Here is a 60,310-nt window from a genome sequence, read left to right as displayed (position 1 = left end):
TTACTGGAACATTACTGGAACATTACTAGAACATTAGTGGAACATTACTGGAACATTACTAGAACATTAGTGGAACATTACTAGAACATTACTGGATCATTAGTGGAACATTACTAGAACATTACTGGAACATTACTGGAACATTACTAGAACATTAGTGGAACATTACTGGAACATTACTAGAACATTAGTGGAACATTAGTGGAACATTAGTGGAACATTACTGGATCATTAGTGGAACATTACTGGATCATTAGTGGAAAATTAGTGGAACATTACTGGAACTTTAGTGGAACATTACTGGAACATTACTGGAACATTACTAGAACATTAGTGGAACATTACTGGAACATTACTAGAACATTAGTGGAACATTAGTGGAACATTAGTGGAACATTAGTGGAACATTAGTGGAACTTTAGTGGAACATTAGTGGAACATTACTGGAACATTAGTGGAACAATAGTGGAACATTAGTGGAATATTAGTGGAACATTACTGGAACATTAGTGGAACATTACTGGAACATTACTGGAACATTAGTGGAACTTTAGTGGAACATTAGTGGAACATTACTAGAACATTAGTGGAACATTAGTGGAACATTAGTGGAACTTTAGTGGAACATTACTGGAACATTACTAGAACATTAGTGGAACATTAGTGGAACATTAGTGGAACTTTAGTGGAACATTAGTGGAACATTACTGGAACATTAGTGGAACATTAGTGGAACATTAGTGGATCATTAGTGGAACATTAGTGGAACATTACTAGAACATTACTGGAACATTAGTGGAACATTAGTGGAACTTTAGTGGAACATTACTAGAACATTACTAGAACATTAGTGGAACATTAGTGGATCATTAGTGGAACATTACTGGAACATTACTGGAATATTACTGGAACATTAGTGGAACATTACTGGAACATTAGTGGAACTTTAGTGGAACATTACTAGAACATTACTAGAACATTAGTGGAACATTAGTGGATCATTAGTGGAACATTACTGGAACATTAGTGGAACATTAGTGGAACATTAGTGGATCATTAGTGGAACATTACAGGAACATTACTGGAACATTAGTGGAACATTACTGGAACATTACTGGAACATTAGTGGAACTTTAGTGGAACATTAGTGGAACATTACTAGAACATTAGTGGAACATTAGTGGAACATTAGTGGAACTTTAGTGGAACATTACTAGAACATTACTAGAACATTAGTGGAACATTAGTGGATCATTAGTGGAACATTACTGGAACATTAGTGGAACATTAGTGGAACATTAGTGGAACATTACTGGAACATTACTAGAACATTAGTGGAACATTACTGGAACATTAGTGGAACATTAGTGGAACATTACTGGAACATTAGTGGAACATTAGTGGAACATTAGTGGAACATTACTGGAACATTAGTGGAACATTAGTGGAACATTACTGGAACATTACTGGAACATTACTGGAACATTAGTGGAACATTACTGGAACATTACTGGAACATTACTAGAACATTACTGGATCATTAGTGGAACATTAGTGGAACATTACTGGAACATTACTGGAACATTAGTGGAACATTAGTGGAACATTACTGGAACATTAGTGGAACATTACTGGAACATTAGTGGAAGATCACTGGAACATCAGTGGAACATTAGAGGAACATTAGTGGAACATTAGTGGAACATTAGTGGAACATTAGTGGAACATTAGTGGAACATTACTGGAACATTACTGGAACATTAGTGGAACATTACTGGAACATTACTGGAACATTAGTGGAACATTAGTGGAACATTACTGGAACATTAGTGGAACATTAGGGGAACATTACTGGATCATTAGTGGAACATTAGTGGAACATTACTGGAACATTACTGGAACATTAGTGGAACATTAGCGGAACATTAGTGGAACATTAGTGGAACATTACTGGAACATTACTAGAACATTACTGGAACATTAGTGGAACATTAGTGGAACATTACTGGAACATTACTAGAACATTACTGGAACATTAGTGGAACATTACTGGAACATTACTGGAACATTACTGGAACATTAGTGGAACATTACTGGAACATTAGTGGAACATTAGTGGAACATTAGTGGAACATTACTGGAACATCACTGGAACATTAGTGGAACAATAGTGGAACAGTAGTGGAACATTACTGGAACATTAGTGGAACATTAGTGGAACATTAGTGGAACATTAGTGGAACATCACTGGAACATTACTGGAACATTAGTGGAACATTACTAGAACATTACTGGAACATTACTGGAACATTACTAGAACATTAGTGGAACATTACTGGAACATTACTAGAACATTAGTGGAACATTACTAGAACATTACTGGATCATTAGTGGAACATTACTAGAACATTACTGGAACATTACTGGAACATTACTAGAACATTAGTGGAACATTACTGGAACATTACTAGAACATTAGTGGAACATTAGTGGAACATTAGTGGAACATTACTGGATCATTAGTGGAACATTACTGGATCATTAGTGGAACATTAGTGGAACATTACTGGAACTTTAGTGGAACATTACTGGAACATTACTGGAACATTACTAGAACATTAGTGGAACATTAGTGGAACATTACTGGAACATTAGTGGAACATTAGTGGAACATTACTGGAACATTAGTGGAACATTAGTGGAACATTACTGGAACATTACTGGAACATTACTGGAACATTAGTGGAACATTACTGGAACATTACTGGAACATTACTAGAACATTACTGGATCATTAGTGGAACATTAGTGGAACATTACTGGAACATTACTGGAACATTAGTGGAACATTAGTGGAACATTACTGGAACATTAGTGGAACATTACTGGAACATTAGTGGAACATCACTGGAACATTAGTGGAACATTAGAGGAACATTAGTGGAACATTAGTGGAACATTAGTGGAACATTAGTGGAACATTACTGGAACATTACTGGAACATTAGTGGAACATTACTGGAACATTACTGGAACATTAGTGGAACATTAGTGGAACATTACTGGAACATTAGTGGAACATTAGTGGAACATTACTGGATCATTAGTGGAACATTAGTGGAACATTACTGGAACATTACTGGAACATAACTGGAACATTAGTGGAACATTAGTGGAACATTAGTGGAACATCACTGGAACATTACTGGGACATAACTGGAACATTAGTGGAACATTAGTGGAACATTAGTGGAACATTAGTGGAACATAACTGGAACATTAGTGGAACATCAGTGGAACATTAGTGGAACATAACTGGAACATTAGTGGAACATCAGTGGAACATTAGTGGAACATTAGTGGAACATTTGTGGAACATTAGTGGAACATAACTGGAACATTAGTGGAACATTACTGGAACATTAGTGGAACATTAGTGGAACATTACTGGAACATTAGTGGAACATTAGTGGAACATTAGTGGAACATTTGTGGAACATTAGTGGAACATAACTGGAACATTAGTGGAACATAACTGGAACATTAGTGGAACATAACTGGAACATTACTGGAACATTAGTGGAACATTAGTGGAACATTAGTGTACATTACTGGAACATTAGTGGAACATTAATGGAACATCACTGGAACATTACTGGAACATTAGTGGAACATAACTGGAACATTAGTGGAACATTAGTGGAACATTACTGGAACATTAGTGGAACATTACTGGAACATTAGTGGAACATTAGTGTACATTACTGGAACATTAGTGGAACATTAATGGAACATCACTGGAACATTACTGGAACATTAGTGGAACATAACTGGAACATTAGTGGAACATTAGTGGAACATTACTGGAACATTAGTGGAACATTACTGGAACATTAGTGGAACATTACTGGAACATTAGTGGAACATTAGTGTACATTACTGGAACATTAGTGGAACATTAATGGAACATCACTGGAACATTAGTGGAACATTAGTAGAACATTAGTGGAACATTAGTAGAACATTAGTGGAACATTAGTGGAACATTAGTGGAACATTACTGGAACATTACTGGAACATCACTGGAACATTAGTGGAACATTACTGGAACATTAGTGGAACATTACTGGAACATTAGTGGAACATTAGTAGAACATTAGTGGAACATTAGTGGAACATTAGTGGAACATTACTGGAACATTACTGGAACATAACTGGAACATTAGTGGAACATTAGTGGAACATTACTGGAACATTACTGGAACATTAGTGGAACATAACTGGAACATTACTGGAACATTAGTGGAACATTAGTGGAACATTAGTGTACATTACTGGAACATTAGTGGAACATTAATGGAACATCACTGGAACATTACTGGAACATTAGTGGAACATAACTGGAACATTAGTGGAACATTAGTGGAACATTACTGGAACATTAGTGGAACATTACTGGAACATTAGTGGAACATTAGTGTACATTACTGGAACATTAGTGGAACATTAATGGAACATCACTGGAACATTACTGGAACATTAGTGGAACATAACTGGAACATTAGTGGAACATTAGTGGAACATTACTGGAACATTACTGGAACATTAGTGGAACATTAGTGGAACATTAGTGGAACATTAGTAGAACATTAGTGGAACATTAGTGGAACATTAGTGGAACATTACTGGAACATTAGTGGAACATTAGTGGAACATTAGTGGAACATTACTGGAACATTAGTGGAACATTAGTGGAACATTACTGGAACATTAGTGGAACATCACTGGAACATTAGTGGAACATTACTGGAACATTAGTGGAACATTAATGGAACATCACTGGAACATCACTGGAACATTAGTGGAACATTACTGGAACATTAGTGGAACATTAGTGGAACATTAGTGGAACATTACTGGAACATTAGTGGAACATCACTGGAACATTAGTGGAACATTACTGGAACATTAGTGGAACATTAGTGGAACATTAGTGGAACATTAGTAGAACATTAGTGGAACATTAGTGGGACATTAGTGGAACATTACTGGAACATTAGTGGAACATTACTGGAACATTAGTGGAACATTACTGGAACATTAGTGGAACATCACTGGAACATTAGTGGAACATCTTCCATCATCCATCCATTCTAGAACACTAGCTGGTTCTTTGTTAGCTGTTGCTAGGCAACAACACGGCTCCCCGTCGTCATGACGACCGTCTTCCTCCCTGTTTCTGTGTCTGATAGAAACACCATTACACACACACACACACACACACACACACACACACACACACACACACACACACACACACACACACACACACACACACACACACACACACACACACTTTCATCTTGTGGAAAATCTGACACAAACACCAGAAAACAGATTGTTCTTTCTTCACACACACATAAACACACACAAATATACACACATAAATACACAGAGACACACACATATATATATATATATACACACACACACACACACACACACACACACACACACACACACACACACACACACACACACACACACACACACACACAGGGATCATTATTAGCTTCACACCAATGATGCAACCACTTGACATCTCTCCGGTGTGTGTGTGTGTGTGTGTGTGTGTGTGTGTGTGTGTGTGTGTGTGTGTGTGTGTGTGTGTGTGTGTGTGTGTGTGTGTGTGTATGTGTATGTGTGTGTGTGTGTGTGTGTGTGTGTGTGTGTATCTGAAATGCTGTATTATAATGCAGAACATGACGAGTCGTGCAGACGTTCCTTCCTCCTTCACCGAGGAGGAAACACTAACCCTCAATTCAGAATTAATATTTCCATGTAAACTCCAAGGACGAATAAACTAGTAAATAAAATAAAATATATGTAATAAATAATAAATATAAATAAATAGAAAAAGTATTCGGAATTATTCATAATTCTTTTTGATTTTGTTTAATGACTGTCTGTTTGTATTCTTTTTTGATGTTTTGTGTAATTGTTTTTTGTTTTTACAATTATTTTATGCTCTAAATAAATATTTCAATTCAAATTAAATTCAAATTGAGGGTTAATATTTCCATCCTTTTAAACATTTACTGAGTTTCTATGGAGGATTTTTTGTGCCAAAATTAAATAAATAAATACATAATTAATTAATTAAAATGGGAATGAAATATATAATTAATTAATTAAATGTGTCATTCATTCATTAAAATTAGAATGAAATATGTCATTAATTAATTAAAATACAATTCATTTTAAGTAAAAATATATATTTATTATTTCAGCATTTAATTAATTAATGACACATTTAATTAATGATTTCGTGTTGCGTGTGAATCATGAAATGTAAAACTGCATTTAATTAATTAATTACACATTTAATTAATTAATTATATATTTCATTCCCATTTTAATTAGTTAATGATGTATTTATTTATTTAATTTTGGCACAAAAAAATCCTCCATAAGTTTCAACTGTGTGTCTTTGGAAACATTATTGTAGCATAACAGATTCTGTTTTACCTCACCTTTATAAAGCAGGAAGCAATTATTTAATTTTACAATTTTGTGACTCAGGAATGGTTAAACCATAATTAAGTTGAGACAATAAAAAATAACTGTTCAGCTGATATAATGATCCTCAGCTGATTTACCGTATTGGCCTGAATATAAGACGGTGTTTTTTGCATTGAAATGTCTGAAAAAGTGGGGGTCGTCTTACATTCGGGGTCTAGACGTTATACCCATTCACAACACTAGATGGAGCCAGATATCTTTAAAGCGAATGCTGAATTTAACTCCCCAGGCCAAAGGGAACCCCTGTCACGAAGAAAAAAAATAAAAAATAGTATAAGAAAGAAAAGAGAACAAAATAAGAGAAGAGATAACAGAAAGTGGAGAAATGTAGCGACAATCTGGAGAAAAGAGGGCGGAAGTTCAGCAGGTGAACCGGCAGCTGAGGAGAAGTTATGATGCAAACTTCAAGATAATGATCTGAATGAGGCAAAATAACAGGCTTTTTCTCTCCAATATATTGTTATAATCATTTGTTTTTGATGTACTGTAATTATTTTCTGTATAAAAATTGAATTTGGTGTTCAAAAAGTCTTTTTTCAAACTTGAGTCTTGAAAAAGAGGGGGTCTTATAATCAGGGTCGTCTTATATTCAGGACAATACGGTAATGATCCTCAGCTGTGATTTAATGATCCTCAGCTGTGATATAATGATCCTCAGCTGTGATATAATGATCCTCAGCTGTGATATAATGATCCTCAGCTGATATAATGATCCTCAGCTGTGATATAATGATCCTCAGCTGTGATATAATCATCCTCAATTGTGATTTAATGAGCGTATACCACGGTCTGTCCTGATGACTTGCATTTTCTCCCTGCCATATTGAGGGTGAATTAGTTATTTCCGTCACAAATACGTTTTAAATCAAGACTCGTGACTCTCCTGAAACTGAACTGTCTTTTAATGAAGATCTACAGAAACTTGTGCGTCGTCCAGCAAGAGAAACACGACAGAAATGTTCGTTTTTTCCAGAGACGAAAACGTCTGAACGTCTAGAATCACTGAGCATGCCGACCCACAAACACGGAGGTGGACGGTTCTGGTCTGTCCGGGTCCCTTTGGTCCCAGAGTTCAGTTGGGCGGGGGCCCCCAGGGGTCCTAAAGGTGGTCCCCAGGGCCCCCCCTTGAGCCCCGTTGGTCACCACATGGAACAAGATGGTTTAAGAAACAGAGAAACTGGTCCCAGGTATTTGTATGGGGCAGAATTTCACACTGTTGGTGGGAGGAGGTTAAAAAAAAATTCAATTCAATTCTTTTTTCGGAGTCACGTATCTTTCTCATACTTGCACGTAGAAATGTCATTCAAACTTCAAAACGGAGGAAAACTTCTCTTCTCTCTCCAAACCCCTAACCGTTTTTTCCTAAAATGTACACTTTTCAAGATATGAGCGCTCAAGCGAGGACTGGAGATCACTTTTTTGTCAAATCTAGAGTGAAGTTTTAATTTTTCAGAGTGAGAGAAACATTCAAAAAATGACCATAATTTTTATTTGTAACTCGAGCTCACGGCCAAACCATAAAAGCTGGACAAATAATTTTTGGTCAGAATGTAGACATAGGAGTTGGGATTCATAAAATGTGACTTTGACAGGCGGGGTATGCACAAAATTTAAACGGGGGGGCTAACAGCCACGCAAATTCCTTCCTCTGTCTCCATTGACTGCAATGTAAACAAAAGTTTTCTTCAAAAAAATCTCACTTTGTTTTCGACAAAATACACTTCTGTTAAATAAAAGACAGAAGTTACAAACTTTTAAGAGCCGCCTTTTTTCATGCAGCTGCAAAAAAACACCATGAAGGTTCCGGGTTCCGAGTCCGAGGTTCCCGGTCCGAGTCCGAGTCGTACATAAAACCAACTGGAAGTGCGACGGCGCCCTGAGAACGTACGACTGAAGTCCAGACCAGAAGACCGGGAGGGGGGACCCGGGTCCAGACCGGGTCCACACCGGGTCCAGACCGGGTCCAGACCGGGTCCACAACGGGTCCAGACCGGGTCCAGACCGGGTCCAGACCGGGTCCAGACCTGAAGGTCCGTCGGGTTCTTCAGAGTTCTTGAGGAGGAGGTAGAAACGGAGGAGACGGGTAACAGTGACGTGGTAGTTGTCGTCCTGCAGGACTGAAGGGGGTCTCGGTATTCCTGGTCCAGACCCGGTCCTTGTCCAGGTCCTGGTCCAGTTTTGGTCAAACTGAGATGCGGTTTGGGGTCCTGAAGGTTCCTGGTTTGGCTACAATGGGGGTGGCGGTTGGGAGGGAGGACTGGGAGGAACGGGGGGCGTGTTGAGCCGCATTTTGTAATAAACGTCCAAAATGTAATAACTTTTTCATTTCATTTCGTAATAAAGCCCCATTTTATAATACATTTTGCCAAATGATGTAATAAGTTATTTGCATTTTGAGAAGATCATTATAAAATGCACTTGCAACTTTTTTATTTTCTAGGAAATGTAATAACATGGTGCATTATGTAATAATACCTATTATTGTTGTTTGTTTAACAATGAATTTATACAAGAGTGACTTTTGTTGTTTTTTATGCAATTTCCCTCAGAGCTATGTAGCCAATAAATCTATCTAAAAAACTCCAAATATAACTTTAGTTTCCTATTTTAAGTTTGGAATTAGATCGGCCAATAACAAACAAATAAACTCTGCTTTAGAATTGTTATTACATAATGCACCATGTTATTACATTTTCTAGAGAATAAAAAAGTTGAAAGTGCATTTTTTAATAATCTTCTCAAAATGTAATAACTTATTACATAATGCGGCAAAATGTATTACAAAATGCGTTGGGGTAGTTTATTACAAAATGCGGCTTTATTACAAAATGAAATGACAAATTTATTACATTTTGGACGTTTATTGCAAAATGCGGCTCAACAGGGCGGTTCCATCACAGGGGGGGTCTAGGTTAAGCTATGCTAGGCTATGCTAGGCTATTCTAGGCTAGGCTAGGCTATGCTAGGCTATTCTAGGATAGGCTAGGCTAGGCTATGCTAGGCTATGCTAGGCTAAGCTATGCTAGGCTAGGTTATGCTAGGCTAGGTTAGGCTATGCTAGGCTATGCTAGGCTATTCTAGGCTAGACTATGCTAGGCTATTCTAGGCTAGGCTAGGCTATGCTAGGCTATTCTAGGCTAGGCTAGGCTATGCTAGGCTATGCTAGGCTATTCTAGGCTAGGCTAGGCTATTCTATTCTAGGCTAGGCTAGGCTATTCTAGGCTAGGCTAGGTTAGGCTAGGCTATTCTAGGCTAAGCTATGCTAGGCTAGGCTAGGCTAGGCTAGGCTCCGGTCCTAGACCGGACCAAAGAAACCCTCCCGGGAGGGTCCGGGGTCCAGATCTGGTCACCATCTGAGTCCACATCCCAGCGGTCCAGGACCAGCTACTGGTTTTTGGTCCAGGACCAGCTACTGGTTTTTGGTCCAGGACCAGCTACAGGGGTTTGTGTGAAAACCGGACCGGCAGATCTGGTTCCCTCCTCTTTCCTGTGATGGACCGCCCTTCTTCCTCCTCCTCCGGTTCCTCCAATTCCTCCGGTTCCTCCGGTTCCGGTCCAGCGAGGTCCCTGAATCAGGTTTTTGTGTTCTGATCAAATCCTGCTCCAGAATCTGGTCTTCAGGTCCAGGAGTTCTGGTCCAGGAGTTCTGGTCCAGGAGTTCTGGTCCAGTTCTGGTCCAGGGGGGCTAGAAGAACCACCGGAACGCCTCTCCGGTCGGGACGGAAGGCGGCCGCTGAGGAGACAGAGAAGAAGAACATCTTAGATATCTGGTAGTTCTGCCCCGTAGAAACCACCTGATGGAGCTGCAGAGTACCAGAATTCCAGACACAGACCCAGACCAGGACCCAGACGTCCTCCCCAGGGTTGTGATTTTGGGGGAATATCCCCTTCTCCCTCAGCCCCGTCCACGGTCCCATGCAATTGGATTCAGAATCCAATTAAAAATGTTATTACTTGCATATAAAGCCCAAAACGGCTCAGCTCCGCGTTATTTACAAGGCCTGATAGTGCCTTATGTTCCTGGCAGAGCTCTCCGCTCTCAGGGCCCAATTTACTAAGATCCTAAATAAAGAGTACTAAATTGCGTGTGCACTGAAAAAGTTTGCGCGTGCTGTTGTTGTGTGTTTCGCGGGTGATCAACTAAGATTGCGTGCGCAATTGATAACAGGTGCAAACTGCAGTATTTAAATGAGGTGTTGCGCGTCTTACAGTTTGCGAGCGCAAACTTTGCGCCATGGAGTCTGGATGGAAAGCAGGATATAGTCGCAAGCGCAAAATGAAATTTGACGCGGTGGAGTTACAAATATTAGTGGAAGAGGCAAATAAACACATTCATGAACTACAGCAAAGACATTTAAACATTACCAAAAGAAACGCAATATCAGAGAAAATCTGCGATAGAATAAATGCAGTTATAAGACAAAAAGAACGGCAGATGAGGTTAAAACAGAGTCGGCGGCAAAACAGATCTAATTGGGGGGCACATAATAACCAGCAATGTAAATGCTTAATATGAGTTTGCCATCAACGATCACAGCAAACCAGTTTCAATTACACAACATACTGCAAAATCTCTTTTTAAACACACACACACACACACACACACACACACACAAGTGTATTGTGCACCCAAACTGCAAAAAAACAAAAAACAACGACGTACAGGCCACGTCTCTCCCTCCCTCGCCCTCTCCATCTCTCTCATACAACGCATACACATAAAAATGTGAACGGTGAATCTCCAAATTTAATTTGACGAAATTAGACAGACCCAAACATTCCACATTTGCGTAATAATAAACGCCAAGGCTGGCGCCATGAAGTCAATTAAATGCATGTCTCACCTTTAGAAGAGTTGCACATCTTAATTTTCCTATTTCACCATAGATCACACTTTGGGAAGCCTTCTTTATATTTTAGCGTTATTTCCGCGTAGATAAGAGTGAGTTTGATGCTTAACAAGTTTGGTCCTGGATCAACATCAGCCCAGCTCCCCCAACCCCTTGCTCCCTGATTGGCTGATTTATGGTTCCGTGTCACACCAACGCAGAAACGACGGCGTAGGGTACGCGGCGACGCACACCGTACCGCGACCCTACGCCGTCGGCTACGCCGTCGATTTAACACAGGACCATAATTCAGGCGAAGCTGCAGTCTCTGCGCTGATCACTGACACAGCGGGTCGGAACGGATTTGGTCATGATGTTTAACCTGTGTTTTGTGATTAATAAGCACAGGTTTTAATTAAATGTAATTTACGAAGGATGATTTCACGTTCAATAAGATAAGTAATCAATAAAATACAAAGTTTGGCACAAAGGCTTGGCCTGCTTGTGGGCGAGTGGAGGGGGGCACATTAAAAGAAGGTGGCAAGATATAAGGCGAATAACTAAAGAAAAAGTGGCTTTTAATAAAACTTAATGGTTGCATTAAAACTTTAATGCAACCATTTTTAAAATAGCATGCAGCAGAATAAAGAGTCTCTCTCTGCGTATTCTTTGATTTTGGATGTCGCCTCCTTGCCACAATAACAGCAGCAGCAGATTAGCACCTTCCTTTCGAACGTATTAAATACAGACGCAATCACAATACGCGCAATTACTTTCAGGCTTGGTAAATCTCATTTCGCGTGGTAAATGGACCAATTTGCATCTTCCCCTCCCAGTATTTAGCGATTTCTGCCGGGTACGCCCCATATTGATTATTCATCAGGGCAAAAGTACTAAATGAATTGCGTGTGCTATTTTGCGCATTTGAGAGACGCAGTCCTCTTTGCACGCCGTTGGTAGATCAGCTCGCACATTGGTTTGCGGGTGCTGTCAAGTTTGCACATGTTTTTACACACGCAAACTTTTAGTAAATCAGGCCCTCAGAGTGCAGGTTTACTCGTAGTTCCTAGAGTATCTAAATGTAGATTTGGAGAGCGGGCGTTCTGCTAGTAAGTTATTTACAAGACCTGATGCCTTATGTTCCTGTCAGAGCTCTCCGTTCTCAGAGTGCAGGTTTACTCGTAGTTCCTAGAGTATCCAAATGTAGATTTGGAGGGCGGGCGTTCTGCTATCAGGCACCATTACTATGGAACCAACTTCCAATCTGGGTTAAGGAGGCTGACACCACCTCCACCTTTAAAACTAAACTTAAAACCTTTCTGTTTAGTAAAGCCTATAGTTAGTGTTTAGTAAACCTCTAGCTGGTGTTGGTAAATCTCTAGGTAGTGTAAACTCTAGTGTGTTAGAGTCAGTAGTCATAGTTGCAGCTATAGAACAAGACTATAATAGTTAGTCTCAAATATAGCTTGGTGGTAGATATGCTGCTATAGGCCTATGCTGCAGGGGGGCACCGACATGATCCGCTGGGCGGTGCCTCTCACCCATCTTCTCCTCTCCTTTTCCCTGCCTCTCTTCTCCATTACCATTTTTATTTATTATAAATATCTCATAACTATCATTTTTGTCCATCGTTCCTGTAGTTTCTTGTGCCCTTTTTTCTATTTTGTGCATGTTTGCACAAAGAGCTACAATAGTAGTACTAGTTGTAGTAGTAGTACTAGTAGTAGTACTTATACGGTATATTCCGCACTTTAATCAACAAATCGACAGTGCCCCAATAATCAGGTGCACCTTGCGTATGAATGTTGTGTATACTGACCAGTGTCAGTGTGTTCACCTGCACATCTAAATCAAGCTATCGGCAACAATCCAGCTCAAAATGTAACTGGAGTTTCCAAACATCCAAGTAAACATGCGCAAGAAGAGAATCAAATTATTGAGTGAGGTACGTTCAACACCGTGACGCTATGTGCTACGTGACGCTAAGGGCCACACGCCAGACGCCCTTTCGTGTTGGCGTTCTTCCACTTAAGGCTGGATTATGATTCTGCGTTAAATCGACTCCGAGCGTGCGCTGCAAGTTGCGCCGGAATGAGCTCCCCACGGCGCAGGCCACGCCGTGCCTGACGCGCACCTCCCAAAAATTGCAACTACACATCGAGGCGAGGAAGTGCCAACACATACCGGTTAGCAGCAACGCATTTCCAGTTCGTGAAGCAGTCGTGAACTTTCAGCGCTCTTTTCTTCGTGTGTGTGTGATTTATTTTGTTTTTTGCACAATAGTTTTCTTTATCTCTTTGATTCACTGTAACCGGAAAAGTCGGATAAACCATTCAGGAAAAGATCGCACTCCCCTAGCGCTCCGGGGGGGTTTTGCACCGCGGCAAAATGAAGTGACAGAGAAGTCCGAAGGTTCACGACGGCGTCGCGGCAACGGCGTCGCGGCAACGGCGTCGCGGCAACGGCGTCGCGGCAACGGCGTCGCGGCAACGGCGTCGCGGCAACGGCGTCGCGGCAACGGCGTCGCGGCAACGGCGTCGCGGCAACGGCGTCGCGGCAACAGCGTTGGCTCTGCGTTGGTGTAACGCAGAGCCTTAATCCAGGCTTTATTTAGAACAATTAGTAAACCAACGACAGAGGTGCTGGTTCTCATCCCAGCCGCTTCACATTTGGCTGCAAACCGCTCCAGCGAGAGTTGAAGGCAGTAAGGGCTACTCCGCTGTAGGGCTGGGGATCGATTCAAATGTCAAGAATCGATTCGATTCCGATATTGATTTGGGTTAGTGTTAATAAAACTGTTTTTTCAGCTGTTGCATGAATGATATGACTGTAGTTCTGCAACATATTACTACTAGTATTATATTGAGATTAAACAGCAAGTATTGCAGCTAATGATGCTGTAAGGACCGATCAGCTCCCAGAATGCTGATAGAACTGAAACAGAAACATCGTGGGTCAGAATTACCAAACAGATCCAGGGAGAAAACAGAGGACGAAAGAAAAATCGCTTTTATTTTTTCCCATTTATGAGAATTTGGTTTTTAACATTTTATGCAAATGTAACCCCAAGACAGTATATAAAGCAAAGAAATATAGACAATTTAAGCAATTAAAACTGAAAACTTTAATGTTTTCATACCTTTAAAAATATTTAAAGGCAAAAACATGGCACCAGTTATTCTCCTGTCCAACAAAACATTCCTTTTTTGGGGATAAACAAAAAAATACCAAAAGTGGTAATGATGGGGGAAAATTTGTTTTTTTAAATCGATCTTTAGACATATGAATCGATTTTTAGGAATTAACATGAGAATCGATTTTAAATCGGAGAATCGATCTTTTCAACACAGGCCTACTCCGCTGGTCCTACATGGTGGGTAAATATTTGTGATTGTATTTGTTGTGTATTTTTATTTTTATGTCCTGACGCTCCAGAGACGAGGAAACGTCCTGCCCGGTCCAGAACGACCCGACAGCTTCAACGTTCATCAGAAACATTCAGGTCGACTTCAAAGAGGGAAGGAATGAGGCAAGAGAGTGAAACACCTGCCACACACACACATGTATGTACACACACACACACACACACACACACACACACACACACACACACACACACACACACACACACACACACTCAGCACTGCCACTTAGCCGTTAGCCTCCACAGGTCCAATTAGCAGCTAATTGAGGAAGATTACAGCTGCTAATTCAATGTCTTTCTAACACACACACACACACACACACACACACACACACACACACACACACACACACACACACATAATTAGCGGCGGGCTGGAGATTCCCGCTGGAAGTGTGTGAGAGAGACGTATGGAGTCGTCAGGGAGGTCGAAGACGGTGTCAATGAATTATTGATCGCCATTAATTCTTATGGCCCGACACACACACACACACACACACACACACACACACACACACACACACACACACACACACACACACACACACACACACACACACACACTCGCACACACACATACGCTAACACACACACACACACACACACACACACACACACACACACACACACACACACACACACACACACACACACACACACTCGCACACACACATACGCTAACACACACACACACACACACACACACACACACACACACACACACACACGCTAACACTCACACTGAGCTAGATAAAATAACCATCCTCTTCTCTCCCTCGGCTGACTCTCTTAATCACAGTGAGTCACAGGAGTGTGTGTGTGTGTGTGTGTGTGTGTGTGTGTGTGTGTGTGTGTGTGTGTGTGTGTGTGTGTGTGTGTGTGTGTGTGTGTGTGTGTGTGTGTGTGTGTGTGTCCATGTGTGTGTGTGTGGCTTCCTGCCAGCTCCCAGCAGCTTCACACAGCGATCCGTCACACACTCAGCGGGTTAGTGAAGCTTCCAGAGATCTGGCAGAGAATCTGGGCTGAAGGAGCCAGAACACACACACACACACACACACACACACACACACACACACACACACACACAGACACACCGCCGCTACAGCTGGTTTAAAGTCAGGATCTTTTAACTCTAACTTTAGTGTAAAAGGTCCTGAGCTCTACTGACTCCGGCCAGGTCGTCCCCTAAAGGGGGGGGGGGGGGGGGGGGGGGGGGCACTCTGGAGCTGCTGGGGTTCACGACTTTAACGGGTCTGAACTAGAGGTGGGTGCAATTAATCGATGTGTCGATGCATCGCGATGCGTCACGTGACGATTTGGAATCGATGAATTAAAAAATAAATAAATTAATTAAATTATCCTATCCAGATTCCATTTTTTTTTTTTTTTTTTTTTAAAGATTTTTTTGGGCTCTAGTGGCCCTTTATTGAGATGCAGACTGGAAAGGGGTAGAGAGAGAACGGGGAAGACATGAGCAAAGGTGCGCGGGCTGGATTCGAACCCGCGACCGCTGCAGGAGGAGGACTGTAGCCTCAGTATATGAGCCGCCGCTTAACCCACTGCGCCACCGAGCGGCCCCTATCCAGATTCCAGACTGAATAAGCTGCTGAATCATTTCATTGTCAAGAATGGACATTTCTTATTGTTCACTTGAAATATGGCAGATATGTTTACACTAAGTCAGGGGTCTCAAACTCCCGGCCCGCGGGCCGTTTGCGGCCCGCGCTGCCCCTCCCCCCGGCCCGCACCCAATGTCAAAAATGTAATGTAATCTGGCCCGTAAAACTATTTTTTCCATTTACCTTTTTTTTATAGTTGTTTCATACCAAATTAAATTACCCTCTTCGTATAAAATTGAAATAAAAACACGTTTTTTTTTAAATGTACGCCTACAGAATAAATTATTTAAGGATGCTACTAATGACCTAGAGTCCGACAACTACACTCCCAGTGCATCACTTCCACTGCCGTGGTCCGCGAGACTCGCTGAACACTGCAAAGCAGCATCCCGAGCCCTTGCTCTTTGAAGTCGCCAATGTCTGTGCCTCGTGTTGGGAAGAACTGATGGGCACCTGTGACACATTTGCATTACCCCTCCACACATGATGTACAGATTGCAACACTCCTGACTCCTAAAATGCGACTGCTACGGATGAAGCCCCCAGATGCACGAGACAACGTGTTTAAATGTATGTGTAAACGCAGATTACAAGGTGCTGATTGGCTTCAGTGTGATGGCGAAACCTATTTAGTCCGTGAACCTTTGTTGGCTCACCAGGTGTGTTTGCGACTGGTAGGAGGAAACAGTTTTTGGCCACATGCACGCACGCACGTACGCACGGAATGACATGCCGCACCGGGCTGATGTCTGTAACTGGCAAACTGGACTATGTGAGTGTAAAATAAATGTATATTGTGCATCGCAAAGAAAGTTTAAGTGGACATTCATTCATCATGCACCTGGCATATTAAAAGTAAGCGCGTCAAAAAGGTTCTTCCGTTGAAATACACCTCAGTGGCTTAAAGCGTTGGCTTAGCTACAGTATGTTTTATAAAAACAGAAAATGCATGAGCCATTTTATGAATCCATATTTATTTATATATATATATCAATTATATAATACTAAAAAGCAAAGCACAGACCGATTCGCAGACTGGGAAGACTACGCGTCTTTGCTTCAGCGCAAAAACCGGTTGATGATGAAATGTCTGAATATCTCAGCTCCCGGCTCTCTGATAACCCAGACCCAGACATTGTGTTTTAATGGTGGAAGTTCAACAAAGAGCGCTTCCCTGCGCTCTCAAAGCTGGCGCGTTTCATTTTTAGTGTCCCCGTATCCAGTGCGCCTTCAGAGAGGGCGTTTAGTGTCTGTGGGCGCAACTTGGAGGAGAGACGCACGGGATTGGGACCGCAGTCCGTCAGCAACATTCTCTTCCTCCACAGTAATATGGCCAAGTGATAAATCTGTTAAATTATTCGTTTCATTCGTTAACATTGTTTATTTTATTTTTATTTATTTTATTGTCATTTATTTATTAGTGTTACATTTCGAACCACTCACAGCTGTTGTTGCCATTTGTTAATTAGGTCATAGGTTCTAAAGAGGCGTTGCTGAATATTTTCATTCTTATTTTTAGTTTTTCAAACAGAATACATGCGACATTAATATCAGCAGTTTTTCATGTCGTTTATTTGACATTTGTATGTGCCGTGTGATGGTGCAAAGTTTTGGATAGAACTAAAAAGTCATGTTTAAATTTATTGTGTTGTGTGTTTATCTCACATGTTTCTTATTCAGGTCTCTCTTAGAAAAGAGACCGTACCCAATTGATGCGTGCGCGAAAGGTTATCCATCAAGCTCCACAATGATGATCATGTTAACATTAAATCAGATAGCCTATATTTGTCCGGGACATTTCTCTGTGGGACGGGAGAAGACAAAAAATCCAGGCACCTCTATTATTGTGGGGGCACGAATTCTCCGAGTTTTGCGTGACGGTGTAACACGCACGTTGCAGGTGCAGGCTGTAATGGTCAGATAAGCGCGCCGCGGGATGAAAAAAAAAAGGTCTTGTTTAGCAATATTTCTCTGTCGGCAAACACCGTTGCAGAGCGGATTAGCGAGTTGTCAAGTGAAATTTACGAGCAGTTACGCACAAAAGCTAGCGTTTTCACTGCATACTCCGTGGCGCTTGATGAAAGCACAGATAAAACCGACACTGCTCAACTAGCCATTTTCATCAGGGGGGTTTAATGAACAATTTGAAGTGACAGAAGAGTTACTGAGTGTGTCTCCAATGCATGGACGGACTACAGCCAAAGACATCTTTCAGCATCTGTGTGACGCGATGGAACGCGCTGGGTTGCCATGGAAGCGACTGGTGGGCGGTAACCACTGACGGGGCCCCTTCAATGACAGGTCAAAAAACGGACTGGTAGCGCTGGTGCAGAGAAAGTTAGCGGAGGAAAATGCAGATCCAGCAATTGTTTTGCACTGCATCATTCACCAACAGACGCTGTGCAGCAAATGCCTCAAATATGAACATGTCATGTCCGTTGTCCTGAAATGTATTAATTACATTAGGTCCAGGAGCTTACAGCACCACCAGTTTCAGGCCTTTTTAGAGGAAAGTGAGGCAGCATATGGTGATGTGCTTTATTTTACTGAGGTGTGCTGGCTTAGCAGAGGAAATGTGCTCAAAAGATTTTTTGAGTTAAGATCAGAGGTGAAGAGGTTCCTGGATGATGGCAGAATGGATGTCCCTGAATTAGATGATCCAAAATGGGTCATGGACCTTGCATTCCTAGTGGACATCACACGTGAGCTGAACATCCTTAACCTGAAGCTGCAGGGTCCTGGTCAGCTTGTCACAGCAGCTTATGAAAGTGTAAAAGCCTTCACCACAAAGCTGAAACTATGGAAAACTCAGCTTCCAGCGAAAAACCTCAGTCACTTCAACACATGCATGTCTTGTGGAGGAGGGTGCAGCATTCAGTGGTGATGAATATGCTTCTGCTATTGAAAGCCTACTGCAGGAATTTGACCTGCGCTTTGCCGACTTTAAGGCACATCGTGACACTTTCCAGCTGTTTGCAGACCCCTTCTCAGCTGATGTGGAGAGTGTCCCCAGTGTGTTGCAAATGGAAGTTATTGATTTACAGTGCAACGGTGCACTGAAAAATAAATTCAGAGATGCACAGGGAGAAGCAGACTTTTTGGGAGCACATATGTGTGTGAGAAACTTTTCTCAACTATGAACTTTAATAAGTGCAAGTACAGGTCCAGGCTTAGTAATGCCCATCTTGAAGCTGTACTCAGGGTTTCAACTGCGACCTCCATAAGGGCAAATGTAGCTCATCTGTGTGAGCAGAAATGCTGTGTAGTGCCTGGCAAGAAATAGAAAAGAGGTACAAATGTATTCAAGGACTGCATTTCTTAGTTGATTGTTCGGTTTCAGTAAGGTATGCAAGATAATTCAAAGTAAGGGAAAATTATTTTGTTGTGTTAAAAAACCTGTTAAAAAATTGTTGTATTAAAAAACTTGTTAAAAAATTATATAATTGTATTTTGCTGTTCAGTATGTCATGTAAAAAGTTGTTGAAGTTGTTCATGTCGAAAAAGAAGTACAAATTTCAGACGCATTGCACTTTCTTGTCATCTTGTTTCTTGTGAACGCTGAAGTGGCCCTCTTATGAGATGACAATACTTGCAGTGGCCCCAAGGCAATTTGAGGTTGAGACCCCTGCACTAAGTACATATATCTGGTTTACTTGAATTAATGAACTCATTAAATCCAGGGCTTGACCGTTTTCAGTGTTTTCACCAATAGAGGGCGCTCTCATGCAAGTGCAGCTTTCCCTGGTCAAAGTTAAGGAAGTCAAAGAGCAAATGTTTACATAGTCATAAGATAAAAAATACATGTCAAATGTTCAAAAAACCTCGTTATTTACTTAATGAGTGTTGTTAGAGGAACTGAGTTCATTGATTGGCTATTTATTTACAAATGTAGCCACAGATGAAGACAAAATCAATCTTGTATGGAAAAAAGCATTAAAAATCACAATAATCGAAGAATCGTGGCACCAATAATCGAATCGACAATCGTTATGATCGAAGAATCGAAGAATCAATAATGGAAATCGAATCGAATTGTGAGGTACCCTTGTTTGCACACCCCTAGTCTGAACGGTCCGACCATGGAACCAGCGGAGCAGCTTCGTTGCTAACAAAGTTTGAGTGCAGTGTACCACGTAAAACTGGTTGCAGGTCAGTAAACACAACATTCATACGCAAGGTGCACCTGATTATACGGGCGCTGCCCATTTGTTGATTAAAGTGCGGAATATACCGTAGAAGTGCTACTACTACTACTACTAGTACTAATATTGTCATTTAGCTGATGTTTTTATCCAAAGCAGGGGGGTTGAATTGTTCCCTTCCCGCCCAACAACAACAGTCCCTTTATACAAGGAAGACTGAGGCCCCGTTTACACGGAGCAAAAACTGAGGCGTTTTCATGCGTTTTGGCCATTCGTTTACTCGAAAACGAAGCTCAAAGACTCCAAAAACCATAATTTCTGAAAACTCCGGCCAAAGTGGAGATTTTCAAAAACTCAGTTTTCACGTTTGCATCTAAACAGAGGAAAACGGAGGTTTAGGCTTCAGAACGTCACATTATGAGACAGAAACGTCACCAGCGTCATGAGTGACACCTGTGTTTACAATTAGTTTGTAACCGTCAATATTCTTTTCTATTTTACCTGTTTTATATTCTAACGTCACACTTAAAAGTAACTCCACTTCTCTGTCACTCCAAACGAAAGACTCTCGTTCCGTCTTGGAAGTAAAGCCTGAATTATGGTCCCGCGTTAAATCGACGCAGAGCCTACGGCGTAGGGTACGCGGCGATGCGTGCCGTACGGTGTGCGTCGCCGCGTACCCTACGCCGTAGGCTCTGCGTTGGTGTAACGCGGAACCATAAATCAGCCTTGACTGGAAGTTACACGTGTCATTTGTTAATGTTTTTTCCAGGATTCTGATTGGCTGGCATGACGTTAACAGCGTATTTATGCGGATTCGTGTAAACGAAGAGATTTTGAAAACGATCTCGTGTAAACGAATTTTTCAAAACGTAGAGGGGGAAATATCCGTTTTTGTAAATACCCAGCTATGTGGAAACGGGGCCTGAGTGTCAGAAAGACTGAGTGAATAAAGACTGAGTGGCAGAAAGACTGAGTGGCAGAAAGACTGAGTGTCAGAGTAAACCTTCAGTTTGAGCAACTGGAAAACATCTAAAATGGGAAAGAGCTGTTGTGCGATCGACTCATAGATTTAGCAAGAAATCGGAATTATCGTTTTACAGACTGATGAAAAATAAGCTTAAGAGAGACAAATGGATCACTGCAATTCACAGAAACAACTGGATTCCAGGCACCGAAAAGTGGATTTGTGGTTCCCATTTTGTATCAGGTAATGTTGGATTTTTGGGTAGCTAACGTTAAACGGTCAAATAATAAAGTTCGGTGTCCTCATCACTTTAATTTCTCCAACAAATCCTGCCCTGAAGTCGGACCAAGTGTCAAGACTTTTGTAAGCCTTCAAGCTTTGCTTTGTGTATTTCCCCGGCGTAGAAATTAAATACATATAAATATCAGGAAACTGGATTGGTGTCCAAATATTAATGTCCATGGACCACTGGTTCTTGGTAACTGTACCAAATATTAATGTCCATGGACCACTGGTTCTTGGTAACTGTTCCAAATATTAATGTCCATGGACCACTGGTTCTTGGTAACTGTTCCAAATATTAATGTCCATGGACCACTGGTTCTTGGTAACTGTACCAAATATTAATGTCCATGGACCACTGGTTCTTGGGGTAACTGTACCAAATATTAATGTCCATGGACCACTGGATCTTGGTAACTGTACCAAATATTAATGTCCATGGACCACTGGTTGTTGGTAACTGTACCAAATATTAATGTCCATGGACCACTGGTTCTTGGGGTAACTGTACCAAATATTAATGTCCATGGACCACTGGATCTTGGTAACTGTACCAAATATTAATGTCCATGGACCACTGGTTCTTGGTAACTGTACCAAATATTAATGTCCATGGACCACTGGTTCATGGTAACTGTACCAAATATTAATGTCCATGGACCACTGGTTCTTGGGGTAACTGTACCAAATATTAATGTCCATGGACCACTGGTTCTTGGTAACTGTACCAAATATTAATGTCCATGGACCACTGGTTCTTGGTAACTGTACCAAATATTAATGTCCATGGACCACTGGTTCTTGGTAACTGTACCAAATATTAATGTCCATGGACCACTGGTTCTTGGTAACTGTACCAAATATTAATGTCCATGGACCACTGGTTCTTGGTAACTGTACCAAATATTAATGTCCATGGGCCACTGGTTCTTGGTAACTGTACCAAATATTAATGTCCATGGACCACTGGTTACTAGTTAGAACTGGGGGAAGATTTTTTTTTTCATTATACAAAAAAGTCGAAATGTCGAGATTAAAAAGGAAAGGAAAAAGGAAGAAAGAAAGAGGAAAAAAATAAGGAAGAAAGAAGAAAAAGGAAAAAAAAAAGAAGGAAAAAAAGAGGAAAAAAGGAAAAAGAGGTCAAACATTTTTGAAAAAGCTCCAGGAGCCACTAGGGCAGTGCCAAAAAGCAGCATGCAGCTCTGGAGCCGCGGGTTGCCGACCCCCGATTTAGCCTATCAATTAATTTGGTTCATATTCGTGACAAATGTAGCCCTGACCCCCGTTCACCCAATCTGTTTGGTCTTATTAATGTCCCGTCCCCAGTGAAAATATGCAGGTTATGCCGTTATATCGTCCCTACCAATGTTGAGACCAAACCTACGCCCTTGGTTTAGAGCGCTAACATTCGTGTGTTTTCGGGGTTTAAAGCGCTAACATTCGTGTTTGTTCTCACTCACCTCCAGAACTCCTCCTCCTCCGCCGCCGCCCGGTTTCTTCTTCAGCTCTTCGCACTTCCTGAACTTGCAGATCTGGTGTCCCGTCTTGCGGTTGCGGCAGGACGAGCAGACGCCGCAGTTGATGAGCCGCCGGCACGGCCCGCAGACGCCGCAGCGCTTCCTCTTCCTCTTGGCCGCCGCCGTCCCGGCGGACGACGAGGACGACGAGGACGACAGAGACGACAGGGACGACAGGGACACGCCGCCCACGCCCGCCGTTGCCCCCGACGACGAGGGCGAGGCGGACGAGGGGCAGGGCGAGGAGTTAGCGTGCTGCTGGCAGTCCGTTAGCGCCCGCTGCCCACCGCCGCTGCCGCCGTGCGTCATCTGGAAGGCGCTGCCGGCGGCGGCGGCGTCAGGCGAGCCCATCGCCATGACGATGACCCCGGGCGGTAACCCCAGCCCCCCCAGGAAGCTGCCGCCCATCACCGCTCCGCCGGCGTTAGCTGCGTCCGCTAGCCCCATCATGTCCGCGTGTCCCTGCTTGTTCATGACGCCGCTGCACTCGCCGCCGTAGCCCGCCGGCAGGAAGTTCCCGTTGCTAGGCGCCATGCTAGGGTGGTGGTGCTGCGTCCCCTGTGCGGCGGCGGCGTGTCCGTGTTTCTCGGCTCCGCCCCCTTCGCTGCCCCCGCCGGCGGCCCCGCTCCCGCCGCCGCCGCCCTGGTGCATGCTGGTCCCGTGGGGGTGCGAGGAGGTCATGTGACCCGGCGCGGCGGCGGCGTGGTGGTGGTGCGGGTGCGTGGGCGTGGGCGCCGTCGCCCGCCGGCCCCAGAACATGGCCGCCGCCGGGTGGTGGTTCATGTTCACGTTGTCGTGGCAACCCCAGGGCCCCGCCGTCGCCATGGCGCCCAGCCTGGCGGCGGCCGCGGCGGCACTAGCGGCGGGCGGGAAGATGGCCGCCAGCTTGGCCGACTGGGGGAAGTTCGTCACGTTCATGTTGACGTTGGTTTTGTAGAAGCTGGCGATGGACGAGCGGTAGCGGTCCATCTCCGTGGTGTAGTCCAGCATCGGGGCCAGACCCGAGACCTGCAGGGGGGACCGGGAAAAACCGTTAGTCCTGGGCTAGACCTGCACCGGCGAAAAGTGGAAATGTCGAGAAAAAAGTTGAAATGTCGAGAAAAAAGTCGAAATGTCGAGAAAAAAGTTGAAATGTCGAGAAAAAAGTCGAAATGTCGAGAAAAAAAGTTGAAATGTCGAGAAAAAAGTCGAAATGTCGAGAAAAAAGTTGAAATGTCGAGAAAAAAGTCGAAATATCGAGAAAAAAGAAAAAAGTCGAAATGTCGAGAAAAAAGTCGTAAAGGTCGAGAAAAAAGTCGAGATGTCGAGAAAAGATTCCCACTTCCGGCTGTCGACGAAGGCGGACGCTTTTTCTGCTCCCTCTCCCTTCTCTATCTGCCCTGCTACTGCTTTTGTCCTGTCTCGTCTTCAGAGTCTCTCCTTTTCACTCCTCCGAAACTCTACAATCATGGAATTGATTAACTGGTCTCTCAGCACAATTGACCAAATTTTTGCAACAAGAAGTCAGGGGGTAAGGGAGCCCTCCTGCCCTGATGGGACATTTTTTGCTGGATACACAATGGACTCGTACAAGGCGTGGAAGCCGTTGTGTTTGTCAATTTTGTCAATCGAGGATGCAGAAGATGCCTACATATTTGGATTTATGATCGCAGGATTTCTCCTGATTATCTCCTTGATCGGAGGTGGGGGTTTCCTGATGTATCGACAAATGCGTAAGTCGTCAGCGGCCTCCTTCAGCCACTTTTCCAAGCTGCCGGACGTGGCAGATGGATCAAGCAAAGCGATCAGCGCTCTGACTTTTACGCTAGGGGAGCAGGCCCGTAAACTGGATGCGATTCTCGAGCAGAACCGCTGGCTGGCGGGGGTCTTTGAGCTCATTAACAAGATGGATAACAACATGGAGAAGCTGGGAGCTCAGCTTGGCCGGAACTGATGGATCACTATTTCGTCTGATCGGAGTTTATTGAGGAACCAGAAGACTGAAAAGGCAGACGGAAAATTACTGAGCTGCCTGCAAATTGTTGATTTGATTTGGCCTTGATGGAGCGGCTTGGCAGGCCTCTTCATCACAATCTCCCTGGAGGAATGTAAACATGACGCTCTGCACCCAACTCAACCCTCCCCCTCTCCCACAAACACCTGAGGATCTCCCTCCCAGAACTGTCTGCACTCTGGGCGAAGGTTCTCGGACTTATCGCGTCACAGACTCTCACACACACACTGACACACCCCCCTCTCCCCATATCCAATGCCTTCCTGGCACCCCCCTCTTATCAGCAGCCCCTCCCTCACAGACTCTGGGTTGGAGCACCAGCTGGCAATGGCCGCGGCCCTCACCTGGATGACCTGTGCCGGGTCGTCGTCCCCCCCCCCCCCCGACCTGCCCATATCGTATACCCATAAGCATGATGTTGTTCTGTTGTGTGTATGTTCCTTTTTTTCCCTCCTCCCTCAATCCCAGTCTCATCCTTCCTCTAAAAATGGCGTCCGTATTAATGGAGCCATCGGTGTGAACCAGAGTCAAGTTCTCTCGTCTGATTTATGTCTGACGTGCAATAAAGCTTTTTCTGATTCTGATGACTCACCTGTCCCTGGCCTCCGTAACCATGGTGATTGGGATGGTGGTGTGAGGGGGCGGAGCTTCTCTGCAGCATGGAGGACAGGTCGCTCTCCACACAGACGCCGCTGCTCATCCCCGCCATGACCTCACGGTGACCTCACGGTGACCTCACGATGACCTCACGACGACCTCACGACGACCTCACGACGACCTCACGACGACCTCACGATGACCTCACGACGACCTCACGATGACCTCACGATGACCTCACGATGACCTCACGACGACCTCACGACTACCTCACGATGACCTCACGACGACCTCACGACGACCTCACGACGACCTCACGACGACCTCACAATGACCTCACAGGTCCCTCATGAACTCTGACTCGTCGCCACGCAGGAGTCTGGGGACCAATGGAGACAAGGAGAGGTGAGACACCTGGAATATACCTGGAACACCTGGAACACCTGAAGACCTGGAACACTCGATTGGTTACCCACAAAATTCAGAATCCAATTTTAAATTGTATTACTTGCATATAAAGCCCAAAGCGGCTCAGCTGCGCAGTATTTACAGGACCTGATAGTGCCTTATGTTCCTGGCAGAGCTCTCCGCTCTCAGAATGAGACACCTGGAATACACCTGGAATATACCTGGAACACCTGGAATACACCTGGAACACCTGGAATATACCTGGAATAAGCCTGGAATATACCTGGAACACCTGGAATACACCTGGAAAACCTGGAATACACCTGGAATATACCTGGAAAACCTGGAACACCTGGAATGCACCTGGAACACCTGGAATATACCTGGAATACACCTGGAATATACCTGGAACACCTGGAATACACCTGGAATACACCTGGAATATACCTGGAAAACCTGGAATACACCTGCAATACACCTGGAATATACCTGGAATATACCAAAGGAACACCTGGAACACCTGGCATACACCTGGAACACCTGGAATACACCTGGGACACCTGGAATACACCTGGAATACACCTGGAACACCTGGAATATACCTGGAATACACCTGGAATACCTGGAATATACCTGGAACATCTGGAATATACCTGGAATACACCTGGAATATACCTGGAACACCTGGAATGTACCTGGAATACACCTGGAATACACCTGGAACACATGGAATACACCTGGAATATACTTGAAATACACCTGGAACACCTGGAATACACCTGGAACACCTGGGATATACCTGGAATATACCTAGGGAACACCTGGAACACCTGAACACCTGGAATATACCTGGAATATACCTGGGGAACACCTGGAAAACCTGGAATACACCTGGAATATACCTGGGGAACACCTGGAAAACCTGAAACTGTCAGGGTTTTACATTTCCCCTCATTATCACCTGTGTCTCATTATCACCTGTGTCTCGTTATCACCCGTGTCTCGTTATCCTCTGTGTCTCGTTATCACCTGTGTCTCGTTATCCCCTGTGTCTCGTTATCCCCTGTCTCGTTATCCCCTGTGTCTCGTTATCTCCTGTGTCTTGTTATCCCCGTGTCTCATTATCCCCTGTGTCTCGTTATCCCCTGTGTCTCGTTATCCCCTGTGTCTCGTTATCCTCTGTGTCTCGTTATCCCCTGTGTCTCGTTATTACCTGAGTCTCGTTATCCCCTGTGTCTCGTTATCCCCTGTGTCTCGTTATTACCTGAGTCTCGTTATCCCCTGTGTCTTGTTATCCCCTGTGTCTCGTTATCCCATGTGTCTCGTTGTCCCCTGTGTCTCGTTATCCCCTGTGTCTCGTTATCCCCTGTGTCTCGTTATCCCCTGTGTCTCGTTATCCTCTGTGTCTCATTATCCCCTTTGTCTCGTTATCCCCTGTGTCTCGTTATCTCCTGTGTCTCGTTATCCCATGTGTCTCGTTATCCCCTGTGTCTCGTTATCACCTGTGTCCCATTATCCCCTGTGTCTTGTTATCCCCTGTGTCTCGTTATCCTCTGTGTCTCTTTATCCCCTGTGTCTCGTTATCCCCTGTGTCTCGTTATCTCATGTGTCTCATTATCACCTGTGTCTCGTTATCCCCTGTGTCTCATTATCCCCTGTGTCTCATTATCACCTGTGTCTCGTTATCCCCTGTCTCGTTATCCCCTGTGTCTCGTTATCTCATGTGTCTCATTATCACCTGTGTCTCGTTATCCCCTGTGTCTCGTTATCCTCTGTGTCTCGTTATCCCATGTCTCGTTATCCCCTGTGTCTCGTTATCCCCTGTGTCTTGTTATCCCATGTCTCGTTATCCCCTGTGTCTCGTTATCTCCTGTGTCTCGTTATCCCCTGTGTCTCGTTATCACCTGTGTCTCGTTATCCCCTTGGTCTCGTTATCCCCTGTGTCTCGTTATCCCCTGTGTCTCATTATCACCTGTGTCTCGTTATCCCCTGTGTCTCGTTATCCCTTGTGTCTCGTTATCCCCTTGGTCTCGTTATCCCCTGTGTCTCGTTATCCCCTGTGTCTCATTATCACCTGTGTCTCGTTATCCCCTGTGTCTCGTTATCCCTTGTGTCTCTTTATCCCCTGTATTTCGTTATCCCCTGTGTCTCGTTATCCCCTGTGTCTCGTTATCCCCTGTCTCGTTATCCCCTGTGTCTCGTTATCCCCTGTGTCTCGTTATCCCCTGTGTCTCGTTATCCCCTGTGTCTCATTATCACCTGTGTCTCGTTATCACCTGTGTCTCGTTATCCCTTGTGTCTCTTTATCCCCTGTGTCTCGTTATCCCCTGTGTCTCGTTATCCCCTGTCTCGTTATCCTCTGTGTCTTGTTATCCCCTGTGTCTCGTTATCCCCTGTGTCCCGTTATCCCCTTGTGTCCCCTTCTGGAACTCCTGCCCTCCTCTTTTTTCGCCTTTGTTGCCTTTTCCCTCTTTCTTCCTCTTTTTTCACTTTTTTCTGCCTTTTTCCCTCTTTTTTCCCTCTTTTTTTCTCTTTTTCCTTCTTTTTTTGGCCTTTTTTTCCCTCTTTTTTTCTCTTTTTCCTCTTTTTCTCCCCCTTTTTCCTCTTTTATTTCGCCTTTTTCCCCCTTTTTATGGCATTTTTTCGCATTTTTTCCCTCTTTTTCCCCTCTTTTTTTCTCTTTTTTCGCCTTTTTCCCTCTTTTTTCCATCTTTCTTTCTCTTTTTTTCGCATTTTTCCCTCTTTTTCCTATTTTTTCCCTATTTTTCTCTCTTTTTTTCGCCTTATTCCCTCTTTTTTTCTCTTTTTTCACATATTTTTCCCTCTTTTTCCCCTCGTTTTTCCCTCTTTTTTCGCCTTTTTCCTTATTTTTCCTCTTTTTTCCCTCTTTTTTCTCTCTTTTTTCGCATTTTTCCCTCTTTTTCCCCTCTTTTTTTCGCCTTTTTCCCTCTTTTTCTCTTGTTTTCGCCTTTTCCCTCTTTTTCTCTTTTTCCCCTTTTTTCCCTCTTTGTTTCCATCTTTTTTCTTTTTTCTGCCTTTTCCCCTCTTTTTTTCTCTTTTTCCTCTTTTTTTCGCATTTTTCCCCCTTTTATGGCATTTTCCCCTCTTTTTTGCATTTTTCCCTCTTTCTTCCTCTTTTTCCCCTTTTTTGGCATTTTTTCCCTATTTTTTCCCTCTTTTTTCTCTTTTGTCTGCCTTTTTCCATCTTTTTTCTCTTTTTTTGCCTTTTTTCCTCTTTTTTTCCCACCTTTTTCCCTCTTCTTTCCCTTGTTTTTCCCTCTTTTTTCGCCCTTTTCCCTAGTTTTCCTCCTTTTTCCCTCTTTTTTTCTCTCTTTTTTTCACCTTTTTCCCTCTTTTTTTGCCTTTTTTCCCCCTTTTTATGGCCTTTTTCCCCCTCTTTTTCCGCATTTTTCCCTCTTTTTCTCCTCTTTCTTTCGCATTTTTTCCCTCTTTTTTCTCTTTTTTCGCCTTTTTCCCTCTTTTTTCCATCTTTCTTTCTCTTTTTTTCGCATTTTTCCCTCTTTTTCCTATTTTTTCCCTATTTTTCTCTCTTTTTTTCGCCTTATTCCCTCTTTTTTTCTCTTTTTTCACATATTTTTCCCTCTTTTTCCCCTCGTTTTTCCCTCTTTTTTCGCCTTTTTCCTTATTTTTCCTCTTTTTTCCCTCTTTTTTCTCTTTTTTCGCATTTTTCCCTCTTTTTCCCCTCTTTTTTTCGCCTTTTTCCCTCTTTTTCTCTTGTTTTCGCCTTTTCCCTCTTTTTCTCTTTTTCCCCTTTTTTCCCTCTTTTTTCCATCTTTTTTCTTTTTTCTGCCTTTCCCCCTCTTTTTTTCTCTTTTTCCTCTTTTTTTCGCATTTTTCCCCCTTTTATGGCATTTTTCCCCTCTTTTTTGCATTTTTTCCCTCTTTCTTCCTCTTTTTCCCCTTTTTTGGCATTTTTTCCCTATTTTTTCCCTCTTTTTTCTCTTTTTTCTGCCTTTTTCCATCTTTTTTCTCTTTTTTTGCCTTTTTTCCTCTTTTTTTCCCACCTTTTTCCCTCTTCTTTCCCTTGTTTTTCCCTCTTTTTTCGCCCTTTTCCCTAGTTTTCCTCCTTTTTCCCTCTTTTTTTCTCTCTTTTTTTCACCTTTTTCCCTCTTTTTTTGCCTTTTTTCCCCCTTTTTATGGCCTTTTCCCCCTCTTTTCCGCATTTTTCCCTCTTTTTCTCCTCTTTCTTTCGCATTTTTTCCCTCTTTTTTCTCTTGTTTTCGCCTTTTTCCCTCCTTTTTCCCTCTTTTTCTCCTTTTTCCCCTTTTTTCCTTCTTTTTTCCGTCTTTTTTCTCTTTTCTCTGCCTTTTTCCCTCTTTGTTCCCTCTTTTTCCTTTTTTTGACATTTTTCCCTCTTTTTTTTCTTTTTCCTCTTTTTCTCCCTTTTTCCGCTTTTTTCACCTTTTCCCCCTTTTTATGGCCTTTTTTCCCCTATTTTTTTGCATTTTTTCCCTCTTTTTCCCCTCTTTTTTTGCATTTCCCCCTCTTTTTTTCTCTTTTTTTCGCATTTTTCCATCTTTTTTCCATCTTTTTTTCTCTTTTTTTCGCCTTTTTCCCTCATTTTCCTCTTTTTCCCCCTCTTTTTTTCACCTTTTTCCCTCTTTTTTCCCTCTTTTTCTCTTGTTTTCGCCTTTTTTCCCCCTTTTATGGCCTTTTTCCCCCTCTTTTTCCGCATTTTTCCCTCTTTTTCTCCTCTTTCTTTCGCATTTTTTCCCTCTTTTTTCTCTTGTTTTCGCCTTTTTCCCTCTTTTTTCCCTCTTTTTCTCTTGTTTTTGCCTTTTTCTCTCTTTTTCTCTTTTTTCCCCTTTTTTCCTTCTTTTTTCCATCTTTTTTCTCTTTTTTCTGCCTTTTTCCCTCTTTGTTCCCTCTTTTTCCTTTTTTGGCACTTTCTCCCTCTTTTTTAATCTTTTTCCTCTTTTTCTCCTTTTTTCCTCTTTTTTTCGCCTTTTTCCCCCTTTTTATGGCCTTTTTTCCCCTATTTTTTTTGAATTTTTTCCCTCTTTTTCCCCTCTTTTTTTGCATTTTTCCCTCTTTTTCCCTCTTTTTTTCGCATTTTTCCATCTTTTTTCCATCTTTCTTTCTCTTTTTCCTTTTTTTGTGTGCATTTTTTCCCTCTTTTTTTCTCTTTATCTCCCTCTTTTTCCTCTATTTTCGCCTTTTCCCCCCTTTTTATGGCCTTTTTCCCCTCTTTTTGCATTTTTTCCCTCTTTTTTTCTCTTTTTTCGCCTTTTTCTGTCTTTTTTCCATCTTTTTTTTCTCTTTTTTTCGCCTTTTCCACTCATTTTTCCCTCTTTTTCTCTCTTTTTTCGCCTTTTTCCCTTTTTTTCCCTCTTTTTTTCTCTGTTTTCCCACCTTTTTCCCTCTTTCTTCCCTCTTTTTCCCTCTTTTTTTCGCCTTTTTCCCTATTTTTCCTCTTTTTTTCCCTCTTTTTTCGCCTTTTTCCCTCTTTTTCCTATTTTTTTGCATTTTCCCCTCTTTTTCCCCTCTTGTTTTCACATTTTTTCCCTCTTTTTTTCTCTTGTTTTCGCCTTTTTCCCTCTTTTTTCCCTCTTTTTCTCTTGTTTTCGCCTTTTTCCCTCTTTTTCTCTATCTTTCCCCTTTTTTCCCTATTTGTTTTCCGTCTTTTTTCTCTTTTTTATCTGCCTTTTCCCTCTTTTTTTCCCTATTTTTTCCCTCTTTTTCTCCTGTTTTCGCCTTTTTCCCTCTTTTTTCCCCCTTTTTCTCAATTTTTTCCCTTTTTTCCCTATTTTTTTCCCTATTTTTTCTCTTTTTTATCTGCCTTTTCCCTCTTTTTTTCCCTATTTTTCCTTTTTTTGCATTTTTTCCCTCTTTTTTTCGCCTTTTTCCCTCTTTTATTCTCTGTTTTCCCACCTTTTTCCCTCTTTCTTCCCTCTTTTTCCCCTCTTTTTTCACCTTTTTCCCTGTTTTTCCTCTTTTTTCTCTCTTTTTTTGCATTTCTCCCTCTTTTTTCTCCTTTTTTCGCCTTTTCCCCCCTCTTTTTTCGCATTTTTCCCTCTTTTCCCCATCCTTTTTTCACATTTTTCCCTCTTTTTCCTTTTTTGGGATTTTTTCCCTCTTTTTTCCCTCTTTTTCATCTTTGTTCGCCTTTTTCCCTCTTTTTTTTCTGTTTTCCCACCTTTTTCCCTCTTTTTTCCCTCTTTTTCTCTATTTTTCCCCTTTTTTCCCTATTTTTTTCTGTCTTTTCTCTCTTTTTTCTGCCTTTTCCCTCTTTTTTTCCCTCTTTTTCCTTTTTTTTTTGGCATTTTTCCCTCTTTTTCCTCTTTTTTCGCCTTTTCCCCCCTTTTTATGGCCTTTTTTCCCCTCTTTTTGGATTTTTTCCCTCTTTTTTCCCTCTTTTTTCCCTCTTTTTTCCCTCTTTTTTTATATTTTTTTCGCCTTTTTCCGTCTTTTTTCCATCTTTTTTTCGCCTTTTTCCCTCTTTTTTCCCTCTTTTTTTCGCCTTTTTCCCTCCTTTTCCTCTTTCCCCCCCTCTTTTTCTCTCTTTTTTTCGCCTTTTTCCCTCTTTCTTCTCTCTTTTCTCCCTCTTTTTTCGCCTTTTTCCCTGTTTTTCCTCTTTTTTCTCTCTTTTTTTGCATTTTTCCCTCTTTTTCCTCTTTTTTTCGCCTTTTTTCCCCCTTTTTATGGCCTTTTCCCCCCTCTTTTTTTCGCATTTTTCCCTCTTTTTCCCCTCCTTTTTTTCACATTTTTCACTATTTTTTCCGCCTTTTTTCCTCCTTTTTTCTCTTTTTTTGCCTTTTCCCTCTTTTTCCTCTTTTTTCCCTCTTTTTCTCTCTTTTTTTCTCTTTTTTTTGCCTTTTTCTCAACATTTCTAACCCGGGGGGCCTCGCTCAGCCCCGCTCTGGGGCCCCAGAAACGTAGAAACGGCCCTGCTGTCGTCAGCTGGAGCAGAGAATGAGGCTGATAGTTCCCCCCCATCCCTCCCTCCATCCCTCCTCCCTCCATCCTTCCCTCCCTCCCTCCCTCCATCCCTCCCTCCCTCCCCGCCCCGGCCCCCCCGGCCCCCCGAGGCGTAACTAATTAGCCTGTCTGGTCAACCGGGCGGCGAGCGCTGACAGAAGGTCACGGCGGCGCCGCCGCGAGGGATGAGCGGTTCTCCCACGCGACACATTAACACATTAACGCCCCCCCATCACACCCCCCCCCCCCCCCAGGGAGAGGGGTGAGAGGGTGAGAGGGTGAGGGGGGAGGAGGGGGTCAATCACAGCAGGACAAAAAAATCGAAACAGAAAAGCCGCTCCGATAAGAAGCGATAAATAGCGGCGAACGAACGCAGCATGCAGGCAGTTTCCCCCCCGAGAGAGGAGGAGTAAACGGGGGAGGAAGATGGACGCTGGTTACTCACCGGCCCTCGGAGGAGGAGGAGGAGGAAGAGAGGGAGGAGGAGGAGGAGGTGGAGGAAGAGGGTGATGAGGAGAAGAGGAGGAGGAAGGAGGAGAGGAGGAGGAAGAATGAGACCGTCTGGGAATTAGCGCGCCGCCACGGATCATGGCTGGCGGGGAGGAAGACAGAAGAAAGAGAGGATGGGAGGAGGGGGAGGGATGGAGGGATGGAGGGATGGGGGGATGATGGAGGGGGGTAATAATGGAGGGGGGGGGGTAATCACCTGGGGGTCTGGAGCGGGCGGGAGGGAGGAGGAGATGGGCGGGAAAAAAAAAAACCAGCGGGGCGCTGCAAGCGGCGCCAGCGCGGAAACCCTGCAGGGGCGGGAACGAGGGGATGAGGGAACGAGGAGACGAGGGAGCGAGGGAACGAGGGAACGAGGGAACGAGGGGACGAGGGAGCGAAGGAACGAGGGAACGAAGGAAAGAGGGAGCGAGGGGACAAGGGGACCAGGGAATGAGGGAGCGAGGGGACAAGAGAATGTGGGGACGAGGGAACGAGGGAACGAGGGAACGAGGGAAGGAGCTCCGGGAGGGATTAGAGGAGAAGAGCACCCTGGGAAGGGAGGAGGGGTGACGGCGGAGGTTATGAACGGATACGTGCGGCGCCGCGGCGGGGGAGGGAGACACGCGCCGCTGATGCTTGAGACGGCAGGAGGCGCGAGGTGTGTGTGTGTATGTGTGTGTGTGTCTGTGTGTGTGTGTGTGTGTGTATATGTGTGTGTGTGTCTTGGTGGGGGTGTGTTGGTGTGTGCGCATGCGAGCGGCTCGCGCCCTCCGCTGTGTCTCTGCCGCTGGCGGAGCTCGTGGCGGCGTGCCGCGCGCGGGGTGTGACTGGTGTGTGTGCCGCGCGTGCTAGTGTGGCACACACACACACACACACTGGTGTGTGTGTGTGTGCCGCTCCCGCGGTGTGTGAGCTCTCTGATTGGCACTGAGACGAGGCGGGGGGGTGGGGGGGCAAGCGGGAGAGCTGGCCCGTGATTGGCCGGCTGCCGCCAACAGGGGGGAGGGGCTGGGAGAGCTGACGTCAGAAGAGAGAGAGAGAAGAGGCGGGAAAAAGGGCTGAATGGAAAGATCTCTCTACAGTACAATTTCGGGAATAAATTCGAAATTTTGCCTTTTATTCTCAACATTTCAACTTTATTCACCAAATTTCGACTTTTTTTTCGAAATTTTGACTTTTTTCTCGAAATTTCGACTTTTTTTCTCAATATTTCGACTTTTTTCTCGAAATTTCGACTTTTTTTCTCGAAATTTTGACTTTTTTCTCGACATTTCGACTTTTTTCTCGACATTTCGACTTTTTTCTCGACATTTCGACTTTTTTCTCGAAATTTTGACTTTTTTCTCTAAATTTTGACTTTTTTCTCGACATTTCGACTTTTTTCTCGACATTTCAACTTTATTCACGACATTTCGCCTTTTTTTTTCTCGACATTTCGACTTCTTTCTCGAAATTGTAGTTCAATATTCATCTCGACATTTCGACTTTTCTTCTCGAAATTTCGACTTTTTTCTCGACATTTCAATTCAATTCAATTCAATTTTATTTATATAGCGTCTAATACAACAGACGTTGTCTCTAGATGCTTTCCAGAGATCCAGAACATGAACATAAACATAAACATAAACATAAACCATAAAATTTCGACTTTTTTTCTCGACATTTCGACTTTTTTTCTCAACATTTCGACTTTTTTCTCGACATTTCGCCTTTTTTTTTCGACATTTCGACTTCTTTCTCAAAATTGTAGTTCAATATCGACTTTTTTCTCGACATTTCGACTTTTTTTCTCGACATTTCGACTTTTTTTCTCGAAATTTTGACTTTTTTCTCGACATTTCGACTTTTTTCTCGACATTTCGACTTTTTTTCTCGACATTTCGACTTTTTTTCTCGAAATTTTGACTTTTTTCTCAACATTTCAACTTTTTTCTCGACATTTCGACTTTTTTTTCGAAATTTTGACTTTTTTCTCGAAATTTTGACTTTTTTCTCGAAATTTCGACTTTTTTTCTCAATATTTCGACTTTTTTCTCGAAATTTCGACTTTTTTTCTCGAAATTTTGACTTTTTTCTCGACATTTCGACTTTTTTCTCGACATTTCGACTTTTTTCTCGACATTTCGACTTTTTTCTCGAAATTTTGACTTTTTTCTCTAAATTTTGACTTTTTTCTCGACATTTCGACTTTTTTCTCGACATTTCAACTTTATTCACGACATTTCGCCTTTTTTTTTCTCGACATTTCGACTTCTTTCTCGAAATTGTAGTTCAATATTCATCTCGACATTTCGACTTTTCTTCTCGAAATTTCGACTTTTTTCTCGACATTTCAATTCAATTCAATTCAATTTTATTTATATAGCGTCTAATACAACAGATGTTGTCTCTAGATGCTTTCCAGAGATCCAGAACATGAACATAAACATAAACATAAACCATAAAATTTCGACTTTTTTTCTCGACATTTCGACTTTTTTTCTCAACATTTCGACTTTTTTCTCGACATTTCGCCTTTTTTTTCGACATTTCGACTTCTTTCTCAAAATTGTAGTTCAATATCACCAACAGGGGGGAGGGGCTGGGAGAGCTGACGTCAGAAGAGAGAGAGAGAAGAGGCGGGAAAAGGGCTGAATGGAAAGATCTCTATAGAGTACAATTTCGTGAATAAATTCGAAATTTTGCCTTTTATTCTCAACATTTCAACTTTATTCACCAAATTTCGACTTTTTTCTCGACATTTTGACTTTTTTCTCGACATTTCGACTTCTTTCTCGAAATTGCACTTCTCTTTTATTTCCTATTTTGTCCTATTTTGTCCTCTTTTTTCCTTCTTCTTTTCCTCTTTTTTCCTTTTTTCTTCTTCTTTTTTTCATTTTTTCCTTCTTTTTTTTCTCTTTTTTCCTCTTTTTTGTCTTTTTTTCCTTTTTTTTCAATTTTTTTCATCTTTTTTCCTTTTTTTTCCTCTTTTTTTTCCTCTTTTTTTCTTCTTGTTTTCCTCCTTTCTCCCTCTTTTTTTCCGACATTTCGACTTTTCTCTAGACTTTTCGACTTTTTTCTCAACATTTTGACATTTTTCTCGACATTTCGACTTTTTTCTCGACATTTCGACTTTTTTCTAGAAATTTTGACTTTTTTTCTTGACATTTCAACATTTTCTCGACATTTCGACTGTTTTGGAATCTTCTTCCTCTAAAATATTATTTTTGTGGTGTGTGTGCCGCTCCCGCGGTGTGTGAGCTCTCTGATTGGCACTGAGACGAGGCGGGGGGGTCGGGGGGGGGCAGGCGGGAGAGCTGGCCCGTGATTGGCCGGCTGCCGCCAACAGGGGGGAGGGGCTGGGAGAGCTGATGTCAGAAGAGAGAGAGAGAAGAGGCGGGAAAAAGGGCTGAATGAAAAGATCTCTCTGCGTTAGCTAAGTTAGCGCTGGCCCTGGTCCTGGTGGTGGGATAAAACCAAAAATTACATTCTAACTAAATTCTAAATTCTAAATTCTAACTAATAAATCTACTAAATTAAAAAATTAAATTATCAACTTAATTGATGTACAATTTCGTGAATAAATTCGAAATTTTGCCTTTTTTTCTCGACATTTCAACTTTATTCACGAAATTTTGACTTTTTTCTGGACATTTCAACTTTTTTCACGAAATTTCGACTTTTTTTCTCGAAGTTTCGACTTTTTTCTCGAAATTTCGACTTTTTTCTCGAAATTTAGATTTTTTTTCTCGACATTTCGACTTCTTTCTCGAAATTGTACTTCGAGATTAATCTCGACATTTCGACTTTTTTTCTCGACATTTCGACTTTTTTTGACATTTCGACTTTTTTTCTCGACATTTCGACTTTTTTTCTCGAAATTTCGACTTTTCTCTCGAAATTTCGACTTTTTTTCTCGACATTTCGACTTTTTTCTCGTCATTTCAACTTTTTTCCTCGAAATTTCGACTTTTTTCTCGAAATTTTGACTTTTTCCCGACATTTCGACTTTTTTCTCGACATTTCAACATTTTTCTCGACATTTCGACTGTTTTGGAATCTTCTTCCTCTAAAATATTATTTTTGTGGTGTGTGTGCGGCTCCCGCGGTGTGTGAGCTCTCTGATTGGCACTGAGACGAGGCGGGGGGGTCGGAGGGGATCTGGCCCGTGATTGGCCGGCTGCCGCCAAACGGGGGGGGGGGCTGGGAGAGCTGACGTCAGAAGAGAGCGAGAGAAGAGGCGGGAAAAAGGGCTCAATGGAAAGATCTGCGTTAGTTAGGCCCCGTTTACACAGAGCAAAAACGGAGGTGTTTTCATGCATTTTGTTCGTTCGTTTACACAAAAACGAAGCTCAAAGCCCCCAAAAACGATCATTTCTGAAAACTCCGGCCAAAGTGGAGATTTTCAAAAACTCAGTTTTCACATTTGCTTGTAAACGGAGGAAAACGGAGGAAAACGCAGGAAAACAGAGGAAAACAGACATTTAGGCTTCAGAACGTCACATTATGAGACAGAAACGTCACCAGCGTCATGAGTGACACCTGTGGTTACAATTAGTTTGTAACCGTCAATATTTTCTTGTATTTTACCTGTTTTATATTCTAAAGTCACACTTAAAAGTAACTCCACTTCTCTGTCACTCCAAACCAAAGACTCTCGTTCCGTCTTGGAAGTAAAGCCTGAATTATGGTCCCGCGTTAAATCGACGCAGAACCTACGGCGTAGGGTACGCAGCGATGCGCGCCGTACGGTGTGCGTCGCCGCGTACCCTACGCCGTAGGCTCTGCGTTGGTGTAACGCGGAACCATAAATCAGCCTTGACTGGAAGTTACACGTGTCATTTGTTGATGTTTTTTCCAGGATTCTGATTGGCTGGCATGATGCTCTCAGCGTAAAACAACTCTTTCTTTCTCAGAATCGAAGGGAAAAACATGAAAATTGATGTGCAGGAAATTAACCCATGTTGTGTAATTAACAAGAATACAGTGGTGTTTCTGCCTTAAGAAATGTTGCAGATATCATTGTGAAAATCGCCGTTAACGTCAAAACGGACAGTAATTAGAATACTTCCGTGTGTCCGATCCTCCGTTATCCAATGGGACTGATGCTCTCAGCGGCTTGAAACGACGCCGCCGGGTTACATTAGAATCTGTTGAGAGCCCGCTGCGTCGGTGCTTAGATGCTGAGGGCGACCTTGTGCGTCAGAAACTGACGCCTAAGGGCCGTGACCAAGCGTCGGTTTTTGACGAGCTGGGAGTGAGAATGTGTTGCCACAAAAGGAGAATCCTCCTGCGGGCTACCAAGGAGGAAAAAGCAATGACATTATTTTGGATGGCCGTGGTGCCGAGTCCATCAGGAGCTAAGCCAAAAACGGCTATATGTGGGGACGGTGTAACCTTTAGACCTAATATGTCAGATATGGATTTGAAAAAAGATTGCCAATAGCTAGATAATTTAGAGCACGACCAGAACATATGTGTCAAATTGCATGGGGTCTGGGAGCACCTGCTACATGCCCCACCAGATCCATCTGGGTAGAGTTTAAAAAGTTTTTATTTACTGTAATGAAGCCTAAAGAGTACTTTAAATTGATTGAGAGAAAGTCGGGAACAACTAGAGGAAGAGTTGACAGCCCTTAGAGCCTTTTTCCAAAATGTATCAGAGAGATCCATTTGTAATTCGCTTTCCAAATCAGTTTTTCTTTTGTTTATTGCTGTACCAAATCTATGCCACTGAGGGGCGGGGCCTGGGGGAATAGAGGTGAATGGGTTCTTGCAAAATCCCGAAGCTGAAAGTATCGGAAAAAATCTGAGCTTTGTAAATCAAATGCCGTGCGCAGCTGTTCAAAGCTGGCGAACAGCCCATCAATGTACAGATCACCCAGACAACGGAGATTCTTATTCAGTAATGTGGTAAAACGTCCATCTATTCTCGCCGGAGCAAATAAATTATTATTACAGATAGGGGATGCTTGAGGGATATTGAGCCACCCAAAGTAGCGTCTAATTTGTGTCCATATCTTTATCGTATTGATTACTATGGCATTAGAAGTGAAATTTGAGGGGGAAAGAGGCAGAGTACTACATATTAAAGCTTGGAGTGAGGAGGAGCAGGAGTTTGCTTCAGTCTGACACCAGCTCAGCTGGGGTGAGATGAACCAATGTAGGATTTTATGTACGTTAGCCGCCCAATAATAACCACAGAGATTACGCAACCCCAGCCCCCCCATCTACCTTTTTCTTTCAAGTAAAATTTTATTTGCTCTTGCCCTCTTACCCAGATAAAAGATGAAATCATACTGTCTATGAGATTGAAGAAAGATCTAGGGAGGAAGATTGGAAGACATTGAAAAAGATAAAGGTATCTCGGCAAAACATTCATTTTGATCGTTTGAATCCTGCCCGCCATAGACAGTGGTAAGCAGTTCCACCTCTGGAGGTCCGATTTAATCACTGTTGTCAGCGCAGACAGATTTTTCTCTCGCAGTGTACGCATGGATCGTGTCACAACTACTCCCAGATATTTAATCCCTGCACTCGCGGTCCTGAATGGTATCGATGACGGCGGCAAGTCCACAGCCAGTTGGTTAACTGGGAGAAATTCACTTTTGGAAATATTCAATTTGTAACCAGAGAGTACGGCAAAATAGTTCAGAAGTGAAAGGGCAGGAGGAATGCTCGTTAGAGGGTCACTCACATAGAGGAGAAGGTCATCCGCATATAGCGAAACGCAATGTTCAAGCCCCGCCTCATTATTCCTTTGATCCTACCGTCAGATTTTAGAGCGATCGAGAGCGGCTCAACTGCAAGTGCAAACAACAGGGGAGAGAGCGGGCAACCCTGGCGCGTGCCCCGGAAAAGAGGAAATGGGTCAGAACGCTGCGTGTTAGTGCATACTGAGGCTTGGGGGAAGGTTATTATAGCAATAATTTGATCCAAGAGATAAAGTGGGTACTGAGACCGAACCGTTGCAGGGCAGAGAAAAGGTAGGGCCACTCCACCCGGTTGAAAGCCTTCTCGGCGTCAAGTGATATAACCACCTCCGGGACCGTAGGTGAGGGTGGGGTGTGAATGACGCCGAGGAGTCTTCTGATGTTAAAGAATGAGTGCCTCCCTCCAATGAAGCCCGTTTGATCCTCAGAAATGATAAGCGGCAAAACAGGTTCCAAACGCCGAGCTAGGAAGTATTTTCACGTCCACGGGAAGAAGCGAAATTGGGCGGTACGACGCACAGCTAAGCGGGTCTATGTCCTTTTTGTAAATGAGGGATATAGAGGCTTGCGTAAGTGTGCATGGTAAAGAGCCATTCTGGTATGAGTGATTTAGCATCTCAAGCAGCAATGGGGCCAGTTGATCCGAAAAGCGTTTAAAAAAAACTCCACTGGGTTTCCGTCGGGGCCTGGGGACTTGCCGCTGTTCATCGATTTTATCGCCTCTACAATTTCTGCAAGTGTTAGAGAGGTGTCGAGTGTACCACTGTCATTAGGTGAGATTCTAGGCAGTACCAGTTGTTGCGGTCTCCACACAAATAACATTGAAATAATATGGCTCGAAAATGGAAACCACAACATCAGGAAGGACACCAACAAAAGAGCACAAGTTTAACAACTTTTATTTAAGCAACCTCCCAAATTAAATACACTGAGCAGAAATCACAATACTCACTAAGGAAAAAAGGGACCTGGAGATGCCGGCTGAACTAAGTAGGATGGGGGGGGCACAGCCCACCCCTTTAAAGGGACGTCGAAGCTGGACCCCCCTCCCTAACTCAAAACCCAACTAACTATAAACAAATGAGCAAACGACCTAAAATAAAGACTACCGGCCATCTCCAGGCCCAAACTAAACTAAAGATCAAATTAAACAAAAGCTAACAAAAGAGCATCCAGTTTGGTGTTGCTTGGTCTGTGTCTCACTGAGCAGAGGAGAGATGTATAGGCTGATGGGAATCAGTTCAGGTGTGCCAGTCCAGGTGTGGTATTCTGAGATGGGAGGAGACAAGATTAATTAGATGATTGAGAATGCTGTGTGTTGAGAGAGAGAGAGTCATGGCCACACGCAACACCAGTTCATCTAGAAAGGTCATCAATTGAGTTTCGTCTTCGGGGGATTTTGATTTGTACAAATGCGAGTAAAAGGATTTGAAAGCTAAATTTATTTGATCTGGGTCTGAAGTGATGCATCCTGTCTTTTCCCGAATCTGAGTAATTTGGTTAGAGGCTTGTTTGGCTTTTAGTTGGTAGGCGAGAAGGCGTCCAGCTTAGTCTCCATGCTCGTACGCTGACCCACGAGAACGAAGCAGTAACCGCTCAGCCTCTGTTGTGAGAAGAAGATCAAGTTCCGTTTGCAGAGTTATTCTCTCTTTAAACAAATCAGGTGTATGGGTTATTGACAGTGATCTATCTAATCTGGCGATAGATTTTTCCAGTTCTTCCTTCCGAGCTCTACGCTGCTTATTTGCATGGGACGTGTACGATATGATTTTGCCTCTGAGAAAAGCTTTAAGAGTTTCCCAGATTGTGGATGGGGAGGTCTCCTCATTTTTGTTAGTCTCACAAAAGAAAGAGATAGATTCTGATACATACTGACAGAATATTTCATCTGATAGTAGGAGAGGATCCAGCCATCAGAAACTAAATTTTTTCAGCCTTAACTCAAAGTGGAGGTCAAGAATCACAGTCGAGTGATCTGATACTGTTATTGGCGAGTATTCAGTGGAAGAAATTGACGGGATAAGATGAGAAAAAGGAGTATTGTCGCAGAGATGGATACATATGTCTCCAAGGATCAATATACCCGAATTGATCCATGAAGTTAATGAGTGTCTGTGACATTTTTGAGTGGGAGATGGAGATGGGCCGAGAACTAGATCTATCCAACATCGGGTTAAGGACACAGTTCATGTCCCCTCCTAGTATCAGCATATGTGAGTTTAAGTTTGGAGTTGAGGACAGCAGAGATTTCATAAAAATATGATCGTCCCAGTTAGGTGCGTATATAGATGCTCTAACTACCGGCTTCTTCAGATTTAACATCTTGTATTTGTACATATTGATAGCGCTCATCAAGATAATCTTTTAACCAGATATTAACCATCCCTCTGATACCATAGCATTCTAGTTTCTTAATTAATAACTGTATCAAAAGCTTTACTAAGATCTATAAACACACCAGCTGAATTCTCGACAGTCGTTTGCTGTGGCAATCTGCTCGATTAGGTTTACCACTGCCATTGAGGTGGACCTGTTTGTTCTAAAGCCGTATTGTTGGCCGCATAATAAATCATGTTTATCAATGAAGTTGTCAAGTCTGAGCACAAACAATTTTTCTAAGATCTTGGAGAATTGTGGGAGCAGGGAGATGGGTCTGTAATTTGTAAATAAGTGGCCATCTCCATTTTTATATATTGGAATTACTTTTGCTGTTTTCATCTTATTGGGGAATATGCCCGTATGAAAAGATTGGTTACATATATGAGTCAATGGTTTCACAATACGGTGTATAATATCTTTTACTAAGGACATGTCTATTCCTGTCCAATCGGTGGACTTTCGATTTGTGCATTTTCTTACAATATCAATGATTTCACATTCCTCAACATCCCTGATAAAAATGGAGTGCAGATTGTTTTGCATTGTATCTCCAGTATTCAGCATCCCAGTCCCATTTATCTGTTCTTCAATTTCCTTGGCCAGATTGACATTTACAAAGAAAGCGTTCATTTGAAATTCATTTGATATGTCAATGGCTTTATTAATGATTACATTGTCATCTTTTACAAAGTAGTTAGGAATTGCAGTTTTCCCTTCACCTTTTTTAATTACCTTGTTTAACACCTTCCATATTTCCTGTGTATTACTCCTATGAAGTTCCAGTAATTTATGGTTATAGTCCTTTTTGTTTAATCTCATAATACTTCTTAATTTATTTTTATAGGTTTTGTATTATTTTCGGCTTCTTTAGTTCTTAGTTTTAAAAATCTTCTGTATAGGGCATTTTTCTTCTGAAATGCATTTTCTATACGTTTTGTAATCCATGGCTTGACCACATGGTAGTACTTTCATGTATGTTTCCTTTGTGGGCAATATTTGTCATAGGATCACATTAGTGTTGATAAAAACGCATCATAGGCCTTATTCGGATCACAATTCTCATAGACCTCATTCCAAGTTTGATGACTGAGCTCTAAATCAAGAGTGGCAATGGCTTCTAATGATCTATGTCTGGTATAGATACATGCATTTACCATTTTTTCTTTCCTTGTCTTAAAGACATTTGGAAAAATCGCGAATACAGGAAGATGGTCACTTATATCATATAGAAGAAGACCAGCTCTGATGTTATTTTCAATTTTATTTGTAAATATGTTGTCTATTAGCGTGGCAGTATCAGTGGTAATTCTACTGGGTTTTGTGATTAAAGGGAAGAGACTGTTGCTATACATAGCAGTGATGAACGCTACAGTTCTACTGTTGCCATGTGGGTTTAATAAATCAATATTCGTATCACCACATATTATTTTCACCTTATTGTCACTGACCTTGTGTGTGAATGTGTTTGAATGTGTTTGAATGGTGGTGGTGGTCGGAGGGGCCGTTAGGCGCGATATGGCAGCCACGCTTCCGTCAGTCTGCCCCAGGGCAGCTGTGGCTACAATGTAGTTTACCACCACTGGTGAGAATGTGTATGAATGAATAATGATTTCTGTAAAGCGCTCTGGGTGCCTAGAAGGGCGCTATATAAATCCAATCATTATTATTATTATTATTATTATTACCTTATCCCACATGCAAGCCATCTGTTCATTAAAAATGTCCACTGAGGTTCCTGGGGCTCTATATACACAACCTATGACAATATTTGCCCTTTTATCAAGTTCTATTTCAATTGTTATACTTTCCAGGATATTCTCTACAGTTTTTGACATAGATTTCACAATACTACATCTTAGAGCAGTATCAATGTAGAGTGCAACCCCACCTCTCGTTTTGCCAACTCGATTTGTTGTGAACAGCTCGTACCCATCCAGTTATACATCATTAACTTTATCCTCATTTAGCCATGTTTCAGATACAGCAATTACATTCAATTTTTTGAACTTACACAAGTAATCCTTAATCCTTTCTAGATTCCTATGAAGACTTCTACTGTTAAAATGTATTACTGATAAGGCATCTTCCATTTTTACATGGCTGTTAAATTCATTCTCTGTATAGTACTCACAATTAATGTTAACGGTATTGTAGAAGTGGTTCTCAGGGTCAATATCAATTTCCCTGTCATATATTTTATGGTCAGTGTTGTCACATGTATTATAGTTCAGATGATCATAGCCTTTGGACTGCCTCTGTGGGTCTTTATACATATTTTCAATCTCCTCGTCAGATTGCTCGTCTCCCGATGAAGACGTGAAGTACTCATTGGACTCAGTCATAAGTCAATGTAGGTCCCTGTTCCCCATTTTGTCGCCCATAGTCCCCCAGAGAATATTGTCCGTGTTGCAAGCATGCTTTAAAAAAAAGTGGAAAAAAAGGAAAAATAATGGCAGTGTCGTCAGCTGAGCTGGACAATCATGTGAGAAAAATAGAGCCACAGTTTATCGGTATTTTTCCAAATCCTTGAGTTCTTTGATTGTAATAACTTTGGACTGCTCACCATTCGGTCGTATCATCACCTTGCAATTTCATGTCCACATACCATTGATCTTTTCTTTATTCCTTAGCAGGCGTGCGTGCCTGGCGATGTCAATGATTATTGACAATGATTTTAAGAATATGTCTCTTCAATCTAAATGTTACTCAATAATTGATCCTAAAGAAAGGCCACCCAGTGTATGCCTTCACAAAAGTATATATGAAAAAAATAAATAAAAATAAAAAAATATGTGCATAAAAACAAATATATTAGACCCATGGCCATCTTTTAAATAATTCCCTTATTCAGTTAAGTTTCACCTTTAACAGTTGCCCTGAGTGAATATTTGGCTACTTTGCATCAAAATGTGTTTTCCCTGAAAAGAGTAGGAGCACAGTGTAAGGCAATTGTGACACATTTGGCAGTTTTATAAACAAAATAAATATTAACTTCCCTGAGTTAGAGGTAGCTTCATGTAAGTACAACCATTCATTTACTTTCTAGGACAATCCGACTCATTGATAAAGTTAGGCTTAAAATTAAAATTAAAATATTACAGTAAAGTGTCCGAGTGCATAACAGACTCAGTTTACCACAGAAAATTGTCTTAAGACGGATTCCCCTTGTCCCTCATCGCTCAAGAGTGTGGTGTAGCCAGGACGTTGGCTCCAGGCCAACACACAGCCCCGCTAGCGGCTAGGGGGTAGCGCGGAGCGCGTTAGCACCATGCTAGTCAGGCCTCAGGCCTCGGACCCCGTTTATAGTTGGCCGCAAAGGTCGTTGCCTCTTCGGGGGATGCAAACCTCTTCTTTTCTCCACCGTCCAACGTAACTTGCAGGCGGGCCGGGAAGAGCAAAGCCGGCATGAGGCCGAGGTTATACAGCTCAGTCATGACGGCCCGATACTTAGCTCATTCCTCAACAACCTCGGCAGCGTAGTCTTCGAAGATTTGGACCGGGGTCCCTCGGTACTGAATTTTCCCTCTCCTTTTGCGGGCCTCCCGGATGATGGTATCCTTAACCTGGTAGCGGTGGAGGCGAACAATCACCGGACGAGGCCGCGACCCAGGCTGTGGCTTGGCTATTAGTGACCTGTGCGCCCGGTCGAGCTCAGGGGGGGATGTGAGGATATCGTTGCCGAGTAGTTCAACCAAGAGTCCGGAAAAGAAATCTGTAGGTCTGGGACCTTCAATTGATTCCGGAGGCCGATAATCCGAATATTATTTCTGCGGCTCCGGCCCTCAAGGTCTGCCGCTCTCGCTAGCAACTTTGCATTGCTACCTGCTAACTCCGGGCATCTCGTCTCTAGTTCTTGTATACGCTGGTCATTTAGGTCGGCGTTAGCTTCCAATGAGACGATGCGCTGCCCATGATCCGTTACCGTGGAGTTGAGTTTATCCAGTCTCAGCTCGAGGGCAGCGAAGGAGTTTTTGAAGTGGACATATAAGTTACTGCATTTAAATGCATTTATTTGCCCTCTGGTGGACACATAAAGTACTGCATTTGAATGCATTTATTTGCCCTCTAGTGGACACATAAATTACTGCATTTAAATGCATTCATTTGCCATCTAGTGGACACATAAAGTACTGCATTTAAATGCATTTATTTGCCCTCTAGTGGACACATAAATTACTGCATTTAAATGCATTAATTTGCCCTCTAGTGGACACATAAATTACTGCATTTAAATGCATTTATTTGCCCTCTAGTGGACACATAAATTACCGTTTTTAAATACATTTATTTGCCCTCTAGTGGACACATAAATTACTTTATTAAAATTACATATTTGCCCTCTAGGGGACATATAAGGTACTACATTTAAATGCATTCATTTGCCCTCTAGTGGACATATAAATTACTGCATTTAAATGCATTTATTTGCCCTCTAGTGGACACATAAAGTACTGCATTTAAATGCATGTATTTGCCCTCTAGTGGACACATAAATAACTGCATTTAAATGCAATTATTTTACCCTCTAGTGGACACATAAATTACTGCATTTAAATGCATTTATTTGCCCTCTAGTGGACACATAAAGTACTGCATTTAAATGCATTTATTTGCCCTCTAGTGGACACATAAATAACTGCATTTAAATGCAATTATTTTTCCCTCTAGTGGACACATAAGTTACAGCATTTAAATGCATTTATTTGCCCTCTAGTGGACATATAAGGTACTGCAATTAAATGCATTTATCTGCCCTCTACTGGACACATAAATTACTGCATTTAAATGCATTTATTTTCCTCTAGTGGACACATGAAGTACTGCATTTAAATGCATTTATTTGCCCTCTAGTGGACACATAAGTTACTGCATTTAAATACATTTAATTGCCCTCTAGTGGACATATAAGTTACTGCATTTAAATGCATTTACTTGCCCTCTAGTGGACACATAAATTACTGCATTCAAATGCATTTATTTGCCCTCTAGTGGACACATGAATTACTGCATTTAAATGCTTTTTTTGCCCTCTAGTGGACACATAAATTACTGCATTTAAATGCATTTATTTGCCCTCTAGTGGACACATAAATTACTGCATTTAAATGCATTTATTTGCCCTCTAGTGGACACATGAATTACTGCATTTAAATGCTTTTTTTTCCCTCTAGTGGACACATAAATTACTGCATTTAAATGCATTAATTTGCCCTCTAGTGGACACATAAGTTACTGCATCTAAATGCATTTATTTTCCCTCTAGTGGACTTAAACGGTACTGCATTTAAATGCATTTATTTGCCCTCTAGTGGACATATAAGTTACTGCATTAAAATTACTTATTTTACCTCAAGTGGACACATAAATTACTGCATTTACATGGATTTATTTGCCCTCTAGCGGACACATCAATTACTGCATCTAAATGCATTTATTTGCCCTCTAGTGGACACATAAATTACTTTATTTAAATGCATTTATTTGCCCTCTAGTGGACACATACATTACTGCATTTAAATGCATTTATTTGCCCTCTAGTGGACATAGAAGGTACTGCAATTAAATGCATTTATCTGCCCTCTAGTGGACACATAAATTACTGCATTTAAATGCATTTATTTTCCTCTAGTGGACACATAAATTACTGCATTTAAATGCATTTATTTGCCCTCTAGTGGACACATGAATTACTGCATTTAAATGCATTTATTTGCCCTCTAGTGGACATAGAAGGTACTGCAATTAAATGCATTTATCTGCCCTCTAGTGGACACATAAAGTACTGCATTTAAATGCATTTATTTGCCTTCTAGTGGACACATAAATTACTGCATTTAAATGCATTTATTTGCCCTCTAGTGGACACATAAATTACTGCATTTAAATGTTTTTTTTGCCCTCTAGTGGACATATAAGGTACTGCATTTAAATGCATTTATTTGCCCTCTAGTGGACACATAAATTACTGCATTTAAATGCATTTATTTGCCCTCTAGTGGACATATAAGGTACTGCATTTAAATGCATTTATTTGCCTTCTAGTGGACACATAAATTACTGCAATTAAATGCATTTATTTGCCCTCTAGTGGACATAGAAGGTACTGCAATTAAATGCATTTATCTGCCCTCTAGTGGACACATAAAGTACTGCATTTAAATGCATTTATTTGCCTTCTAGTGGACAAATGAATTACTGCATTTAAATGCTTTTTTTGCCCTCTAGTGGACATATAAGGTACTGCATTTAAATGCATTTATTTGCCCTCTAGTGGACACATAAATTACTGCATTTAAATGCATTTATTTGCCCTCTAGTGGACACATAAGTTACTGCATTTAAATGCTTTTTTTGCCCTCTAGTGGACATATAAGGTACTGCATTTAAATGCATTTATTTGCCCTCTAGTGGACACATAAATTACTGCATTTAAATGCATTTATTTGCCCTCTAGTGGACACATAAGTTACTGCATTTAAATACATTGAATTGCCCTCTAGTGGACATATAAGTTACTGCATTTAAATGCATTTACTTGCCCTCTAGTGGACACATAAATTACTGCATTTAAATGCATTTATTTGCCCTCTAGTGGACACATGAATTACTGCATTTAAATGCTTTTTTTGCCCTCTAGTGGACATATAACTTACTTTATTTAAATGCATTTATTTGCCCTCTAGTGGACACATGAATTACTGCATTTAAATGCATTTATTTGCCCTCTAGTGGACACATGAATTACTGCATTTAAATGCTTTTTTTGCCCTCTAGTGGACATATAAGGTACTGCATTTAAATGCATTTATTTGCCCTCTAGTGGACACATAAAGTACTGCATTTAAATGCATTTATTTGCCCTCTAGTGGACATAAAAATTACTGCATTTAAATGCATTTATTTGCCCTCTAGTGGACACATGAATTACTGCATTTAAATGCTTTTTTTGCCCTCTAGTGGACATATAAGGTACTGCATTTAAATGCATTTATTTGCCCTCTAGTGGACACATAAAGTACTGCATTTAAATGCATTTATTTGCCCTCTAGTGGACACATAAAGTACTGCACTTAAATGCATTTATTTGCCCTCTAGTGGACATAAAAATTAATGCATTAAAATACTTATTTGCCCTCTATTGGCCACATAAGTTAGTGCATTTAAGTACATTTATTTGCCCTCTAGTGGACATATAAGTTACTGCATTTAAATGCATTTATTTGCCCTCTAGGGGACATATAAGGTACTGCATTTAAATGCATTTATTTGCCGTCTAGTGGAAACATAAATTACTGCATTTACATGGATTTATTTGCTCTCTAGTGGACACACAAGTTACTGCATTTAAATGCATTTATTTGCCCTCTAGTGGACACATAAAGTACTGCTTTAAAAAAATGTTTGTCCTCTAGTGGACACATAAATTACTGCATTTACATGGATTTATTTGGCCTCTAGTGGACACATAAATTACTGCATTTAAATGCTTTTTTTGCCCTCTAGTGGACACATAAATTACTGCATTTACATGGATTTATTTGGCCTCTAGTGGACACATAAAGTACTGTTTTTAAATGCATTTATTTGCCCTCTAGTGGACACATGAATTACTGCATTTAAATGCTTTTTTTGCCCTCTAGTGGACATATAAGGTACTGCATTTAAATGCATTTATTTGCCCTCTAGTGGACAAATAAATTACTGCATTTAAATGCATTTATTTGCCCTCTAGTGGACACATGAATTACTGCATTTAAATGCTTTTTTTGCCCTCTAGTGGACATATAAGGTACTGCATTTAAATGCATTTATTTGCCCTCTAGTGGACACATAAAGTACTGCATTTAAATGCATTTATTTGCCCTCTAGTGGACATAAAAATTACTGCATTTAAATGCATTTATTTGCCCTCTAGTGGACACATAAATTACTGCATTTACATGGATTTATTTGCTCTCTAGTGGACATATAAAGTACTGCATTTAAATGCATTTATCTGCCGTCTAGTGGACACATAAAGTACTGCATTTAAATGCATTTATCTGCCGTCTAGTGGACACATAAAGTACTGCATTTAAATGCATTTATTTGCCCTCTAGTGGACACATAAATTACTGCATTTAAATGCATTTATTTGCCCTCTAGTGGACACATGAATTACTGCATTTAAATGCTTTTTTTGCCCTCTAGTGGACATATAAGGTACTGCATTTAAATGCATTTATTTGCCTTCTAGTGGACACATAAATTACTGCATTTAAATGCATTTATTTGCCCTCTAGTGGACATAAAAGGTACTGCATTTAAATGCATTTATTTGCCCTCTAGTGAACACATAAATTACTGCATTTAAATGTATTTATTTGCCCTCTAGTGGACATATGAATTACTGCATTTAAATGCATTTATTTGCCCTCTAGTGGACATAGAAGGTACTGCAATTAAATGCATTTATCTGCCCTCTAGTGGACACATAAATTACTGCAATTAAATGCATTTATTTGCCCTCTAGTGGACATAAAAGGTACTGCATTTAAATGCATTTATTTGCCCTCTAGTGAACACATAAATTACTGCATTTAAATGCATTTATTTGCCCTCTAGTGGACACATGAATTACTGCATTTAAATGCATTTATTTGCCCTCTAGTGGACACATAAATTACTGCATTTAAATGCATTTATTTGCCCTCTAGTGGACATATAAGGTACTGCATTTAAATGCATTTATTTGCCTTCTAGTGGACACATAAATTACTGCAATTAAATGCATTTATTTGCCCTCTCGTGGACATAAAAGGTACTGCATTTAAATGCATTTATTTGCCCTCTAGTGAACACATAAATTACTGCATTTAAATGTATTTATTTGCCCTCTAGTGGACATATAAGGTACTGCATTTAAATGCATTTATTTGCCCTCTAGTGGACATATAAGGTACTGCATTTAAATGCATTTATTTGCCCTCTAGTGAACACATAAATTACTGCATTTAAATGTATTTATTTGCCCTCTAGTGGACATATGAATTACTGCATTTAAATGCATTTATTTGCCCTCTAGTGGACATATAAGGTACTGCATTTAAATGCATTTATTTGCCCTCTAGTGGACACATAAAGTACTGCATTTAAATGCATTTATTTGCCCTCTAGTGGACACATGAATTACTGCATTTAAATGCTTTTTTGCCCTCTAGTGGACATATAAGGTACTGCATTTAAATGCATTTATTTGACCTCTAGTGGACACATACAGTACTGCATTTAAATGCATTTATCTGCCCTCTAGTGGACACATAAAGTACTGCATTTAAATGCATTTATTTTCCCTCTAGTGGACACATAAATTACTGCATTTAAATGCATTTATTTGCCCTCTAGTGGACACATGAATTACTGCATTTAAATGCATTTATTTGCCCTCTAGTGGACATATAAGGTACTGCATTTAAATGCATTTATTTGCCTTCTAGTGGACACATGAATTACTGCATTTAAATGCTTTTTTTGCCCTCTAGTGGACATATAAGGTACTGCATTTAAATGCATTTATTTGCCCTCTAGTGGACACATAAATGACTGCATTTACATGGATTTATTTGCCCTCTAGTGGACAAATAAAATACTGCATTTAAATGCATTTATTTGCCCTCTAGTGGACAAATAAATTACTGCATTTAAATGCATTTATTTGCCCTCTAGTGGACACATGAATTACTGCATTTAAATGCTTTTTTTGCCCTCTAGTGGACATATAAGGTACTGCATTTAAATGCATTTATTTGCCCTCTAGTGGACAAATAAATTACTGCATTTAAATGCATTTATTTGCCCTCTAGTGGACACATGAATTACTGCATTTAAATGCTTTTTTTGCCCTCTAGTGGACATATAAGGTACTGCATTTAAATGCATTTATTTGCCCTCTAGTGGACACATAAAGTACTGCATTTACATGGATTTATTTGCCCTCTAGTGGACAAATAAATTACTGCATTTAAATGCATTTATTTGCCCTCTAGTGGACACATGAATTACTGCATTTAAATGCTTTTTTTGCCCTCTAGTGGACATATAAGGTACTGCATTTAAATGCATTTATTTGCCCTCTAGTGGACACATAAAGTACTGCATTTAAATGCATTTATTTGCCCTCTAGTGGACACATAAAGTACTGCATTTAAATGCATTTATTTGCCCTCTAGTGGACATAAAAATTACTGCATTAAAATACTTATTTGCCCTCTAGTGGCCACATAAGTTACTGCATTTAAATTCATTTATTTGCCCTCTAGTGGACACATAAAGTACTGCATTTAAATGCATTTATTTGCCCTCTAGTGGACACATAAAGTACTGCATTTAAATGCATTTATTTGCCCTCTAGTGGATATAAAAATTACTGCATTAAAATACTTATTTGCCCTCTAGTGGCCACATAAGTTACTGCATTTAAGTACATTTATTTGCCCTCTAGTGGACATATAAGGTACTGCATTTAAATTCATTTATTTGCCCTCTAGTGGACACATAAAGTACTGCATTTAAATGCATTTATTTGCCCTCTAGTGGACACATGAATTACTGCATTTAAATGCTTTTTTTGCCCTCTAGTGGACATATAAGGTACTGCATTTAAATGCATTTATTTGCCCTCTAGTGGACACATAAAGTACTGCATTTACATGGATTTATTTGCCCTCTAGTGGACAAATAAATTACTGCATTTAAATGCATTTATTTGCCCTCTAGTGGACACATGAATTACTGCATTTAAATGCTTTTTTTGCCCTCTAGTGGACATATAAGGTACTGCATTTAAATGCATTTATTTGCCCTCTAGTGGACACATAAAGTACTGCATTTAAATGCATTTATTTGCCCTCTAGTGGACACATAAAGTACTGCATTTAAATGCATTTATTTGCCCTCTAGTGGACATAAAAATTACTGCATTAAAATACTTATTTGCCCTCTAGTGGCCACATAAGTTACTGCATTTAAATTCATTTATTTGCCCTCTAGTGGACACATAAAGTACTGCATTTAAATGCATTTATTTGCCCTCTAGTGGACACATAAAGTACTGCATTTAAATGCATTTATTTGCCCTCTAGTGGATATAAAAATTACTGCATTAAAATACTTATTTGCCCTCTAGTGGCCACATAAGTTACTGCATTTAAGTACATTTATTTGCCCTCTAGTGGACATATAAGGTACTGCATTTAAATTCATTTATTTGCCCTCTAGTGGACACATAAAGTACTGCATTTAAATGCATTTATTTGCCCTCTAGTGGACACATAAAATACTGCATTTAAATGCATTTATTTGCCCTCTAGTGGACAAATAAATTACTGCATTTAAATGCATTTATTTGCCCTCTAGTGGACAAATAAATTACTGCATTTAAATGCATTTATTTGCCCTCTAGTGGACACATGAATTACTGCATTTAAATGCTTTTTTTGCCCTCTAGTGGACATATAAGGTACTGCATTTAAATGCATTTATTTGCCCTCTAGTGGACAAATAAATTACTGCATTTAAATGCTTTTTTTGCCCTCTAGTGGACATATAAGGTACTGCATTTAAATGCATTTATTTGCCCTCTAGTGGACACATAAAGTACTGCATTTACATGGATTTATTTGCCCTCTAGTGGACACATAAATTACTGCATTTAAATGCATTTATTTGCCCTCTAGTGGACACATGAATTACTGCATTTAAATGCTTTTTTTGCCCTCTAGTGGACACATAAATTACTGCATTTACATGGATTTATTTGCCCTCTAGTGGACAAATAAAATACTGCATTTAAATGCATTTATTTGCCCTCTAGTGGACAAATAAATTACTGCATTTAAATGCATTTATTTGCCCTCTAGTGGACACATGAATTACTGCATTTAAATGCTTTTTTTTGCCCTCTAGTGGACATATAAGGTACTGCATTTAAATGCATTTATTTGCCCTCTAGTGGACACATAAAGTACTGCATTTAAATGCATTTATTTGCCCTCTAGTGGACAAATAAATTACTGCATTTAAATGCATTTATTTGCCCTCTAGTGGACACATGAATTACTGCATTTAAATGCTTTTTTTGCCCTCTAGTGGACATATAAGGTACTGCATTTAAATGCATTTATTTGCCCTCTAGTGGACACATAAAGTACTGCATTTAAATGCATTTATTTGCCCTCTAGTGGACACATAAAATACTGCATTTAAATGCATTTATTTGCCCTCTAGTGGACACATAAAGTACTGCATTTAAATGCATTTATTTGCCCTCTAGTGGACATATAAGTTACTGCATTTAAATGCATTTATTTGCCCTCTAGTGGACACATAAAATACTGCATTTAAATGCATTTATTTGCCCTCTAGTGGACAAATAAATTACTGCATTTAAATGCATTTATTTGCCCTCTAGTGGACACATGAATTACTGCATTTAAATGCTTTTTTTGCCCTCTAGTGGACATATAAGGTACTGCATTTAAATGCATTTATTTGCCCTCTAGTGGACAAATAAATTACTGCATTTAAATGCTTTTATTTGCCCTCTAGTGGACACATGAATTACTGCATTTAAATGCTTTTTTTGCCCTCTAGTGGACATAAAAATTACTGCATTAAAATACTTATTTGCCCTCTAGTGGACATAAAAATTACTGCATTAAAATACTTATTTGCCCTCTAGTGGCCACATAAGTTACTGCATTTAAGTACATTTATTTGCCCTCTAGTGAACATAAAAATTACTGCATTAAAATACTTATTTGCCCTCTAGTGGACATAAAAATTACTGCATTAAAATACTTATTTGCCCTCTAGTGGCCACATAAGTTACTGCATTTAAGTACATTTATTTGCCCTGTAAGTGGACACATAAAGTACTGCATTTAAATGCATTTATTTGCCCTCTAGTGGACATATGAATTACTGCATTTAAATGCATTTATTTGCCCTCTAGTGGACATATGAATTACTGCATTTAAATGCATTTATTTGCCCTCTAGTGGACATATGAATTACTGCATTTAAATGCATTTATTTGCCCTCTAGTGGACACATAAGTTACTGCATTTAAATGCATTTATTTGCCCTCTAGTGGACACATGAATTACTGCATTTAAATGTGTTTTTTTGCCCTCTAGTGGACATATAAGGTACTGCATTTAAATGCATTTATTTGCCCTCTAGTGGACATAAAAATTAATGCATTAAAATACTTATTTGCCCTCTATTGGCCACATAAGTTAGTGCATTTAAGTACATTTATTTGCCCTCTAGTGGACATATAAGTTACTGCATTTAAATGCATTTATTTGCCCTCTAGGGGACATATAAGGTACTGCATTTAAATGCATTTATTTGCCGTCTAGTGGACACATAAAGTACTGCTTTAAAAAAATGTTTGACCTCTAGTGGACACATAAGTTACTGCATTAAAATTGCCTATTTGCCCTCTAGTGGACACATAAATTACTGCATTTACATGGATTTATTTGGCCTCTAGTGGACACATAAAGTACTGCATTTAAATGCATTTATTTGCCCTCTAGTGGACAAATAAATTACTGCATTTAAATGCATTTATTTGCCCTCTAGTGGACATATAAGGTACTGCATCTAAATGTTTTTTTTGCCCTCTAGTGGACACATAAATTACTGCATTTAAATGCATTTATTTGCCCTCTAGTGGACACATAAATTACTGCATTTAAATGCTTTTTTTGCCCTCTAGTGGACATATAAGGTACTGCATTTAAATGCATTTATTTGCCCTCTAGTGGACACATAAATTACTGCATTTAAATGCATTTATTTGCCCTCTAGTGGACATATAAGGTACTGCATTTAAATGCATTTATTTGCCGTCTAGTGGACACATAAATTACTGCAATTAAATGCATTTATTTGCCCTCTAGTGGACATAAAATGTACTGCATTTAAATGCATTTATTTGCCCTCTAGTGGACACATAAGTTACTGCATTTAAATGTATTTATTTGCCCTCTAGTGGACATATGAATTACTGCATTTAAATACATTTATTTGCCCTCTAGTGGACACATACATTACTAAATTTAAATGCATTTATTTGCCCTCTAGTGGACATATGAATTACTGCATTTAAATACATTTATTTGCCCTCTAGTGGACACATAAAGTACTGCATTTAAATGCATTTATTTGCCCTCTAGTGGACACATAAGTTACTGCATTTATATGCATTTATTTGCCCTCTAGTGGACACATAAATTACTGCATTTAAATGCATTTTTTTGCCCTCTAGTGGACACATAAATGACTGCATTTACATGGATTTATTTGCCCTCTAGTGGACATATGAATTACTGCATTTAAATGCATTTATTTGCCCTCTAGTGGACACATAAATTACTGCATTTAAATGCATTTATTTGCCCTCTAGTGGACGCATAAGTTACTGCATTTAAATGCATTTATTTGCCCTCTAGTGGACGCATAAGTTACTGCATTTAAATGCATTTATTTGCCCTCTAGTGGACACATAAGTCACTGCATTTAAATGCATTTATTTGCCCTCTAGTGGACACATAAATTACTGCATTTAAATGCATTTATTTGCCCTCTAGTGGACACATAAAGTACTGCTTTAAAAAAATGTTTGCCCTCTAGTGGACACATAAGTTACTGCATTAAAATTACCTATTTGCCCTCTAGTGGACACATAAATTACTGCATTTAAATACATTTATTTGCCCTCTAGTGGACACATAAATTACTGCATTTAAATTACTTATTTGCCCTCTATTCGAGATATAAATTAGTGCATTTAAATGCATTTATTTGCCCTCTAGTGGACACATAAATTAGTGCATTTAAATGCATTTATTTGCCCTCTATTCGAGATATAAATTACTGCATTTAAATGCATTTATTTGCCCTCTAGTCGATACATAAATTACTGCATTTAAATGCATTTATTTGCCTTCTAGTGGACATATAACTTACTGTATTTAAATGCATTTATTTGCCCTCTATTAGAGATATAAATTACTGCATTTAAATGCATTTATTTGCCCTCTAGTGGACACATAAATTAGTGCATTTAAATGCATTTATTTGCCCTCTATTCCAGATATAAATTACTGCATTTAAATGCATTTATTTGCCCTCTATTCCAGATATAAATTACTGCATTTAAATGCATTTATTTGCCCTCTAGTGGATATATAAATTACTGCATTTAAATGCATTTATTGCCCTCTAGTGGACATATAATTTACTGCATTTAAATGCATTTATTTGCCCTCTAGTGGACATATAAATTACTGCATTTAAATGCATTTATTTGCCCTCTAGTGGACACATAAATTACTGCATTTAAATGTATTTATTTGCCCTCTAGTGGACATGAAAGGTACTGCATTTAAATGCATTTATTTGCGCTCTAGTGGACACATAAAGTACTGCATTTAAATGCATTTATTTGCCCTTTAGTGGACATATAAATTACTGCATTTAAATGCATTTATTTGCCCTCTAGTGGACACATAAATGACTGCCTTTAAATGCATTTATTTGCCCTCTAGTGCAGTGATTCTTAACCATAGGGCGCGGCCCACACTTGGGCCGCGAGCGCCATCTAGTGGGCCGCCAAAAAAAATTCAGTTTTGTACGTGTGGGCCGCGAGGGCCGCGGGACTGCATAGCAACTCCCGACCAAATGAGGAGAAGAAGACACTCAGCTAGCTGTACGTGTAATAGTAAGAGAAATGGTGTGTCTTTACAGCGAAAATCCTTCATTTTGCACAGAGTAGGTTTAGATCCGCCAGGATTAGGGATCGATTAATTGGGTCTGCGCCCAGAGCGAGCGAGCACGGCGTGATCATTTATCCCGAGGCGTCCCCGCGGCCGGGGAGGTCGGCTGAGGCTGCCGCTCGGGCGGTGGGCTCCGTCGTTACTGGTGAAAGATGGTAGATGTAGATGCGTGGGCTGTCGTGTCTGCTGGACTGGACTGTTCGGGCTTTTTCGAAAAAGCATCGGAAAGTAACAGCTGCAGCGCGACCAGAGAGCTGCGGTGCGGGCTGTGCCCGTCGCAGCTGATCAGGCTCGGATGAACCCGACACACTGAGTCCTGACAACTTATGAATGTAAATAACTTAAAGTAAAATCAAACTAAGTTTTGTCCTCGCTGTATTTTTAAATATGCAAACCGGAATGGACAGATTAATCCTGGTTCAGTCTTCCCACTGGGACAAAACCAGTGTCTCATACGTTCAGAGACCGTGGCGTTCAAAGTGCGAAAGTGAAACGCCACTGAAACAAAACACAAAGTTTTTCATCAAACATATCCACTCAAGTCTGAACTGAAGTCACTGAAAATAAGCTGACCATCTTAAACATGTTTGGGTCCAGATACAGCTGTGAAGCAGCTTTCTCCACAGTGAACATAATTAAAACTAAATATCGTTTCAGGCTCATCAATGAGCACCTCCACATGCATATGAGAACCTGACACCATCCAGCCCAGATTTAAAGTCCTGACAGGAGAAATTAGAGCTCAGTTCTCTCACTGAACGACAGAGAGTGGGGGCATAAGATTCTAACAGGGGAAGGGGAAGACTGCAAAACTGTTAAAATGTTAAGATGTGTTTATATTAATTTAGTATAAAAATGTGTTGAGACAATTAACAAAGAAAAGGGGAAATTCAAACTGCTGGTAGAGAAATAAAATAAGATAGCAATTGAAAAATAAAATAAAATCTACTTTATTTTTAAGAGAAAAAAATATGTTTAATTCAAGTTACACAAGTTAAGTGGCAAATATGTACTTTTTTTAATAAAACAGTCAGATGCAGATGTTGATACAACTATGAGGCTACTTGAATATATATATATATATATATATATATATATATATATATATATATATATATATATATATATATATATATATTATGATGTTCTGGACCTTCGCTTGAGTAAATTTTCTCTAAATGGACCTCTTAAAGTTTTAGTTGAATACCCCTGCTATACAGTGTTTATATTTAATGGGCCCCGGGCCACTCTGTACTGAAAAAATTGGGCCCCAAGGTCAGAAAGGTTAAGAACCCCTGCTCTAGTGGACACATAAATTACTGCCTTTAAATGCATTTATTTGCCCTCTAGTGGACATATAAATTACTGCATTTAAATGTATTTATTCGCCCTCTAGTGGTCACATTAGTTACTGCATTCAAATGCATTTATTTGCCCTCTAGTGGACATATAAATTACTGCATTTAAATGCATTTATTTGCCCTCTAGTGGACACATGAAGTTACTGCATTTAAATGCATTTATTTGCCCTCTAGTGGACACATAAATTACTGCATTTAAATTTATTCATTTGCCCTCTAGTGGACACATAAATTACTGCATTTAAATAGATTAATTTGCCCTCT

General features: G+C 40.8%; 1 protein-coding gene across 1 annotated transcript; it reads right to left on the bottom strand.

Moving 5' to 3' along the window:
• Window positions 1–9,993: 9,993 nt before the first annotated feature.
• Window positions 9,994–26,200, bottom strand: LOC133420649 (CXXC-type zinc finger protein 5-like). Its single transcript, XM_061710402.1, has 3 exons — window positions 25,947–26,200; window positions 23,305–24,369; window positions 9,994–10,314 (listed from the first exon to the last, which is right to left on the bottom strand). Exons 1-3 carry the CDS (start codon window positions 26,061–26,063, stop codon window positions 10,267–10,269), a joined length of 1,230 nt encoding a protein of 409 aa, XP_061566386.1. The 5' UTR covers window positions 26,064–26,200; the 3' UTR covers window positions 9,994–10,266.
• Between the last annotated feature and the right edge of the window lie 34,110 nt (window positions 26,201–60,310).

The sequence above is a fragment of the Cololabis saira genome, chromosome 20, assembly GCF_033807715.1.
Source record: "Cololabis saira isolate AMF1-May2022 chromosome 20, fColSai1.1, whole genome shotgun sequence".
In the NCBI taxonomy this organism is placed as follows: Eukaryota; Metazoa; Chordata; class Actinopteri; order Beloniformes; family Belonidae; genus Cololabis; species Cololabis saira.
This window is presented reverse-complemented; position numbering and strand designations above follow the sequence as displayed.

Excerpts from the sequence above, each read along its gene's own strand:
- LOC133420649 (XM_061710402.1), bottom strand. The coding sequence starts at position 26,063 with ATGGCGGGGATGAGCAGCGGCGTCTGTGTGGAGAGCGACCTGTCCTCC. Across the intron at positions 24,370-25,946 it reads GTTACGGAGGCCAGGGACAG|GTCTCGGGTCTGGCCCCGAT; the intron begins GTGAGTCATCAG and ends TCCCCCCTGCAG. Across the intron at positions 10,315-23,304 it reads GAGGAGGAGGAGTTCTGGAG|CGGCCGCCTTCCGTCCCGAC; the intron begins GTGAGTGAGAAC and ends CTGTCTCCTCAG.